Below are 72,089 nucleotides of genomic sequence, written 5' to 3' on the forward strand. Positions count from 1 at the left end.
TCCTAATTCATAGAGGGTTGTGACCACTAAGTGAGTTAATACATGTACAATGTTTAGAATAGTGGCTGGCATATATTAATATATATGAATTTTGCAACTGATTGTATTTTCCTTCTTTGTTTTGGTAACAGAACATTTATAGCCAGACTTGTCCCTATTTAGCCCAAGATTGTCTGGGACACAATCAAGTGAAATCATATGGCTGGCCTTGGTTTTTCCCTAGCTGTATTCTCTCCACCCTCTGATTCCCTCAACTGTTTATTTCCACCATTGATTATGTACATTTTAAAAACACCCCACCAATATTGGGATTGGGGTAAGATATAAATAAATTAAATAATTAACTTAAGGGACTTCCCTGGTGGTCCAGTGGTAAAGAATCTGCCTTGCAATGCAGGGGACACGGGTTCCATCTCTGGTCAGGGAACTAAGATCCCACATGCCGCGGGGCAACTAAGCCCGCGCGCACCACAACTGTTGAGCTCGTGCGCCTCAACTAGAGAGCCCACATGCCTCAAACTACAGAGCCCGTGTGCCCTGGAGCCTGCACGCCACAACTAGAGAGAGAAAACCCGCACATCACAACTAGAGAGAAGTCTGAGTGCCACGACAAAAGATCCCGCATGCCTCAACGAAGGTCCAGTGTGCCACAACTAAGACCTGACACAGCCAAAAATAAATAAATTAAATAAATAAATAATAAATCAATCTTTAAAAAAAAGTAATTAACTTAAAAGTCCCATTTCCTGCACCAAGCCTTCACATGCCTCTTCAGGCTGGAGTGATTTCACCATCCTCTGACTTTAGAGCTGCTTTGATTATACAACTCACTTGGCCATCCATGGACTCTTAGAATATTAGAGCAGGAAATGTGAGTGAGTTGGCTATGGCCATGAGGCTCTGTGGGACCCCAGAGAGCCAGCTGCCAAGAAGAGGTCATTGATAGAGCCGAGCCCAAGTAGGAGAGGATCAGAGGAACTGACACAGCTGTAACTCACAGTATCAAACACTACCATTTATTGGACACCTTTTAAAAAAATTGGATTTGTGATAAGTATATTACTTGCAGTAATATTTAATTCATTTAAGTCTCATGATAACTCTATTAGCTGTTATTCTTATTCCCTTTCACAGATTAAGGAAAAAAGCTAAAAGATCTTTTAAAAGTTGTTCCAGGGTCCAAGACTAATAAGCTGTAGGACTTATTAGCCTCACACTCAGAGTCCCTGACTCTAAAACTCTGCTCCTAACCCCTGTAGTTTGTCCATTAAGTTATTTCTAGGGAGTGAAGCAGTGAAAGATATAGGTCTCCCAGAAAGTTCCAAAAGATTGCCCTGGCAAGCTTGGAGAGATAGTTGTGAAACTTCCTGATTTCCAGGATAATTAAAAAGGCCTTTTACAGAAATATAGATCAATGGAACATGATAGAAAACCCAGAGATAAACCCATGCACATATGGTCACCTTATCTCTGATAAAGGAGGCAAGAGTACGCAATGGAGAAAAGACAGCCTCTTCAATAAGTGGTGCTAGGAAAACTGGACAGCTACATGTAAAAGAATGAAATTAGAACACTCCCTAACACCATACACAAAAATAAACTCAAAATGGATTAAAGACGTAAATGTAAGGCCAGATACTATAAAAACTCTTAGAGGAAAACATAGGCAGAACACTCTATGACATAAATCACAGCAAGCTCCTTTTTGACTCACTTCCTAGAGAAATGGAAATAAAAACAAAAATAAACAAATGGGACCTAATGAAACTTAAAAGCTTTTGCTCAGCAGAGGAAACCATAAACAAGAGGAAAAGACAGCCCTCAGAATGGGAGAAGATATTTGCAAACGAAGCAACTGACAAAGGATTAATCTCCAAACTATACAAGCAGCTCATGCAGCTCAATATCAAAAAAACAAACAACCCAACCCAAAAATGGGCAGAAGACCTAAATAGACATTTCTCCAGAGAAGATATACAGATTGCCAACAAACACATGAAAAGCTGCTCAATATCACTAATCATTAGAGAAATGCAAATCAAAACTACAATGAGGTATCACCTCACACAGTTCAGAATGGCCATCATCAAAAAATCTACAAACAATAAATGCTGGAGAGGGTGTGGAGAAAAGAGAACCCTCTTGCACTGTTGGTGGGAATGTAAATTGATACAGCCACTATGGAGAACAGTATGGAGGTTCCTTAAAAAACTGAAAATAGAACTACCATATGACCCAGCAATCCCACTACTGGGCATATACTCTGAGAAAACCATAGTTCAAAAAGAGACATGTACCACAATGTTCATTCAGCACTATTTACAATAGCCAGGACACGGAAGCAACCTAAGTGTCCACTGACAGATGAATGGATAAAGAAGATGTGGTACATATACAAAATTGAGTTATTTGTAGTGAGATGGATAGACCTAGAGTCTGTCATACAGAGTGAAGTAAGTCAGAAAGAGAGAAACAAATACCATATACTAACACATATATATGGAATCTAAAAAAAAAAAAGGTTCTGAAGAACCTAGGGGCAGGACAGGAATAAACATGCAGACGTAGAGAATGGACTTGAGGACATGGGGAGGGGGAAGGGTAAGCTGGGACGAAGTGAGAGAGTGGCATGGACATATATACACTACCAAACGTAAAATAGCTAGCTAGTGGGAAGCAGCTGCATAGCACAGGGAGATCAGCTCGGTGCTTTGTGACCACCTAGAGGGGTGGGCTAGGGAGGGTGGGAAGGAGATGCAAGAGGGAGGGGATATGGGGATATATGTATAATATAACTTATTCACTTTGTTATACAGCGGGAACTAACATAACAATGTAAAGCAATTGTACTCCAATAAAGATATTAAAAAAATAAAAGGCCTTTTTATTCATTTGTGTCAAAATTTATTGTATAGCAGTCCATCCCATAACATGCCAGAACATTTGTACGATCCTAGCTTTGTGGCCTGACTCACTGTCTTAATCACAGACTTGTACATTCTATGCTTACTGTCTGGTTGAATCATGGGTAGAAATGTTTACTTACTATTGTATATACTTCCAATTTTCCCTAATTAAAGGTGGTGCTGGGTACTGAGCAGTAAGCAGTTGGCACTCCTAGGCCACTTTGCACTTGGCAGCCGAGCAGTCAGGGAAACCTGAGCAATGGAAGTTCATCTCAGGACGTAAGCATGTCCCAGAAGTCAATGACTGCCTTGTATTTGGGATAAGAGTTTCATGCAGGTACATCTAGTACCATGCAGGTATTCTTTTCTTGTCAGGCAGTGGGGTGGTCTCAGTGGTGTTGCCTTTGGGGAAAACAATACTGTGCCGGAGACTGAGTAGCCACAGGAAACATGGAAGCCCTCATTTATATTTTGAACACGTGCATACAGGTTGTACCTAAAATTGAGTGGGTGGTTATCAGCAGTACCTGGTGTGGTTGCCTAAGAAAGTTGTAGTGGACATTACAATCTCACAGTTTCTTTACTAGTTTGTTTGTTTGTTGTTTGCTCAGAAACTCAACACATCAAAACTGTTTCAGGTTTCATGGGATCTGGAGTCCTAGAAAAGAGAATTCTAATTATTGAGAAGTGAATATTCCTTTGGGAATGGCAATGATTGTTCAGCCAAAGTCCAGATTACGTAAAAGCTTGTCCCCAACAACTTTAGGAAATTGAGTGATTTTTGCATGTATTTTACCCAGTTATTCACAGCTCACTTAGAGTTTCCAGTCTTGACTCTATTTCTAATTCAGTTGGAACAACTCATTTAATATGAGCAACTTATTCAAGAAGTCTGAAAGCACTGTAGTGTAGTGAACAGAGTTTTGCAGTCAGAGAGGGCAAAGTTCTAATCTTGGCTCTGTCACTCACTTGCTGTGTGACTTTGGGTAAATGACTTACCCTCTCTGAGCCTCAGAGAACTCATTTTTAAATTGCGGATGATAAGGCCTGTCATGCAGAGTGGGTGCAAAATGAATTCAAGAAAGCAACTCAAAGTAGTTACTGAGCCCTTACTCTGTGTCAGGGGCTGTTCCAGGCTTATGAATACAATGGTGAACTTGAACTTGCCTTCAAGGAGCTTGTGTTCAAAGGAGAGGGCCAAGCTAACGAGTGATTACAATAAAGCAAGATGCAGGCTAAGATAGTTTGAAGCGTGAGGGGCCTCAGGTGCTCAGGGAAAATAAGTAACTCAGTTTAGCTCAGTGGTTCTCTGCCTTGACTATTGATTAGAATTCCCTGGAGAGTTAAAAAAAAATACCAATACCCTGGACACAGCACTGACCAGCTAAATCAGATTTCTAGGCTGTATCTTGGGAACCAATAATTTTCAAGTCCCCCCCAGTGATTCTGATGTGGAGCCAGGTGTGAGAAACACTGGTTTAGGCTGTGATCCGGGGGTTATCAGAGGAAGCTGAACCCTTGAGGCTGCAGCCTGCAGGATGATCCAAATATAGAGGGTTGTGAACCATATGTAAAACAAGAACAGCTGTGTGTGTGTGTGTGTGTGTGTGTGTGTGTGTGTGTGTATAGAGCTGCAGGGGAAAGGCAAACGGTTCTGTCTGGGTTGAGCACGGAGTCAGAGAAGAGTGGGGTGGGAGAGTTAAGCTGGGGTTGGAACCCAAGGGTCTTGAATTACATTCTAATGAAATGCCTTGTGTAGAGGGATTAGCGCTGGCTCATGGCAGGTCATCAGTAAATGATAACGATGGCTATTAAGTTCTTAGACTCATTTACATCTGGGGTGGGAGGGGCATTCTAGCTATGTCTGCTCAGGGGTCTTAATGAAAAATTAATTCTCAGAACATTTCAATATCCCAGCCCTGTGAGCGGGAAGAAGAGGTTACACTGTCTGGGTTGCTGGTTTCGCTCCATTCAGATTGTGCCTTCTGAGTCTAGTGAGTGACTAATTCCTCACTAGATTTTTTTTTGTTTTTACTGTGGTAGGATATACTTATACAAAACTTACCATTTTAACCATTTTTAAGTGTACAGCTCAGTAGCATTAAGTACGTTCACATTGTTATGCAACCATCACCACCATCCATCTCCATGACTTTTTCATCATTCCCCAATGAAACTCTGTACCCATTAAACAAGAACTCTCATTCCTCCTTCCCCTGGGCCCTCGTAACCTCTCTTCTGCTTTCTGTCTCTATGATTTGACTATTCTAGGTACCTTATATAAGTGGAATCATACAATATTAGTTCTTTTGTGTCTGGTGCTTTTCACTTAACACAGTGTCCTCACTAGATTTTAATAGGTCTTTTGCTTGGACCGTTTTTTTAAAAAAATTTTATTTATTTATTTATTTTTGGCTGCGTTGGGTCTTTGTTTCTGCATGCGGGCTTTCTCTAGTTGCGGCGAGCGGGGGCTACTCTTAGTTGCGGTGCGCGGTCTTCTCATTGCGGTGGCTTCTATTGTTGCGGAGCATGGGCTCTAGGGCACGCGGGCTTCAATAGTTGTGGCACGTGGGCTCAGTAGTTGTGGCTTGCAGGCTCTAGAGCACTGGGTCAGTAGTTGTGACACATGGGCTTAGTTGCTCCACGACATGTGGGATCTTCCCGGACCAGGGCTTGAACCTGTGTCCCCTGCATTGGCAGGCAGATTCTTAACCACAGCGCCACCAGGGAAGTCCCTGCTTGGACCTTAAACTCCAACCTTTTAACAGTGTAGGAGTAGCTTCAATGTTAGGGAGTTCATAATGTTTCAACCTAGCATAATATGACAAAGCAGTGTCTAGAGTGTGTGCAAAGTCCTGCTGAGTCTCCATGACAAACATATGAGCGTCCTGAATTACCTGCTATGGCTTATCTCTGTTTCCTCACATAAGGACAACGTACGGGTTGTTATTCTCTCTTTATTTTTCTGTCAATCATATTTTTTGGTTGTAACTCATCACTGTAGGCTATTTATACCTGAGTCAAGTACTAGGCAAATACAGTGGACTTTCAGATGTCTCTTTTCTTCAAGCTGGATAATACGTAGGAAATGGTTTTTAAATAACCTCAGTTTGTGTTTATATTAAAGCAGGAACAACTTGCATCTTCACAGCCTTGTGTTGTAATGAGTAGTCCAGTTGCATGACTGATCTGTTTTCACAGTTTTCTCTGTCCTCCGAAAATATTTGTGAATAACTACTCAAAAGGATGGAAAGCACTTGGCCTAACAGTCAGCTTAATCTTCTGGAAAGAACCTGAATTCTTTCTCTTTTTTTCCTTATCTTACTTTTTCCTTTCTTAAAATTTTATTTATTCAAAAATATTTCTCGGGCCCTAATATATGTCAAGCACTGCATTAGGGCCCAAAACAAACAGAATAGATATGGTGTCTATTCTTGTACAATCTAATGGGGTTGATATCGGTTATTGATTTGTAGAGTTGATTTCTGATTCACCATCATCTAGTGCTAAGTTCACAGGATATTAAGTGGATCATGTATTCTTACATGTTTCTTTTTTTGTAACATGAGAGGGTAGAGCCACTTAAGGGGCTGCTAAGATGCCCCACAGGGTGGTGAAATTCCTGTCGTGTGGGTCTGATGTTAGATTTGTAGTTCCAGAAGTTTATATGCCAGTACCTCGTGAAATACCTCCTGATATAAGAGGAGAAGACAGACTCATGTTAATGTATAAGAGCATGGTGTAAATCCAAATGTTGATTTATTAATTTTGAGAATATCTGTTTCCAGCCACAAAAATATTCATTTTTATCATTCTATGAATCCTTTCTGCATCAGGGTACCTGAGGGGCTGAATTCATAGTCAAAGGGATACTAAAGTGAAGACAAAATTGAAGTGAAGTTATGTAGGTGGTCTCGAGGGATGTTTTATCCAGACCAGGGAGATGCCTGGTATAATCCAAACCCCATAGCTGAGAGCACATGGAGAGTGAACCGATTTATCCCCCCAAGTCGTGTCTGGCCAGTGATGGGTCCTTACCACGCTTTCCTTTCTATGCCCTCTTTCCTTCTGGTTCTAGGCTGATTACTGTTCTGAGTGACACATTCCCTCATCCCATATGCTAACATCATCAAGATTGAGCTATAGTCAGATCAGACTCTTAATTTATTCCATCTCTTATCTTTGCTTAACTCTGATCTCATCCGTAATGGGTTATGATTGCCAGCCAAACTCTAAGAGTTCTAGGACTCTTCTTGTATCTCTGTCTAATCATATTGTTCTCTCCCTCCACTTATCACTGCATTCAAAAAAGTGCTGGATTTCTTTAGGACAGAAACATTATCCTTACATAATCCATGAGGTTTTTTAAAATTAATTAATTAATTAATTATATTTTTGGCTGCATTCGGTCCCCGTTGCTGCACATGGGCTTTCTCCAGTTGTGGAGAGCGGGGGGGCCACTCCCCATTGCAGTGCACGGGCTTCCCATTGCGGTGGCCCCCCTTGCTGTGGAGCATGGGCCCTGGGTGCGTGTGCTCAGTAGTTGTGGCGCATGGGCCTAGCCACTCCACAGCATGTGGGATCCTCCCGGACCAGGGCTCGAACCCGTGTCCCCTGCATTGGCAGGCGGACTCCCAACCACTGCGCCACCAGGGAAGCCCTGGTTAGGCCTTTCTATTCCTTCATCCATTGAATCCATTTCTACTGTGTTTGCCTATTGACTAAATTTTAAGGAAGTGCTTTGAACTGAATTCAGACCCAAGCTTTCAGGGAAAGAAGATTTGGTTCTTCATCATGACCTAGACTGCAAGGGTTTGGTTTGAAAATATCAGAAATAACCATTTTTCACTCTTTCATCACTTTCTCAGGGATCCCACTTTGCCCTGAGACTGGGTCAGTTTCCCTGCTTCTGGCCAGTCTCCTCCTTTTTCCTGTGGGCCCTTTCTAGACGGTAATGTCCTGACTGGACCTACTTGAGTTATAACCATCTTGGATTTATGTGCCATTTTTATGAGAGTCTTTGAAATGTGATGGGGTAAGCAGCCGCCTTATGTACTAAGTCTGGGCCTTTGTCCAGATGTCTTTATATTTTCAAAATAATGCCTACTTAAATTTTATACTTCTATATTATATTCCTGACAATTTTACATTATCTTTCATAGCTGGAGAGAACTGAATTTCTTTTGTTCATGGACTTCTAACAGTGACTTCACGCCCCTGGACTTCATCATCCGTTTGCAACCATCTGTTGGTAAATGCAAACTATAGAGTTTAACCCTTCACACTTCCCGCGTGGGAATCTAGTGCACTGATATCACCTTTGTCATCACTTATGATATTGCTTACCTCTGGAAAATTAATGTGCTGGCTAGTGGCATTTTCACTTCCCATTTTAGGACTTTTGGGTGTGATGCGTTTTTATGAACTGTCCAGTATATTAATAATGGATGAGCGATGGAGTCATACAGGCACACGGGGCCTTGGCGATTAAGGTCCCTGGGGATTCAGAAGAGCAAATTATAGAGCACATTTTATGTCTTGGAAAGGGAGCAGATACTATAATGAATTTTTAAGTTAGCATTTTGTTTAGTCTTCTGAGGCCCTGGCAGCTTGCTGAGTTTACAGGGGTAAAAAGCACCTGCAGAGAGGAATTTCTCAGTCAGAACTGACATTTAAAGTAGTGATGTGTTAATGCTGAGAAAGAAATCCTACATGCATTTTTTAAAACTTCTAGCTTTTGCAGCTGGATCTAACGAATGATGCTCCAAGAGTTTGAGCCAGCTTGCCATTTTCCAGGCTCCAGTTCCATTATTTATGTCCTTTCCAATAAAGTCTATGGCACATACTTAAATTAAAGACTTAGCTTTGCTAAAAGTACAGCCCAGTACCTGAATGGAGGCCTGTGTAAATGCACTGGACCTCCATGGTTTTCTTCTTAACCCTGCTATTCTTATTTAGGTATACTCAGCGATTTAACTGAAAATCAAGTACGTTTTCAAAGATTCTGAGTTCATGGGGCTCTTCTTTGAAGAACGAATCTTATGTGATTAGTGTTTGATTAAGTGTTCAAAGAGGACAGTTTTCATCACAATGTCAAGTGGAGATGTGTCCTAAAAAATCAGATCAGAACTCAAAGGTAAATTGAAAATTCCATGAATTTTTATGATATTAGTACAGAGGAATTTGAGATTAAAAAGAGAAACCAAGTATTTTGGCAGTCTTTAGCAACAGGCTAAAAAAGTTATGACCTAAATTCAAATGTAATCCTATAGGCCACAGTATTTTTAAGGGACCAGAACCATGGAAGTAAGGAATATATAATCTACTCCCCTGTCCACCCCCCATCAGAGCAGAAGCTATGGACCCTGACTCTTGGACAGGCGACTAACTTCTGATACCGTGTTTGATAGTGCACACGTGAGCCCCATGTAGGCCTTGAGTGCACATGTAGTCCTATTGTTGTTATCCAGATCATAGTAAGTCTTGGCCACCATTTTATCCTTTCCTTAAATGTCCCTCCATATTTCAGGCATCCCCAAGGTGGTATCTGCTTGTGTTCCAGAACTTATGCACTCAAGTTCTTTTGCTCTTGCCTCCTCACTGAGCTCCTTCTGCTGCCCTGGGAATGTTTCTGGTCACAGGGCCAATGCTATACTATAATCTTTTGGTCTGTTGCTGGATGGGGTGGGCTTCTTCTCCAGGGCCTTCAGTTTCATGGTTAAACCTTCTCTCCATCACGGTTCAGACCAAGGCCTTGGATGGTGAAAGGGAAGACTCCATCCTATTCCATCCATCCATCTTGTCTTCCTTCCTCCAGGCACCCCTGCTAACCCGGAAAAGAACTGATTCTTCAGTCAAAGAATGATCCCCTTTGATTACCAACTCAGGCTGATAGATTTCTGCAAGGATCACTAGGTCGTCAGTTCTGTAGACCACAATCAGTTTGGACACAGGACACCCTGCTGCAAATGCAGTTTACTTGAACAGCAGGAAATGAAGGAGCTGTAGAGATACATACTAGTCAGTGCAACAGTGAGTTTTCAGACAAGCTTAAAGGACAAACAGGATTCATCCAAGGAATGTTAATACCTTTTGATTGATCTTTGAGATTCTCTGCTGGCCATGATAAATAGAACCTTATTTATTTATCCCTCATTCCTCTGTGCTACAACTGGACACTAAAAAAGATGTAAAAACTGTAGAAACTTCAAAATGGAAATCCAGTGTTTCTACGCTCAAGAAGTAACCCCTAAAAATGATCCATCATATATAACTCTCTTTTTCATGTGTGCATGCTCTCTTTCTCCACACACACACATACATTCTGTATGTTGTATGATATATCTTCCTTTTTTCTCCTTTATTGGCATATATAGATGTACTTCATTTTTATAAATTTATTTTATTTATTTATTTTTGGCTGCATTGGGTCTTTGTTGCTGCGCACGGGCTTTCTCTAGTTGTGGTGAGCGGGGGCTACTCTTTGTTTTGGTGTGCGGACTTCTCATTGCGGTGGCTTCTCTTGTTGCAGAGCGTGGGCTCTAGGTGCGCGGGCTTCAGTAGTTGTGGCACGCAGGCTCAGTAGTTGTGACTCTCTGGTTCTAGAGGACTGGCTCAGTAGTTGTGGCACATGGGCTTAGTTGCTCCGCGACATGTGGGATCTTCCCGGACCAGGGCTGGAACCCTTGTCCCCTGCATTGGCAGGCAGATTCTTAATCCCTGCGCCACCAGGGAAGCCCAAGATGTACTCCGTTTTTAATAGGTATATTGTATGGTATATTATGTAGAAAATTAGAATTTTATCAACTAGCCATTCATTCATGGACTTTTGAATTATGAAATATTGTATTTAGAAACAAAGCAATATAGCAAGATTATCTGTCATAAATAACAATTGAATGCCTGCCAGTGTCACAATGCATTTTTCAGCAGAATCAAGTCTGAATACTTTCTGTTCTGATGATTCTAATCAACGTTCACAGCAGCAGAGAACTCTGAAGAAGGATCTTGTTTGTGCTTATTCCATCTAAGTAAATCAGTTGTGTGTTTTAATTATAGGTTTGCCAAATCATTAGTGTTACAAGTGTGGTTGAGACCATAAGTTTATTTCAAAAGCATGCTTGGAATTTTGTAGTTTCACAATTCACAGCAAGAACCAAACTGATTCAATTCTTTCTAATAAATAATACCTTTAATAACTGTCCTACTTAAGCAGGTAAATGATTATTCTTTGTTGAACAATAGAACCAGAACTGTGATTAATTAATTTTCTGGTTCTTTCTTTCTGTTCTGTTGTACCTGCACTGCCAGCCCCTCCCTGTGTACAGACAGGTGAAGGAGGCCCTCACCCCCTGGCTTCTTGCACAGGCCACCACACTGTCAAGGTCAGCAGGAGAGGACTGTTGCCCAGTGGCCCCGCGTTGTTCAGCTTGGCCTGGACGCCCAGCCTCCCCAAGGGCTCATCAGAAGTGATCCCCTCAGCCTAACATCCCACCTGAAGCCCACACCCCTCCAAGGCTTCCACATTGTCTGTGCCCTCTGCTACCGCTCACCACCTCCACTCATCTGACCCAACTTCCCGCTGTTCTCCAACCTCCCAAAACTCCTCCCTGTGCCATTTGAATTGATGGACTGCCAGGGCAAACTGGTGCTCTGAAAGCCCTTACCACCTGCCTGACCTAATCGAAGCATCTATAGGGTGTTTCCTATGGACATCACTTCCCCTGCAGCCCTCTTCAGTGGAAGCGGCTTATTATCATTGTTCTATTATGATTATGTTATTATTATTAGTAGTAGTCCCAGTGCAAGTACCACAGGCCCTTGAGCTTGAGGTGAGTGTCCTCCTAGCACCCCATTGCAGCTTCCAGACCATATCTCTTCTATCTTCCTGAGAACACCCAGCTCCTGTGAATTTTGTGCCTTCAGACTTTACTTCCCATCTCTGTTGCTGTTGTCTACAGCCCCTAGGTCCTCCCCGTTCACTGCTGACCAGACTGCTTCACTGTCTTCCTGTCACTAGTGCCTGGCATTGTTCTTGGAGATTTGCATCCAGCACCTCGCTTCTTTGATCCTCTCCCCCTCTGTCACTCCTACAGTCCTAACTTTGACCTTTCTGTCGCCAGTAGCTGGACTACCTCCCAGCCCTTTACTGCGGGCATTCGTCTCTTGACCACTGTCTTCTGTGCTTCCAGCTTGCCTCTTCTGGTCCTCACATTTCAGGTCATTTGGACCTTTACTCCATTGACCTTTCTTTCACTTTGTTTTTCTTTTGCTATCATTCTTCTGCTCCTATTGTTGGTTCCCTCCATGTCCAGCTTAGATTCTTTGTTCTGTCACTGTGATCACACCCCAGCAGATATCCGTACCCTTTCTTGTCTCCCTCCCTCTCTTAAACTTGAAACTAAATAAATAATGTTAGCCAGCCTCTCTTTAAATTCTTGGCCACTGCACCGTAATTCTACTTTATTTCCTTGATATATGAGCTTTCGCTTTCCCTACAGTGACTATTTCAATTATTTCCTGCTCCTGAATTCTGCTCCCCACTTGCATTGATCCGATGATCTTGCCTTTTATACTGCTTAATCAGATAAATAATAAAGCAGGAACCCCCTTATCATTCTGTCATGGTTCCATCAAACAGCTTCTCTCTACCTGTAACCACAGTCTTCAATTCACTCCTGTTACTGTGGATGAAGCTCTCCTGAGCGTATTTTTTATTTAAAAAATTTTTTAATTGAAGTCTAATTGGCTTACAATATTATATTAGTTTCAGGTATACAACATAGTAATTCAATATTTTTATACATTACAAAATGATCACCATGATAAGTCTAGTTACCATCTGTCACCATACAAGGTTATTATAATATTATTGATTATATTCCCCATGTTGGACATTCCTGAGCATATTGAACACCAGCCTCCTGTTGTGCCCTGGTCCTGTCGTAGTGAGAGCTATGAGTTTCAGTTTTATTTGGGAACTTGCTGAGGACTATAGCCCGGGAGACAGCCTCTCAGTAGCTCTGAGGAACTGTTCTGAAGAGGTAGGGGAGGAACCAGGATGTATATATGAATTTTCCAGGCTGGGAAATACATGTAGTCAAGCATACATCTTGGCAAAAGGTTACTGCTAGCCACGAGGATCAGATATCTTAGTTAATGAATTTAGTGCTTTTCTATGTATGGGAAATGCAAGAGTCTGGGCTCGTTGAAATTCTCCCTTAGATATGCATTTTAACTATCGAGGGGCCCATATATCCAAAACACAGAATGCTTCATCCTGAATTCCTCTCAGGGTGTCCTTGTAGGTCAGCGACTGCAGTGGCCAATGACTTGACCCTTGTAGGACTGGAAAGGCGGGCAATATTCTTTGTTGACAGTCCCATATCCCCTCTCATTCATGTCTTGGGGTCTGGACTCCAGTGGTAATCGCTTGCCTTGGTGGCTAAGTATGCAGGCAAATCTCGTCTCTGCCACCTCCTAGGTGCATTTAGGAAAATTATGTAACTTTCCTGTGCCTCAGTTGCCCCATCTGTGAGATGCAGTGTTAGTGATATCTACTTTGCAGAGTTTTTATGCAGATGAAAGGTGAATTTAGTGACGTGCATAGGACAGGCTGTGTCTGCCTTAGCTGTTCTTCACATGTCAGCCCTTCCCTTCAGCAGGCGGACTTGCTCTAGTAATTTCATCTTGAACCAATAGACCCTTCCCTTCTCTTCACATTTCCCTAGACCCCCAACTCCCACTTTGTTTCTCTGCTCCTCCAAACCACAAAACTTCTTGTTTCCATCTGCTTCTCTTCACCTTCAATCTTCTCGCTTTAGTCCAAGCTTCTCTTGCCTGGATTGCTGCAGTGGTTTTATGATACCTTCATTGTTAATCAGATAATGTGACCGACTTTAAAAACCTCTCCCAGGAATAAAACCAGCACTCTTATTCTGGCATACAGAGCCCCACAAGATCGGGACTGGTTAGATATTGCCTCAGTGATACTGAGAAGCAAACCACCCTAAAAACTCTGGCTTAAAATAACTCTCGTTCTCCTGGATCTGCTGATGTCAGCTAGTTTGCCCACGTGCCTGCAGGTTGGTGGGGAGGGCTGGGGGTGCTGGCTGACCTGGGCTCTGCAGACTGGGCAGCCCTGCAGGCTTCACGCTGCAGGTTTGGTCGGGGCCAGTCTGCTCCAGGTGTCTCTCATTCTCCTCTTGGCATCAGTCACCAGTAGGCGGTAGCAGAGCGCAAGAGGGCTGCCTACGCACCCGAGCCCAATTCTTGTGTCCTATCTGCTGACATCCCATCGACCAAAGAAAGTGTCATGGCAAACCTGAAGTCCAGGGGTAGGGAAATACTTCCTCTTTTGTGAGAGGAGTTGCAAAGTGACATGGCAAAAGGCATGGACACGTGTGTGTGTGTTTGTGTGTGCGTGCACATGAGAGAGAGAGGGAGAGAGAGATAGATTGGGTCTAATATTTCAGTTTACCACACCATCCTCTGACATCTCACAGCAGTTACCTCCTCGCCCACAATGCTCCAGCCATACAGGGCCTTTTCCCTGTTCCTTGAACACAACTGATTCCTTCCCGTTCTAGGGCTGTTTGTACTACATTACACTATGCTATAAATTTACACGTAGATTTAGCACTAGTTTGTTTTCCAGAGGATTCCAGTGACATGACAGCTATTCCTTTTCTTTCTTCACTGTTTTTAGCCCTTAAATTTTATTTTATTTTTGATGATCTATTCCCTTAGAGCCTTCATTGACTTGAGGATAAATCTGAAAGCCTTTCAGATTCACCATCAAATCACAGAACACTTTTATTTTCCTCTAATACTGTGAAACCTGCCAAAAGATGAAAAACAAATTAATCTGCTCTACATTTGCTCAATAGGAATAATGGATAACAGGCAGAACACTATGAGGAAAAACCAAATTTAATGGAACTTTAGAATTTGGGAGTTGAGATGATTTGGATTTTGTGAACTTCTGCATTTAATAGATGTCATTTTTTAAGCATTTGTGAGCTCGTTTATTTTCTTTATTCACATTACAACATATTCAGTGGTCAGTTGGGTGTTAATTTGCCAAGTGCATCCCAGGCAGCTTGTGGGGTATCCTGTGACTCTGGGGGTGCAGGGTTTGCAAAGATGGAAGGACCCAATATAAAGTGCAGGTTGGGGTCGGGGGTTGACCCAGGAGGCACTTCAGCAACAGGTTCATGGATGAAAGGGACCAGTGGAGGGGGAATTCAAGGCATGGTACTTTTTGCTTCCAAGAGAGGAGTTTGGGACCTGGGAGACAAGGCATGCTATTTTCTTATTCAGCAGGTGTAGGGAGAGCAGGCAGGAACCATTTTCCTGGTGGAGAAAAAGGGCAGCTTTACAGCAGTGCTTGGTGGCCCCAGGCCCAAAGTGGGGGAGGTGTGTGTGTGCATGTGTGTGTGTCCTTCTGCACAGCTGAAAGGCACATGTTTATCACGATCGTGATTAACGTAACAGCAGTAGCTAACATAAGTGAGGGCTTTCTGCAGGTCAGCTGTTATGACAAATGCTTTACAACTGAACTCATTTAACCCCTGTAATAACCCTCAGCAGCTCTATTAGTGTCATTTCCATTTTAAAGATGAGTTAATAGAGGAGCAAAGAGTTTTCAGAGGACATTCAAGTGATAGAATCAGATTTGAGCTCAGGTCTGTCTGATGGTAGCACCGTGTGCTTAACCGCTGTGTGATTCTGCCCCAAGCAGGGGGCCGCAGAGTCCAGGTGAGAAGCACCAGGACCCACTATAGCCTGCAAACCCCTCTTACTACACCCTCTCCAGGGAATGCACTACATACAGCACCTGGGGTCCAGGAGTGGCAGCAGCTCAGCAGGGAACAAAGGGACTCAGTCTGCAAGCTGCTACTGCCTGCATTTCAGCCACTCTGGGAGGGAAAGGTGCTGTGACTGCGGTGACCCGAGGTGATGATTGTGGCAGAAGCAGTGAGCTTCTTGACATCTGGGTCAGGAACAATCTGTGGGGCACCCTGGGCCCCTTCTGGACACCAAAGGGCCTAACACCCCTAAGAGCCCTGGCTGAGTTGTATCAACTGGGAATTCACCTACCTTATTACCTATCCCATCATGTTATTTATTAACATTAATCCAACAAGGTACACCTGGAGCAGACACCCTGCCTTCTCATTATGAATATTTCTATCGCTCTTCAGGGACGCAGCTGCACGCTGGCACAGCTCCATGTCCTCAGATCTGATGACCAGGCTTCACTACCCTGGGGCAGGGGCGGGGGCTTCCTTGGGTCTCACTACAGCCCTGTCCTGTCACTCACCTCCCCTCTGGCCCCACCCACTCCACTCCTGGGATTATTCGCGAGGACAAGGAATTGGGAGCACTCAGAAGGCGGGAACTGGAATGGATGAAGCTGGTGGGCATGAGAGCAGCTTGGAAGCGGCCTTGGTCTGGCTTGGTCCCTCCCCTTGTGCCAGTCTGATTGGCTGACGCCGAAGACCAGAAATAGCAGAAGCAGTGCACACTGTTGAGTTTGTTCAGCTGAAATGCTCTGCAGCATATTCCCACTTTCCTGTACCTTGTATCACCAAGGGCTGTTATCAGGATCAAATGAGATGATGTAGATAGCCTATTTCATGAACTATAATCCTAGGTATAGGGTACTTTTTGAGCTTGCAGAAGACTGTATTATTTGTAAACGTTCAATGTCTCTCTGTGGAAGGACTGTTCATCCCCACACTGTTGCTATCAGGCTTGGTCATGTGACTTGCTTTGGCCAATAACCTGTGACTGGAAGTGATATATATGTCATTTCTGGGCAGAAGCTTAAAGACCCAGCCCATGGTTCTCCATGTTCTCTCTTCCCTGCCTCTGTCTTCGTTAGGATGGAGCCTCTGTCAGCTTGGGTACCCTTGTGATTCACTGAGCAAGCAAAGCTAATTGCTGACCCAGGATGGATATGCACATGAGTGAGAAATAAAGGTTGTTTTAAATTGCTGAGAGTTTTCAGGTTGTTTGATCCTGCAGAATAGCCTAGCCTAGCCTGAATGATACACAGATAAACCCTGAACATCTTCAGATATTTCTGGAAATTAGTGCTCAGTTGTGAAATGCAAATGCTGCTATCAGTAACCAAGTTTGAAACACTTAGGAAGAAAGCAGAGGAACAATCCTATCCTTGGTTTCAGTTTGAACAGAATAGAAAGATGCCTTTTTATTCATTGTTGTATTTTTTATTTTTCTCCATATCTTGTGCTTTGGTCTTTAGTGGGAGTTTGGTTTTTAACTGGCATGTACACATCCCAGTGTGCAGAAAATGCAATACAGTGTATTTCTTTACCTTCACTGCACAAATTTTATATATTTTTTATATTAGTGCTAGGAGATATGATAAAACTGATTATTGTCTTAAAAATTATTTTATACATTTGTACTCCATTATCTTTTTATGTAGTATTATGCACTTTGTGGAAAAATATCATCTATGACATAGATTAGCTTGTTTGAAGCAATTAATAATGTCACTACAATTTATATCATAAAAACTATGCAATTTAAAAATTAAGGAGAAGTTTATTTTAACAAATTTATTTTATAAAAATTAAGGCTACCTGAAACTATCGTGCATTTATTTTTAAGTGAAAGTGGAAATACTTTAAAAATATTACTGCCATTGAAATTTATTTCATGAAATAAATGATGTATTTTTTTTTTAACAAATCTGCACCCCGGGGGAGGTATATGAGATTTAAAAAAAATTCAAGTCATGTGGCTTGACTGGAGGAAGAGAGAGCAGATGACTTTACAAGGTTGCTTCATATGTGTGTGTGTGTGTATAGTTTTGTGTGTGTTTGTATATGTGTGTGTGTGTAGTATGTGTGTGCGGAGAGAGGGAGAAAGACTTATTCTTTTTTATTTTGTTTTTTAGGATTTTTATTGTATTCTTGCACAGAGAGTACAAGAACAATATCAAGAAACTTGCAGCTTTTTAAGGCATGCATTTCCTGTAGACAATTCTCACAATTTTAAAGGAAAGTCATTAACACATTCGTCTGATATTTTTGACTTGAAATTCAGGGCAATCTCCTATAAATGTTTACTGTGGTGGAAGGCAGCAAGGGGTATTGAAAAATACATGGGCCTTGAAGACACACAGACCTGGATCTGAATCCCAGTGTTATCACTTCTTAGTTATGTGCCTTTGGGCAAGTAAATATACCTTTTACCCTCAGTTTTTTTCATATATAAAACAGACATAATGGTACAGTTCTCTATGCTATAGATTAAAAAAATAAGACAGAATTCTTTTTTTGGATCTTTGTTTTAATCAGGATACCTATAACAGTGCTTGACACATGTTCAATAAATATTTGTTGAATGAATGAATGATTGAATGAATGAATAGCATAAGTAAAAATACTAAAACAGTTCTATAAACCATATGAGTTTGTATGTATTTCTGGATCCCTTATTCTCTTCTACTGCTTTGTCTATTCCTGGAACACCACCAAATCAGGCAGTGCAGTCATCTGTCAGAAACCAGTAGCGTATTTGTGTGTGTGTGTTCTTTAGAATACTGTTCATTTTAAGATTTCATGACACCAATGCACCCAATGAGGTAAATACATTTTCATGCTTTTAATTTACATATGATTTATACATTTCCCACAACTGATATCAGACCAGCTGTATGTTACATTACCTATGAATAAGTGCATGAATTAAGACAAGACAAGTAGTGGAAACATTTTTAAAATCAACAATAATAATCACCAAGCAACTGAGAGCTACGAAGCTTATTAAAAGCAGCTCAATTGGTTTCTTATTTCATTTATTTTTCGTTTTGTTACAGCAGTATTCTTATAGCTCATTTATGCTCATGCCTCCTTACAGCCTGGACTTTTACATGGGAATAATGGCTCAGAGAAAGGAAAGAACAAGAGACACAGGATACTTTTGTCAATAGGAAGTTTGTAATCTAAAAAGAGACAAGCCGCAAAAATGTGTCATTCAATCAGTGCACCAATAAGGTACTATGTAAAGTCTCAAAATGTGTAGCACAGACAATGGGAAAATGAGAGTAGATAATAAGGAACAAAATGTGTCTAACTACACCAAATTCAGAAGTCAAGGTAGGGAGAATCAAGGTGAATGGGCATTTTCAAGAGAGGCTTCACCTATCAATCTTGAGGTAAGGGCTACTGATCCCACAGTCGCATATTCAGATCAGAGTCTTAATAGCATCTTAGAAATAGGAAAACCGCTATGTATCTTTGCAAAAGATTAACCATACCATGATATGTAATATCAATTCTAAATGACAGGTAAGTGAAAAATTAGACATTGATATTCTGGGTAGGTGTGAATTCTCTGTGTTATTGCTTGAAGGGAACAGCACTATTGTAGCTTGAGAGTTTGCTTCCAAAAGTGATATTTTCCCTTCCAAGAAGGATCAAAAAAATCCTTTTCATGGGGTTTTGCTTTTGCTATTGTGGAGTCTGAGTCCTACGCCCCATATTATCCTACAAAGAGACTGGAGTCCCCGGACCAGCGGGAGGTTTGTGGAGGTACAATAGAACTAGTGTGGCATGTTAGCAAGGAACTGGGCTTTTTAGTCCTGGTGTTGCCTCTAATTAGCTCTACAACTTTGGACAAGTTCCTGAACCTATTTTAGAGTATGTTTGGATATAAGTGTGTTAACCATGCTTCTAGCTTCTATAAATTTGATGCTTTAACATCTGCCTTACATGCATATGCTGGACATCCCTCGTTCTGGGCAACCCAATAATATGCCTCAGTCATTTTTCTTGGCCTCCTGCCTCTCTCATTCCCTCCCTGGCCCCCTCAGGAGGCACCCTCTCACCAGGGGCACACTTCTGCAATGCAGACCAACCAATCCAGAGTCCACGCCACCAACCATCTCCTTTCTCAGGCTCTTACACTCTGGACCATTGCACACTTGTTCTAATGACCCCAGGGCCAGGCACCAAACAACTAGGGACAGCTCCTGTGCCCCAGAGCTTGCTGAAATTCTTCAAACTTGTCAATCCTAAACCTACTGACTCTGTCTCCCCTGTCCCTTTCAGTGGGAACCACATTAAAGGCTCTTGATTACTGTTTCCCTCTCCTTCCTCTTAATGAGCAACCCCGGTGCTTCCTCCTGTGGCCCACTGCTCTTGGGAACTGTCTTTCCATGGCAGTCATCTCCTGATCTGTTGGCCTAACTAGACCTCAACTTTTCTATTAATATACTCTATTTTAAGACCGTAAGGAACTGACTCCACTCTAAGTCCACTTAACTATAGTGGAGGCTCAGAAGGATGAGAACTGGGAACTGTGGAGAAAGTGTTTCTAGGTTGCCAGGGCTGCTTCTCTTTGCTTTGCTCTGTGCACCTGCTGCATTCCTCTTGCTTTCTGAGAGCTGGCTTCCTTTGCTGTCCTGGGCGTGACTCATCTGCATTGCTCTCAAATGGTGCCCTTGGCTGACAAGTCTGTTCAAATCCAGAGTTCCTATCTTACTGCCTTAGGCTTTCTCTGTCCTTCTTCCAAATTCCTGTGAGAAAAAAAAAACCCGATCAGGCCAGTCCAGCCTTGGGTCAGTTGTCCATTAATCAGCTGCTGCCAGGGGGTAGGCGGGACATGGCTTACAGAGGGGAAATGGGAGGAGCAAGACCTTTGACTAATGTCTAGCACCTGAGGGCATTTTGCAGTAATTTTTCAAAAAAGTATTCAAAGGGATTCTATTTTAAAAAATCGTAAATAACTGAAAATATGACAAGTTATTATTTCTTCAAAACCAGATTTGCTTGGTCAGGTAGCTCATTTCCCAAAGAACAAAGATAAAATTGAGAGGTCTAGAATGTTATTAAGTCCAATCTCCTGATAGGAATTATAAATTGAAGCCTTCCCAGAGTTCTAAAGCAAATTCTGAAAAAAAGTCGTACCTATTGTTTACATTATAAGTAACAATAAAGTTTATTTTTTGAAGTCCCAGGAAAGCTAAAACTAGAAATTATTTAGCAATAAAGGAAGGATTATTTCAGAGGCCAAGTTGAAACATTATGAAAGGCTAGCAAATATCTGAAGGTAACAGCAAATACACCTATTAGAGTTTGAAAAGATTGTAGGTCAGGGTAAAGAGATTTGAAAGTAATTTGGCTAAAATAAAGAATCCAGCATTAGAACTTATAATTTTAAAAAAGGAGATGATTTAATTATCAATATTTTAGTTTCAAGAGGAGTTCTGCAAATGATAAAGAAGTATGGTGCAGCTCCTTTGTTATGGGCTGAATGTTTGTGTCCCTCCCCCCCCTCCCCCAATTTGTATGTTGAAGACCTAACATCCAGCACGGCTGTGTTTTGAGATGGGGTTCCTTAGGAAGTAAAGTTAAATGAGGTCATAAGGGTGGTGCCCTGATCTGACAGGAATAGTGTCTTATAAGAAAAGACACCAGAGGGCGCTCTCTCCATGTACATACAATGAGGAAAGGCCACGTGAGGACACAGCAAGAAGGTGGCTGTCTGCAAGCCAGGAAGAGGGTCCTCATCAGGAACGGAATCAGCCAGCACCTTGATCTTGGACTTCTAGCCTCCAGAACTATGAAGAAATAAGTTTCTGTTGTTTATGTCACCCAGTCTATGGTATTTGTCATGGCAGCCCAAGCAGACAGACATCCTTTGTCTTTTTTGCCATGCTACTTGTTTTTAAAATATCATGGTTGTGTCCTCTATGAGTTATTTCCATGCCAAAACAAAGAACAAAAAATGCTGCACTGTTTCCCGGAGAACTCTGAGGAAGGAAGCTAATTTAAAATGTGTAAATGGTGTCAGCATCTTTCCTACGTCAATTAGCGATTGGTTGCTTCTTATTGCCCCAGTAGAGTGTATGGATGGGGAAGCTTAGTTGTAAGGCAAGATGGCCCAAATTTGAGTTAAGGTATTTTTTGCTTAAATATATTTTAAAACTTGAATATTAATTTGTTTGGAAATGCAGTGCAAACTTCAAGCCCATGAGCGCCACAGCTGCTTTTCCCAGCTCTGCTAAACTGTTTCTAGTTGGAGCTGAAATCTGAACCTTGGATTATTTCAAGGCACATGGATAGTCACAGAGATAAAAGGCCACTGCCAGGACATCTTAACTCTCCATGATCCTGTATTAAGACTTTGTTAAGGAACAGGGGGTAATGACACAGACTTGCTGATTGTGAAGTGGTAGAGGTTCTTGGGCATGGTAAAAGTGATCTGTTTAGGGATTGGATTGGGTTTTAGCTGCAGACTGCTTACTCATTCATAGTCTGTCATCCAGTGAATGAAGTCCAAATTCCCACAACTTCAAATCAGAGGTTGGCCTATGGCCCACTTCTGGCCTGCAGGCATTTTTTTGGTAAATTCTCTCATAAAAATCAAGCTTTTCGGCTTCCCTTTATTTTTCTGTTAATTTTTATTATTTATTTATTTAATTATTTTTGGCTGCATCGGGTCTTAGTTGTAGAATGCAGGATCTTTGTTGAGGCATGCAGGATCTTTCGTTGAGGTGCACAGGCTTCTCTCTAGTTGTGGTGTGTGGGGTTTTCTCTCTCTACTTGAGGCACGCAGGCTCCAGGGTGCGTGGGCTCTGTAGTTGTGGCGTGTGAGCTCCAGAGCACGTGGGCTCTGTAGTTGGCAGCACGCAGGCTCTCTAGTTGAGGCGTGCGAGCTCAGTAGTTGTGGTGCGCCGGCTTAGTTGCCCCATGGCATGTGGGATCCTAGTTCCCTGACCAGGGATTGAACCTGCATCCCCTGCACTGGAAGGTGAATTCTTTACCACTGGGCCACCAGGGAAGTCCCTTGGCTTCCCTTTAAAAACAGGAAGAGCTGGCACGATCAGAATAATGTATACCCCTGTGGACAAGTCATGAGGTCTCTAGGTCCCCAGTCTCCACCACTCCCTAATGTCTTTGCTTGTCCCCTTCCACTCATTCATATTACTAGTGGGTCATTTGGGATCAGAGGCGTTTAAGACGTTTGCTCCAAACCAACCTTCACTTTCTCAAAAGTCAGTGGGCAGCTAGATCAGGACAACTGGCTAAAACACTATAAGTTAGTCAACTTTAGTCATTATTTACAAATAAAATATGAAAGAGGGGTTCTAACAGGATGACGGTTTCTATGTAAAACAGATGAACAAAAACTCCTCCTTGGAAAACACAAACCTATCCTTGAGCAGAAAGATTCAGTCTCTGGAAGAAGACTGAATTTTGCAACTTCAAATATATTTGCCTTTATACTTGAAATTTACAAACCCCTTAGATTTTATGAAATTAGGCATAAGCGAGCTCCTTAGCGGCTCTGAGGACTCAGCAGTACTCATAGAGGCAGGACAAGCTTAAAGTGTAAACAGAGGCAGGAGAGATTGGATAGGAAACGAAAAGAGGGAGAGGAGGAGAGAGGAAAAGAATGAGAGCCAAAGAGAGGAAAATGAGAAGGGATGAGCCTCGCAGGGTTCCATCACCCGTTGTTTCAGAGCCTTTTTTTTTTTTTTTTTAATAAAGACAGTGAAATAGAAAGTCTTTATTTATTTATTTATTTATTTATTTATTTATGGCTGTGTTGGGTCTCCGTTTCTGTGCGAGGGCTTTCTCTAGTTGTGGCGAGCGGGGGCCAGTCTTCATCGCGGTGCGCGGGCCTCTCACTATCGCGGCCTCTCTTGTTGCGGAGCACAGGCTCAGTAATTGTGGCTCACGGGCCTAGTTGCTCCGCGGCACGTGGGTTCTTCCCAGACCAGGGCTTGAACCCGTGTGCCCTGCATTGGCAGGCAGACTCTCAACCACTGCGCTACCAGGGAAGCCCTCAGAGCCATTTTGATTCACTTTTGCTCTGGGCTGTTATTGTTAACTAATCCACCAGGTGGTGCTCTGAAATACCAAATAAATTTTGGTCCTTAATTTTAAAAAATTACATTGCCTGGACTTTCCCGTGCGGACTGTTATCAAAACTGGAAAGGATACATGTCTGATTATTCTTTATTTGAAAATATTCATATTATAAAAATACATGCAGTATTTTTATAGAAGGATGAAATTTAGGAGGAAAATTTGAAATCCATTTACATTATGTTATTTTCAGCACTCTTAAAAATGTCGTTATAAATTGCAATGAATATTTGTGCCCCCCAAATCAATGTGTTTACATATCCTCTTCCCAGTGTCTTAGGGCTGAAGCCAGCCCCCTGTTAGAGCCATCTGTCCCCACTGTGTGCCTGTGGAGTGCTGAGAAAAGTTCACTGGAGGAGTCTAACTTTCTGTATTCAGCCTAGGCTCACCAGTCACACCCCAGCTCCATTCTTCATGTTTTGGTCTCTGCTTTTGGAATAGCTGTATCCTCTGGGCACCCTCAGAAGCCTACGTCTGGCTTGTTCATCCAGCATCCTGCTTTCCTCTTGGCCGTTTCCAAGCACCATTCCAGGATAGGTCTGACTCTACTCCCCATCCCAGAGCCACTGGAAGTGAATTCAGACTATTTTAAAAGTCTCTAATTTATGGTACAATATAATTTAAGGAGGAAAAAACAAATGACGTGAGGAGAAATATGCTTTGGGCAAATATGCAGTGGGGGCTCTGTTCGCAAAGATTTGGCATTAAATAATCATAAATATGATAAATGAGAATGTGAATTTAGCAACAATATCTTTGGAGTTAGACTGTCCTGAGTTCAAATTCTGCTACCCCACATGTTACCTCTGTGATTATGGCAAAACTAGATAACCTCTTGGAACCTCAGTTTTCTCTCCTGTGTAATGAGGATAATGATTCCTGTTTTGCATGGTGGTTGCGGGGATTAAATGAGATCATGTGCTTAAAGCACCTAGGTTAGTCGGCTGCCTATCAATTTCAGTGCCCTTTCCTTTCCCTTCCTTACTTTATACCTGTGCTCCAACTCTAAATTTGTACTCCAGTGCCAGTAACAAGGACAATTCTGTGCTCCCTGAAGCCTTACCCCTGCCGCGGTAATCTGCTTCCAAACTTTCCCGACCCTGCCCACTAGCTGCATCTCCACCATCTTGCTTCTTCCAGCTCCTCATTGCCCTGTGCTCTGTCCTGCTGGGATGACCGCCTGATGTGGTTTGTTGTACCTCTTTGTGGCCTGTTGTCTGCCTGCCTTCTGGAATGGCTGCTATCCCTAACACCATGCCCTCTGGGTACATCTTCCACTCCCCTTTCCCCAGTGAGATCCTCATTCCCGCTGCTGGGTTAACCCCCTAACTAGTTAACCCACTTTGAAGACCTCTTCTAAATCACTGGGCCTGATGCTTTAGGAAGAGAGCTGTCCAGCTGCACTGCGCATAGCATCTCTTGCACACCTGGACGTGTGCAGAAAAGTTATGATTTTTAAGTTGGACTTGGAATCAGGTGGTCTGTATGTCCTGACAGAGACTGCTGGCCTCTGGTAGTACAGCTTGAGGATCTGCAAAGGGACCCCCTGGGTCCCTCATAAAACCTGGCTCCTCCCTCATAAAACCTGAATCCTTTCAAGGCAGGAGTCCACCTAGGGGAGCCCAAGGCAGCATTGCCAAGGTTGTAATAGGAAGTCTGAAAGTTGAGGGGAGGCTATCAACAGAAGACTGAATGAAGAGCTCAGAAGCTCTGTGTCCTCAGAGCAGGTGGTTCAAGCTCAAGGCCAAATACACTGACAGAAGTAGTTATAGGAGCCTGTGGGAATGGAAAGCTGCCAGCCGGGAATAGCCATTAGGGACGTGTGACTGTTACTGTAGTGGTTTAGCTGGGCATTCCCATTTACATATATTTAAAAACCAATTTAATAGCTCCTGGATACAACTTTCTACCATATTTCTGAAACAGTTTTTATGCTACAAAGAGCCCTTTAGGAAGTCCACTTTTCTGAATTATTTTGTATTCTCCACAAATGCTTTTTCTGCCATGAAGGATTGACTCAACTTATTAAAATTTAGCCTCATGCAGATTTTACGTTAAAGTCTTAAAATCCAAGCATTTAAAATTCTGGGAGAAGTAACAAACATATTTTAATAGACTCTTTGCAAATGTGCCACTTTGTTTATGATAGAAATGGTTGTGAAAATCTGCTCCTTTTCCTAGATAGTATTCCTAATTACAGATACAGAAATAGTTCAGTAATTGGCATTTGATCAAGTTCAAGGTTCTGTTAAACTCATTCTTTTTTTTTCTTTTTTTTTGTGGCTGTGTTGGGTCTTCATTGCTGCACGCGGGGCTTTCTCTCGTTGCAGCGAGTGGTGGCTACTCTTTGTTGCGGTGTGCAGGCTTCTCATTGCGGTGGCTTCTCTTGTTGTGGAGCGTGGGCCCTAGAGCGCATGACCTTCGGTAGTTGTGGCATGCGGGCTCCGTAGTTGTGGCACGCGGGCTCTGTAGTTGTGGCTCGCGGGCTCTAGAGCGCAGGCTCGGTAGTTGTGGCGCATGGGCTTAGTTGCTCCACTTCATGTGGGATCTTCCTAGACCAGGGATCAAACCCGTGTCCCCTGCATTGGCAGGCGGATTCTTAACCACTGCGCCACCAGGGAAGTCCCTAAACTTGTTCTTAATGCAGATTTTATCTTCAAAACTTTAGTCTGCTCTCCACAAACAGTAACAACTATTTGAGCAATAAACCAAAATGCTGGTGGTTCCAGTGATCCCAATGTTATAGTTTTAGGGAGGCCAAAATAAGATGATTCAACTTGCCAAAGCCGTTTCTTCTTAACCTCCTCCAAAGAGTAATGCCATTAGCAGCTCTGCAGTTCATTCCAAATTGCACATGCAATCATTCTCTCTCTTGTAAAAAACAAAACACTAATTATTCTGAATTTTTTTCCCCTGAATAGTGCAAGTGGAAAAAACTTAGATAAGTTCTGATCACAAGGTGTTTTGGGTTTTATTTTAAGTTTTGCTTAAGTGAACTTTAAAAATCAATATAAAGGTTGGATCTTAAGGGCAAATGCAAAAAGCCAATCTCAAAAGCTTATGTATTGTATGATTATATATTATAACAGCCTCCAAATGACAAAGTTACAGTAATGGAGAATGGATGGGTGTTTGCCCGGGCCAGTGCTGGGGGAAGGGTGTGACAATTAAGGAATAACACTGGGGAGTTTCTTTGTGGTTATAGAACAGTTCTATATCCTGATTGAGGTGTTGGTTACTTGAATCTACACCTGTGGTAAAACTTCATATAACAATAGACCAGAAAAAGAAAAGAAAAAAATGTATGTAAAATTTGTGAGATACGAATAAGGACTACACGTTAATAATAAGGTGAGTTAATAATATTGAAAAACATCAATGTCCTGTCTTTGGCTATGTGCTAAGGCTGTGTAACATGTTATTATTGGGGAAGCTGGGTGAAGGGTACATGGGAACTCTACTATTTTTATAATTTCTTGTGTTCCTTAAATTACTTCAAAGATAAAGTTTATTTATTTATTTTTTTTTATAGCTACTTTATTTATTTATTTATTTTTGGCTGTGTTGGGTCTTCGGTTCGTGCGAGGGCTTTCTCCATTTGCGGCAAGCGGGGGCCACTCTTCATCGCGGTGCGCGGGCCTTTCACTATCGCGGCCCCTCCCGTTGCGGGGCACAGGCTCCAGACGCGCAGGCTCAGCAGTTGTGGCTCACGGGCCCAGCCACTCCGCGGCATGTGGGATCTTCCCAGACCAGGGCTCGAACCCGTGTCCCCTGCATTAGCAGGCAGACTCTCAACCACTGCGCCACCAGGGAAGCCCTAAAGTTTATTTTTAAAAAAATATTTTTAAAAAATCAATGGAAGGAAATAATTAGATATATGAAAGGTTTCTTTTTTCTTTTTAATGCCAGAGTGTAAGTTCTTTGAGTACCTATGGAAATGATATTAAATGTTTTAGGAAAAAAGGAAGGTTTGCAATAATCTATAGCAATTTTCCAGTAATGATTTCCTAAATAATGTTTCCTTTTAGTCATAGTTTCTTTTTCCCTCAGTAATTTCCATTTATAGTTATGAATTTGGTCCCTAGTCTGTGTGCATTTCTGTGTATTTCTGGAGAGAGGATGCGGTATTGGAAGAACCTTGACCAGTAGGTATAGGTGAGGCAGAGAAGAGAAATTCTTATTTTTTATACTTTACTAAGGGTAAGAGCCTCAGCTTTTAAAGCTCTGAATTATTCCTTTGCATGGCAAGAATGCATTTAGATTGAAAAAAAAAAAAACTACAAATGAATAAAGGTACCTCCAGTTGCCCTCAATCCCTAGATGGCTCACTTTTATGAGTGTTCTTTAAGAGACATTTGGGAAGGGACTGGAATAAACAAGAATAAGATGGTAATATTTTCTGCAGTATTGGCCTTGGTCAAAGTGTTGGCAATATAAGATCATGCTCAAAATTGCTAATTTTCTCATTCCAGTGCAAGACCTCTTCGTACTACAGAGGTCAAAGTAAATTTTCCCAAAATTGTTTTAAGGTTGATGCTTACCCTGAATCTTTAGGTCAATATGGTACCAAATCTCAAGGCAATAATCCTGAGTTGATTTTTAGTCTATCCTTAAAAGGAAAAAAAAATATCGATGCAGAGGAAGATTTCTGTTTGATATTCAAGAATGATTCTACATTGCTCAGTAATGTAAACAAACTTTCGAGATTCTTGGAAATGGCTTGCTAAGTTTAATTTCCTTTGTAGTTTTGGCCACTCTAAACTCTTCTCCAAAGCCTTTGGACGTTTTGAGGTCAGGGGAGGCCACAATAGGAATTACAGTTGCAACTACATGGAGTGTCTGTGTGGAATGGAGACTATGACTTCTCTTATTAAATATGACACAAATAATTACCAAAGTGGACCCTGGCACCTACGGCTATATAATACGGTTTGGTGCTGTAGAGTAGTAGTAGTTGCAGATGAATCATGAAATTAACATTTATGAGACATTAATTAGGCCCTTTCTAATATCATTCAGTACCTGTATGTCTTCTCTGCCTTTCATTGATTTTGAAATAAAGAAAAAATTGCCCTGGTTCTAGTGAGCCTTATAGAAATGACGGCAGAATATCTCTGGATGGGGTTCTTGTTGATTTAGGACCCAGATAGCATCGTCATTCCTTTCTCAGTGTCTCTCCAGACATTTTAAAGATATCTTAAATATCCCGAATGATGACTTGAGAATCCCTAAAATATAGATTCCTTGAAGGCAGGGAATCTGTGTTCCATGCAATACCCCTGATGTCAGAACAGGTCCCGACACAAGTCCTCAATAGCTTTTTTGTTGACTTGAATTGGTCACTTGATGTTGGGAAAAGAACTTTATCTCTGGAGTCAGACCAACCTTGGTTAGTATCTTAACTCTGCCACTGGATGACCTGGGACAAGTTACTTCACTTCCCAGGAGCTTCGGTTTTCTCATGTATAAGCTGCTGTCCAGACTGAAATAGCATGACCAAAGCACCATGCACAGAGTTTGGGAGGTACTGAAGGGCTTAGTGAGTGACCGACCATTCCCTCATTAACTCCCATCAATCCCATCCTTTTCCTGTTAGAGCTTTCTATTTTTCAGAATGCCACTGATTTAAAAGGAAGCATTTCAGAGAAGGCTATCATGATATCTAAGAATTCCTGGGCAGTAGAACTAACTCCTTCTTGTAGTCCTCAGCTTTACCAACCCTAAGTCAACTTCCACACTGGATCTATGCCAACATATACATGGAAAGCACCACTTTCTAGATTTCCACCAATGTTCACATTCATTATTTTCAGGTAGGAGGGGAAGTCTGGGTTTTGTTGTGTTTTTGTTTGTTCTATTTTATTTTCCACTTATCCAGTACATTCATATTTGGCCATCTTGGATGTCTAGGATGGCCCAAAGAGCTAAAAATGCAGACCTTTCTTCTTCCTTGACATTCATGGTTGATACATGAAATTCCTCTAACAAATGATTTTCAGGCATTCTAGTCTTTGCGGTTGATGAACGTTCTCACTATCACTCAGTTGTGGTATAACTTAAGTCTCTCATTTATTTGATTAGTTAATGTTGTAGTCAGTTGTTGATTGCTTACTGTGTATCTGTGCATTCTAGTGCTCTGAAGGATAAGTAGGAGTAAGAAAGAAGTTGAGGGTATGGGCTCTATTCTCAGGGAGATAATAAGTATAAAGAAAAATTTGAATATATTATTGTATTTATAAAATGGCTTGCATAAATAAAGGTGTTAAATAAGTGGTTAGTATAATTGCTGGGTTTATGGTTAAACTCTATAGACTAATTTTGTATGCATTAGACAACAAGGAAAAATTATTTGGGAATATAGGCATATGCATGACAGTGTGGTTTATGCCATATTTATATGTTGTTTTAAAGAGCAAGAATGGTCATAAATAGGCTGCTTACATCATAGGCTGTCCAGCAAAGAGGAAGCTGCCAATAAGGGCCAAAAGAAACTAATGGGTATAAAGAGCTGGTGCCCTTTCAGGAAGACCCAGAGATTAAAATCACCATGTCCATGGAATGTAGAAAATTCCATTCTGGTATGGGCCTGCAATTCTGTTCGAGGGAATGAATCCAAGAGGCTCAGCAGGTGGGGGTAGGAACTCTTAGGTAGAGATGGTTCTCTGTGAGGCAAGTGACAAAATCATGGGTCAGGGAGGTCCTTCTGGGTAAAAGAAGTGTCATGGTCTGGGTGACCCCGTCTGTAAGACATGCTGCGAATGTGGAAGAAAGAAGAGCTGGATTAAGAGCTGGCCGGGGTTGGAACCAGGGGGAATTCACTGGGGCAAAAGCGTTGACCTCCCCTTTAGACAGGGACTAAAAGTCCAAATCACTAGGTCTAAGAAGGTATAGCAAACTCTAATTCACATTTTCCCTAAGTGGCAAAAAGTCCTAGGGATGGATCATCTAGGGTACTTGTTAAAAATACGTTGTCAGACCCTCCTCGGATGTCCTGAACCAGCACCTCTAGGAGAAGGGCTTGGGATTCTGTATTTTTCATGAGTGCACCTGACTTTTTATGGCAGTAAGTTTGGAAAATGCTGCTTTAGTCCAATGCAGTCTGGCATCAGAATTCAAGTTCTGTTATCCAAGAGGCAGGACAAGGCTGGGAAGCAGGGCTTTTTGGATTCAGAGGGATATTGCAAAGAGTATGTCAGGAAGGGATCCTGGAAACAGGATGCAGTCCTGAGAAATAGGACTGTTACTTTCTGGGTGTTAGAATTAGGGCTCCAGTGAACTGATCTGCTTACATACGGAAGGGCTCTAGTGCTAATCGGAAACTAGAGGAGATCCTGAGAGACAAAATAGCAGTCCAGCATCCCAGCCACAGATGAGTGTGGTGGTAAAACTCCTCCAACCCTCTTGATGCAAATGAAAGATTTAGGCTTATGTGGTATTCCTGTCTGATGGCCTGTGGAGGCCATGGGGTAAAGCCACACACTTGTGGGCAAGCAGCGGGTGGTGTCTCTCTTGAAAAGGATCTTGTTCCTGGATGGCAGCCATTGGGGAAAATGGATAGTCCCTGACCAATTTATTTCAAGCCTTCATTCTTTGGGTCCAGATGTAAAAGGGTCTGGGTGTCCTTGAAGCTTCACCCTCTTGAGTTCATCAGGGTCATGTGATAGATCTCCCTAAAGAGAAAGAGGGATATGAGAGGACTTGAATAGTGCTATGAAGCTGAGGAGACCCTTCCCACAAGAGAACCTAGTCTCCTGCAGCCTTGGAAGATGCTCTGGAGGTGGACATTACTCTCAGGTGAGGCTAGAGCAGGCAGGTAGAGGTGAGCGTGAGATGTAAGGAAATGATTAGTGGGTTCTATTGGGCTAAGAGTAGGACTTGTTAGCCTGGGAAGTAGTGCATTTTGACTTCGATCACTCCTAGAAACTGAATGTTTGTGTTCCCCACCCCCCCAATTCACATGTTGAAACCTAATGCCCAGTGTGATGATGTTTAGAGGCATTTGGCAGGTGATTAGGTCATCAGGGTGGAGTTATCAAGGATGGGGTCAGTGCCCTTTATATAAGGGGATGAAGAGACCAGAGTTCTCTCATTCCAGTCTCTGAGGACGTAGGAAAAACATGGCCTCTGTGAACCGGAAAGTGGACCCTCACCAGACTGAATCTGCTGGCCTCCTGATTGATCTTGGACTTTCCAGCCTTTATAACTGTGAGAATTAAATTTCTGGTGTTTATAAACCACCCAGTCCATGATATTCTGTTATAGTAACCGAATGAACTGAGACAATCATAGAATGAACAGTAGACATTACAACTGCTTTAAAAAATTCAAATAACTCCCTGACACCATACACAAAAATAAACTCAAAATGGATTAAAGACCTAAGTGTAAGGCCAGATACTATCAAACTCTTAGAGGAAAACATAGGCAGAACACTCTATGACATAAATCACAGCAAGATCCTTTTTGACCCAGCTCCTAGAGAAATGGAAATAGAAACACAAATAAACAAATGGGACCTAATAAAACTTAAAAGCTTTTGCACAGCAAAGGAAACCATAAACAAGACCAAAAGACAACCCTCAGAATGGGAGAAAATATTTGCAAATGAAGCAACTGAGAAAGGATTAATCTCCAAGATTTACAAGCAGCTCATGCAGCTCAATAAGAAAAAAACAAACAACCCAATCCAAAAATGGGCAGAAGACCTAAATAGACATTTCTCCAAAGAAGATATACAAATTGCCAACAGACACATGAAAGAATGCTCAACATCATTAATCATTAGAGAAATGCAAATCAAAACTACAATGAGGTATCATCTCACACCGGTCAGAATGGCCATCATCAAAAAATCTAGAAACAATAAATGCTGGAGAGGGTGTGGAGAAAAGGGAACCCTCTTGCACTGTTGGTGGGAATGTAAATTGATACAGCCACTATGGAGAACAGTATGGAGGTTCCTTAAAAAACTAAAAATAGAACTACCATACGACCCAGCAATCCCACTACTGGGCATATACCCTGAGAAAACCATAATTCAAAAAGAGTCATGTACCACAATGTTCATTGCAGCTCTATTTACAATAGCCAGGACATGGAAGCAACCTAAGTGTCCATCATCGGATGAATGGATAAAGAAGATGTGGCACATATATACAATGGAATATTACTCAGCCATAAAAAGAAATGAAATGGAGGTATTTGTAGTGAGGTGGATGGAGTTAGAGTCTGTCATACAGAGTGAAGTAAGTCAGAAAGAGAAAAATACAGTATGCTAACACATATATATGGAATCTAAGGAAAAAAAAAAAGGTCATGAAGAACCTAGTGGCGGGAATAAAGATACAGACCTACTAGAGAATGGACTTGAGGATATGGGGAGGGGGAGGGGTGAGATGTGACAGGTTGAGAGAGTGTCATGGACATATATACACTACCAAATGTAAAATAGATAGCTAGTGGGAAGCAGCCGCATAGCACAGGGAAATCAGCTCGGTGCTTTGTGACCACCTAGAGGGGTGGGATAGGGAGGGTGGGAGGGAGGGAGATGCAAGAGGGAAGAGATATGGGAACATATGTATATGTATAACTGATTCACTTTGTTATAAAGCAGAAACTAACACACCATTGTAAAGCAATTATACTTCAATAAAGATGTTTAAAAAAAATTCAAACAGTTGGGCTTCCCTGGTGGCGCAGTGGTTGAGAATCTGCCTGCCAATGCAGGGGACACGGGTTTGAGCCCTGGTCTGGGAAGATCCCACATGCCGTGGAGCGACTAGTCCCGTGAGCCACAATTGCTGAGCCTGCGCGTCTGGAGCCTGTGCTGTGCAACAAGAGAGGCCGCGATAGTGAGAGGCCCGCGCACTGCAATGAAGAGTGGCCCCCGCTTGCCACAACTGGAGAAAGCCCTCGCACAGTAACGAAGACCCAACACAGCCATAAATAAATAAATAAATAAAATTTAAAAAAGAAAAAAAAAAGCAAATAATTAAAAAAAAAATTCAAATAGTAGCTTGGAGTATCCTTAATCCTAAATTCTGATAAATTTGTTTTCCTCTCTCAACTGGAATCTCCCATTATTCTTTTCATGGCCGAAAAAAAAGATAGACTTCCTGGGTCACTGTTCGTTACGCCGATACTACCGGTTATATTGTTATATTTTGTATCCTAAGCTTCTCTCTTAGAATCAGTAAATAAATATTTGAGTAAAATTTATTAAATGAATTAGAAGAGTAGGCTGTCTTCATCTATCAGAATCCTCTCTGCCAGTCACACTCCTATCTATGCTTATAGGAGTGTCAAAATCACCTCTTCTATGAAACCTCACTGGGCTTCTGTATCCATATGTGACTTCTCCATCCTTTGAAAGCCCATAGCACCTTGGTTTGTAAGTCTTTATGACACTCATTCCCATGGCACTGTTTACATTCTTCCTTTTGCTCTTCAAGAACATTTCATTTACCTTTATATAGTATTTATTTATAACCCTTCTTGTTCCATGAAGGAAACCTGTGAAAGAAAATATAAATAAAATGGTAAGAAGGGAAAATAAAATAGGAATATGAGATAAAGCCAACTGTTACAAACATTTATTGGGTACTTGCCATGTCCTACATGCTAGACAGTCCCTGCTTTCCTGGAATGCAGAATTGAGTCAGGGCAGAGCTGTGACTAATGGACCAGTTCAACCCTAGGAAGCTCTCAGACACCAGCTTCAAACCATCACCAGAGGTTTGCTGTTAATAATTTAGCCCCGTACCTACCCAATTTCTCCCTGAAGCACCCACTTCTTACTATTGTTCATCCCAGAAATCGGTCAACATTGTATTCTCAATTGTGCTAGTATTTTTCATTAAAAGACTTATTTTCTAACTCCATGGATATCTTGGTAGCTCTTTCCTGAACCTTCTTCAAAGTTGAAGGGCTTGCATACCAGACTGTAAGACCATTCCTATAATTATGCTGGGGAGACAGGGTATCCCTCAATTTTTCCAGGGAATTTCCATTCCAGCTTGTAAGTAATTTAACATATAATATGTAGGAAGATGATTCCTTGTCAGTTTTTCATCAAGTTATAGCTGCCTTTGTAAAAGAAACCTCATTTGTATGTTGTTTTCTCTACATTGGCTAAATGGCAGCAAATAAGATAAGGAAACGATTATAATTTTTTAAATGTTGTGAGAGCAACTGATGGCACCAATGTAGTCATTTTTGGCTCCAGAGCAAACTGTGAATGGAAAGTTATGACTATACAAATATGTGGAAATATCGATTATTACCATGGTAATGTAAAAAGCTATAAATTTCCCCCAAATCACTACCTAATTTCTATATTTTGACCAAAATAATTCTGGAGGAAAGTCCCTACTAGGTCATTTTTAAAAGCAAAACATTTGCACTAGGAACATTTGAAAAAATTATAAGAATATTTACTTTAATTTTCTATTTATATCTCTATGAATGAAGCAAGAATAAGAAAAAGTATGACTGCAGTATAATTGTCATTCTAATTGACCTTTAAAATAGTATTTTTATTATAATAACTATCACCTCAGACAAAAACTAGTAATTAGAATTTATTTTATTTTATTTTATTTTATTTATTTATTTATGGCTGTGTTGGGTCTTCGTTTCTGTGCGAGGGCTTTCTCTAGTTGCGGCAAGTGGGGGCCACTCTTCATCGCGGTGCGCGGGCCTCTCACTATCGCGGCCTCTCTTGTTGCGGAGCACAGGCTTCAGATAAGCAGGCTCAGTAGTTGTGGCTCACGGGCCTAGTTGCTCCGTGGCATGTGGGATCTTCCCAGACCAGGGCGTGAACCTGTGTCCCCTGCATTGGCAGGCAGACTCTCAACCACTGCGCCACGAGGGAAGCCCGTAATTAGAATTTTTTAATGCTGAATTTTTGCTGCTCTATTTTCAAAATTTAACTAAGTTGTCATTTTAAGATCATGGGTTTAATTACTCCTCCATGAATTGGAGTTTTACTCCTAGGGAGCGCCAAGAAGTGTTCCTCAGTCTTATTTTTCATTATATAATAAAGTCAGTTACTTTAACATGGAAAGAGGATATTAGACCCTCCTCCCTAAAAGAGCCAGCTGTGTGCATTTATGTATATCAGGTGCTTTGCCATCATCATTTCTGGGCTTTTTCTTGAGACAAGTTTGGATCTGGGACAACGTGAGAGAGAAGAGTGTAGAGACCAAGGCACACAGGGTCAAAGTGGATGGCGGCATGCAGGGGTCAACCTGCGATCCACGGGGCAGGCAGGGTCTAATCTGGGAGGTCATTAAGTGATGCTTGGAGCCAACAGGTGTGACATCAAAAGCCAAAGGGAAATAAGCCAGGAGCCCAGGAGCAACGGCTAGGGGGATCCAAATAAATGTGCAAAAGGTAACTTTCTCACTTAGGATAAATATGTAGTCAATCTCTGGCCATATTTCTCAAGGTTTTCTGATTACAACTTAGTAAGAAATACGTTTTATATCATGGTCTAATGCACATTCACACACAGCCCTGTGTCAGATTTTTAAAAATATCCTTGCCCTCACCATGGAAGAGGCACTCTGAGTTACTATTCTATTTCATTTAAAAGTTGTTGGGGGCGTCGCTGGTGGCGCAGTGGTTGAGAGTCTGCCTGCCGATGCAGGGGGCACGGGTTCGAGCCCTGGTCTGGGAAGATCCCACATGCCGCGGGGCAACTAAGCCCTGAGCCACAACTACTGAGCCTGCGCGCCTGGAGCCTGTGCTCCGCAACAAGAGAGGCCACGATAGTGAGAGGCCCGCGCACCGCGATGAAGAGTGGCCCCCACTTGCCGCAACGGGAGAGAGCCCTCGCACAGAAACGAAGACCCAATGCAGCCATAAATAAATAAATAAATAAAAATGTAAAAAAAAAAAAAAAGAAAAGAAAAATATCCCCCAGGAATCTGAAAACAAAGACTAGATTCCAAAAAAAAAAAAAAAGTTGTTGGTAGGAGGCTTACAAATCTGATTTCATGATCTGCTAATTGATAGAAATCCATAGCTTAAAATGTATTGTCTTGGAGACTGGGGAGATGGGATGAACAGAGTACCAAAAAAACCCCAAAAACTAAAATAAACAAACAAAAAAACCAAGAAACAAAGACTGGAGGACATGGTATCTGATTTTAAGGAGATTGAAAGTTCTTTGGGAAGTTACCATGTAGCACGTGAAACAACAAAATAACATATTTGGAGTAGAATAAATCAAAATAAGCAAATTAATAGGCAAGTCACTATTAATACAAGTTAGTTCTAGAAGTGTCTGCTTGAGATATGAATAGTTAAGGTCAGTGATTAGAGGTTTCCTGGAAAAGTAAGTGTAAAGCCTGCTTTTGAATGATACGGATTGAAGGAGGGTCCAGGGGAGTAAACAGCCCAGATAGCGTAACAGCAGGTTCCTACAGAGGACCCTGAAGTGTGGTTCTTGATTGGAGTGGAGAGTGCATGTAGCACAGAAGGAGGATGAAAATAACTCAGGAGAGAGGAGGTAGGTGGAAGCTTTCAGTACTTCAGCCAACCTCAAAGGCAGTAGAAGAAAACTACCTTTGCTTATAGAAATGACATGATGTAACTGTGTTTAAGCATTATTCTAGTGACCTTGCTGAGAGAGGATGCAATGCCATCAGATTTTATTGGAGACAAGGAAGACTGTTGTTGTAACCTAGGGAGTGTGAAAAACTTGATCTAATGTCACAGAAATGAAAATGTAAGAAGGGAGGATCCAGGAGATGGGAACACATTTGGCTCTTGTAGATCAGCTTTGACTTGTCTTCTTAGTATAAGACTCCAGTGCTGGGTGTGACTTAAGAGGTGATTAAAGGGGTTAGTTGTCCACAGTTATATCTTTGTTGATCTGGCAAGGCACTGTCTTTCCTCCAACCTGACCTGGAATTACCAGTGTTCATCGCTGGGTTAAGCCACAAAGACAAAACTCATTTGAAAGTCTTTGTATGTGGTAGGGTGGGACAGTAACCTTTTATCAGCCTCCCTCCCATCTCTGAAAATTATTGTTACTATTTAAGGAAATCTGCCAGCTCTTTTGAAAAATCGGCCCTAGACCCTCCAAGGCAATGAAAGTGGCTGGACCTCAGAGCCCAGGCTTGTCTTTCTAGAGGTTCATCTTTCCCTGGGAGATCTCACTGATTCCTCCCGTTAGTGCTGGGATTGCCCTTCTCTACCTCTCCTACCTAGGGAGACCTAGGCTGGTGTTCATTAAAGGAGCTTGATGACAGGTTTAGCTGCAAGAACCTATTGACCTCAAGCAGTGCTGTACCCCAGAACCTCAAGAGTTCATAAGTGGCAGCTGGTGTGGGATGAAAGCTCAGCCCTCTCTTGGCCCTCATGCCCATGCCATCCCCGCTGTTCACTGCTTTGGTTAAAGTTGCTCATATATTGATCTCTCCTCCTTATAAGGTCCCTTATAAACAAGGTTAATGTCTTATTCATCTTTGTAGCCCCTTACCGTTGAACACCCAGTACCTTGCATTGGTGCTTGTAAATACGTTAACAGCACAATGAGAATATACGGCATTGTTGTCATTCTAGGTTTATTTAGGAAAATAACCCTAAATTAATTATTAGAAATCAGTTCATCAAATTAGTATAAACTAGTTTAGTAGACGCTTTAGTAGAAATCAGTGTGTCAAATTAGTTATTTGGCCTTGGATTAGCTTTGAGGCCGTGGATAGTGAACATCAAGGCGAAGACCTTAGGAAAGTGCCAGGGAGCCTCAGAGACACTGAAAGAAAGGAAATACATAAAAACAGAAGGGGCTTCCCTGGTGGCGCAGTGGTTGAGAATCTGCCTGCTAATGCAGGGGACACGGGTTCGAGCCCTGGTCTGGGAAGATCCCACATGCCACGGAGCAACTAGGCCCGTGAGCCACAACTACTGAGCCTGCGCGTCTGGAGCCTGTGCTCCGCAACAAGAGAGGCCACGATAGTGAGAGGCCTGCGCACCGCGATGAAGAGTGGCACCCGCTTGCCACAACTAGAGAAAGCCCTCGCACAGAAACGAAGACCCAACATAGCAATCAATCAATCAATCAATCAATCAATCTTAAAAAAAAAAAAAAAACAGAAGCAGAGAACCAAAGTCAAACTTCATTTACTTAATAATCTTACCTCGAATTATTCTGCCTATACCATTGCACATTCACTTGAATGATATCTCCCCCTGCCCTTTTTTAATGGTGTATTTCCTCAGTATCTCCAAAGAGAGCACAAATAGAGCATAGTATTGCTTTTCAAGACTAGGCACTGTGGGCTGTCTCTCCCCCCAACCCCCCGCCCCAAATCTATAATATTGGCACAAAGATGACGCTCAAGAATTGCTTGTGAGTGGAAAATACATAAAACTTCATACAGTGAGGCACTGTCTCTTTCTTGTTCCTTTTATCTTTAGCCTAGCATGCAGTAGTTTCAATGAGTATTTTTGTATGAATAAATAAATTTTCTTGGTGGTCTTTGAATCCAGCACCCCACCTTTTTCTTTCAGGGCTGGAACAACCATTATCTCTGACAACTTAAACTCTCACTCCCTTGTATTGATCACATCTGTAAATACACAATAGAAGCATTACACTCTTCAGTTAAAATTCCAGCAGGGAGCTATGACCAACAATTATTTCCCTTAAATGACTTTCATATCTGTGATCAGCTCTAGAGCTAAGGGGCTAGTTGAACCTGACCACAGATGACATTAGATGATTTAATAGTATCAACTCGCTTTTGAAATTATAAGTTAAATAACGTTCATATGTCAATATAGAAGGTGACGCACTTAAGAACCCCAAGTTTCTTTCATATTCAGTTATTCAGAGTCTTTTTCAGGGTCATTGTCAGATAATTGCTCAGATGAACTCTAAGGAAATACCTGTGGGTTCCTGTGTAATGAAGACTGGTTCTTCCACCCTGGAAGATGTCCACACCATTCCTCCACCAAGAGGAACTCTTGATGTAACTGGAAGAATTTTAGAAAATAAGAATATTTCTGTGTAGTAATGTTGCACAAACACTGGAGTTTATTTCTGAGTTGCAGTTCATCAATTCTGGGTCCATATGCTTATTTATTTTTATTATATTTATTAATTTATGATATGTAATTTGTATATTTTTATTACATGAAATATTTTTCAATATACCATAGAAAGAAGGAAAATTTTATTTATTATTTTTATTTTTTGATTTTTATTTTTTATAAATTTATTTATTTTATTTTTGGCTGCGTTGGTTCTTCACTGCTGCATGCGGGCTCTCTCTAGTTGCGGCGAGTGGGGGCTACTCTTTGTTGTGGTGCACAGGCTTCTTGTCACAGTGGCTTCTCTTGCTGCGGAGCATGGGTTCTAGGCACGCGGGCTTCAGTAGTTGTGGCACACAGGCTCAGTAGTTGTGACTCGCGGGCTCTAGAGTGCAGGCTCAGTAGTTGTGCGCACGGGCTTAGTTGCTCCACGGCATGTGAGATCCTCCTGGACCATGGCTCGAACCCATGTCCCCTGCATTGGCAGGCTGATTCTTAACCACTGCGCCACCAGGGAAGCCCAAGAAGGAAAATTTTAAATGAACATTAACTTTTTCATTAAATTGTTCTATACCGCCATTTTAAGAAGTGCCTAGTATTCCACCTAATGAATGGATCATAATGTGAATAAGTTTAAAATAAAATTTGCTAAAACAAAATAACTTCTCTTAGTCAGCCATCCACAGTTTCTTCCAAGACTTCATTCTCAGCTGCTAGGGAGAAAACACTCAACACAAAAAAACCTCAGCTCCAGGTAAGATAAATGGTTTAAATTTCACTTTAAAAAAAAATTAAATATAAATATAGTTGATTAAATAGAAATATAGTTGATTTACAATGTTGTGTTAATTTCTGCTGTACAGCAAAGTGATTCAGTTATATATATATATGTATATATGTGTATATATATACATATTCTCTTTTTTAATATTCTTTTCCATTATGCCTTTTCACAGAATATTGAATATAGTTCCCTTTGCTATGCAGTAGGACCTTGTTGTTTATCCATTCTCTATATAATAGTTTGCATGTGCTAACCCCAAACTCCCACTCCATACCTTTCCTCCCCTCACCCTTGGCAACCACAAGTCTGTTCTCGATATCTGTGAGTCTGTTTCTGTTTCATAAAAGTTACTTGCGTCATATTTTAGATTCCACATAATAAGTGATATCATATGGTATTTGTCTTTCTCTTTCTGACTTAACTTCACTTAGTATGATAATCTCTAGTTCCATCCATGTTGCTGCAAATGGCATTTCATTCTTTTTTATGGCTGAGTAGTATTCCATTGTATATATGTACCACATCTTCTTTATCCTAAATGGTTTAAATTTGATGTCTCATTGAAGATCTGGATCTTAGGTTCTTTTCTCTCTAAAATACAGGAGACTGATCCCAAGACGCCCAGTAGATACCAAAATCCAGGGAGCTCAAGTCCCTTATGGCATAGTATTTGCATATAACCTATGCAATCCTCCCATGTACTCTAAATCATCTCTAGATGACTTATGATACCTAATATGATGTAAATACTATGTAAATAGTTGTAAACACAATGTAAATGCTATGTAAATAGTTGCCTCACCTGGCAAATTCATGTTTGGCTTTTTGGAACTTTCTGGATATTTTCAATCTGTGGTTGGTTGAATCTGCAGATTTGGAACCGTGGATAAGGAGGGCTGACTGTATCAAGGATCTTTGTTCCAGGGGGTGCAGAGTGGACATAGAAAGATCCCTCTTGTCTTGGTACTCACCAAGGGAGCACCCCAAATTCCTTTGTTTGTTTCTTTAAGTCTTGGGTAGCACTAGATGTCAAGCTGATAATTACTTTTTCAGGAAGTTTTTTGGATGAGAAATCCACTCCTTCTCTGTGATATAGGGTGGTCTAGCAAGCTAGGTAAGATAAATAGCAAGAGTTTGTAGGATCTTCCTTGATTATACTTAAATCACGTTCTTGCTCATACTTAAAGTATAAATCCACAGTCATTTATAAAGCAGCAACTCTTTGCTGAAATTGGGGCACAAACATGAGCAAGACCGAATCTTTTAAAAGAAGAGAGCTTTCCATCTCTATTGGCAAAGTGAATCATTATTGTAAATGCTTCCGAAGAGTGTAAATTATTTGTAAATAACATTTGTAGGGTTTTTTAATATGTAAAATTTATTGTCATACATATATTTATGGCATAAATGGCCTGGCCTGCTTCTTTCAGAGTCTCATACTTCTTCTGTCTTGAGGCCCCATACCTGGGACTTTGGGTTGCTTCCATATTTACTAGTCCTTAGTAATAAATTACCAATAAAGAAGTGTTTAATAACTAAAGACAGAAGTTATATTTGATATCTACATTGATAATCATCAGCTTGATGCTATTCCTTAATGTCCCACAAAAACACATGTTCTTTCAGAGGAGGATCTAACCATTGCATCTTCCTCCATTTGGTGGATGTCCTATCAGTTCTTCTTAAGGTTAATGGCTCCCTATTCAAAGAGGGATTTCTGTCCTCCTAGCAGCACTAGCTACGTCTTTTTTCTTTCATTGATTCATCAGATATTTACTGAGCGCCTACGCTATGGTACTGCTCTCTGCTTATGATACCACGTCTTGGGCCCAAGGCATTTCCCTGCCTCTGTCAAAGTCACAGTTTTGATCATTGTTCCAGCACACGTCCTAGATACACTAGAGGTTTTCCCTGGGACTTGGACTAAAAGTAAGGTAACTCAGCTTTAATTGAACGTGCTCTGTCTTATTTGATGGAACTAATGAAAATTACAAGCATTTAAAAATATGAATTACTTTAATAAGGACAAAGTAATTTCATAAATTAATTAATATATCATTTATTAACTGCCATTAAACCCTTGTTAATTAAGTAAAATGGTAAAGTTAAATAATAAGATGGATGATTTCCTAAAGGAGATGAAATTGTGATTTAAGTATCTTTTCTTAATTGGTTTAATTGACAAGCACAGCATTGTACAATATAATTCATCCAGGACTGGGAACTACAGGCTGACAAAAGACTCCACACAGATAGAGCATTTTGTGAGCAGGAAGCAGTGAGGATTATTTTCTAGAGAATGATCATATTCTATTTTACTCTACTCCAGTGGTTATTAACTTTATCTTGGTTAAGAGTTCAATATACATAATTCAACTAATGTTTATTGAGTATCTCTTATATGCCAAGCATTTAGGGCATAAGAACTAAGGATTTATTTGAACAAAAATAGATCCTTTTGAGAATTTGGTGAAAGCTAAAGATTTCTTCCAACAGAGTAAATAAAATATAAACATGCAAACTCACACCAGCTTTTACACGCAAACTCTCAGGAGGTATATGGACCCCTAAAGTTCATTCATGGAGACCCTCAGGTCTGTGGACTTAATTTAAGGACCCTCCCCTATTTGAAGTTATTCAAGCAAGGAATGATGCGTGTGTCTTAGGACCAGGCACTTCACCTCCCTAGGCTTCCATATTTTTGCCTATTAAATGAGAGCGGTAGATGAAAGCCTTCCATTTAAAAAAATCTGTAAATCTACAAATGGGTGTTATAAGTATGCTTGTGTGTTTACATCATTTATCTCTCTGTTGCTCATATTTGTGTGTGGAGGTAGAAAAGAATAGCACAAAACAGAGCATAACAAAACAGAATAGGAATCAGAGAATCCTCTGGAGTTTAGATATCATATCAACTCGTCCATGAGAAGAGACAGTGGCAATCCAGATGGTAAATGGTCCCACAGTGAGTGAGTGTCAGAGTCGGGACTTGGCTCTGCATTTCCTGACCTCCAGTCAGCTGACCACAGTGCCACAGTGTGTATGAAGATTTATCTCCCACTGATGCCTACAAGTGGTTACACTAGCTTAGTAACATCTTTCAAAATTGATATCAAAATTCATACATTGAAGTTCCACCCCCCAGGACCTCAGAATATGATATTATTCTTTACCAAGGTAATCAAATTAAAATTAGATCATTAGAGTGGGCCCTAATCCAATATGTCTGTTGTCCTAATAAAAAGGATAAGTTTTGAGATGGGTACTCACACAGGGAGAATGTCATGTGTAGATAAAGGTGGAGATCAGGTGATGCTTCTATAAACCAGGGAACACCCAATGTTGTTCACAAACCCCCAGAAGCTAGGAGAGTCTTGAAACACATTCTCCCTCACAGCTCTCAGAAGAAACAACCTTGATTTTGGACTTCCAGCCTCCAGAAATGTTGTTTAAGCCGCCCAGTTTGTGGTACTTTGTTACAATAGGCCTAGGAGGTCAAATGGCCTCTCTGGGCTTTGGTTTCCTCATCTGTCAAGTGAGGGGTAACCCAGATAGGTGAGTAGTTCTCAGATGGTGTTCTGGGAGCCCTTCAGGGGCCCGTGTGTTTGTGATACAAGAAAACTGTGAAGAAAAAAAATATATCTATGTATGTATATAAGTAAGTATGTCTGTTCATTCAGGATTCCCCTCACCCCCTCCTCCTCTGTACCAGCTGCTTCCCCAGAAACAAGTCCTCTCTATTTTCCTGTTAGGGAAAGATCTCTAAGATACTGTGTGGAAAAAGCAATCATGCAGCAGTGTGCATGGTATGCTGTCTTATTTTGTGTTAAAAAATGGAGGTAATCAGAAAGATGAACAGTGACAACTGTTGGTGAGGATGTGGAGAAATTGGAACATGCATACATTGTTGGTGGGAATGTAAAATGATGCAGCCCCTTTGGAAAATAGTCTGAAAGTTTCTCAAAAATTAAACATAGAGTTGCTATGTGCCTAGCAGTTCTACTCCTAGGTATATCCCAAGAGAATTGAAAATATGCTCACACAAAAACTTGTATGCCACTGCTCTTAGCAGCATTACTCATAGTAGCCCAAAAAAGTGGAAACAACACAAATGTCTATCAGCCAATGAATAGCTAAACAAAATGGATTTAAAATTCCACTAATGTAATTAATTGATTAATATAAACTTCCATTTTGTATTCTTAAAATGGAATATTCAACCACAGAGAGGAAGTACTGATACATGTTACAACACAGATGAACCTTGAAAACATTATGCTAAGTGAGAGAAGCCAGTCATCAAAGGCCACCGATTATATGATTCCATTTATATGAAATGTCCAGAATAGGCAAATCTATGAACTCAGAAAGTAGATTAATAGTTTCTTAGGCATAGGGGAGTTGGTGGGGGTGGGGGGGTGATAGCTGAGGGATGTTCATTCTTTTTGGAGTAATGACAAAGTCCTTTAGTTAGATAGTGGTGATGGTTGTGCAGCCTCGTGAATAAACCAAAACCCACTTAATTGTACACTTTAATTTGTACATTTTTGAATTTTATGGTATGTGAATTGTATTTTAATTTAAAAACCCTCTGGAAGGGAATAAAAAATTTTTAAAGGGAGGCAAATAATTCATATTTTCTTGACTATGCACAAAGAAATTCTATAAGGAGACATAAGACACTTACCAGTGGTTACCAAGATTAGGATGGGCTTCTGAGAGAGTGGGAACTGAGCAGATGCGAGACAGGTGAGAGAGAGAGAGATTTTTTAAAAACCACAGAATTATATACACCTTTTAAAAATTTTTATTTAATTTTATGTATTTATTTATTTTTGGCTGTGTTGGGTCTTCGTTGCGAGTGGGCTTTCTTTAGTTGTGGCTAACGGGGGCTACTCTTCGTTGCAGTGCGCGGGCTTCTCATTGCGGTGGCTTCTCTTATTGCGGAGCACGGGCTCTAGACGCACGGGCTTCAGTAGTTGTGGCACTTGGGCTCAATAGTTGTGGCTCGTGGGCTGTAGAGCATAGGCTCAGTGGTTGTGGCGCCGGGGCTTAGTTGCTCTGCGGCATGTGGGATCTTCCCAGACCAGGGCTCGAACCCGTGTCCCCTGCATTGGCAGGCGGATTCTTAACCACTGTGCCACCAGGTAAGTCCCAATACACCTTTTAATATTTTATAATTTTATATTAAAATTTTGAACCATGTGAATAGATTGTCTTTTGAAATTTAGGTAAGAATAAAATTAATTAAAACTATATATGTTGTATTAGAGTTTTATTATGGTTAGTTTGGTATCATATAGGTTTCAGTTCCTAGATATGAGAGATTGAGTACACATATTTAACTTTTGTTTTTACAACATTTGGTTAATTTATCATTAGGAAACGGGTTTGTTGGATCCCTTTTCTACTTGATTATGTTGTTTGATTACCCATGCTGGACAATCCTTTCTCTTTTTCATACAATTTCTTTTTTAAATTATTATATTTTTACTGAAGCATAGTTGATTTACAGTATTATGTTATTTTCAGATGTACAACATAGTGATTCAAAAATTTTTAATAGACTGTACTCCTTTTAAAGTTATTATACAATATTGGCTGTATTCCCTGTGTTGTACAATATATTCTTGTAGCTTATTTACTTTATACATTGTGGTGTGTACTTTTAATCCTCTATCCTTGTCTTGACCCTCTCCCCTTCCCTCTCCCCACTGGTAACCACTAGTTTGTTCTGTATATCTGTGAGTCTGTTTCTGTTTTGTTATATCATTCGTTTTATTTTTTAGATTCTACATATAGGTTATAACATACAGTATTTGTCTTTCTCTGTCTGACTTATTTCCCTAAGCATAATGCCATCTAGGTCCGTCCATGTTGTTGCACATGGCAAAATTTCAATCTTTTTTATGGCTGAGTAGTATTCCTGTGTGTGTGTGTGTGTGTGTGTGTGTGTGTGTGTGTGTGTGTGTGTGTATGTATCAGTCACATCTTTATCCATTCATCTGTTGTTGGACACTTAGGTTACTTCCATATCTTGGCTATTGTAAACAATGCTGCTATGAACATTGGGGTGCATATATCTTTTCAAATTAGTGTTTTTGTTTTCTTTGGATATATACTCAGGAGTGGAATTGCTGGATCATATGGTAGTTCTATTTTTAGTTTTTTGAGGACCCTCCATACAGTTTTCCACAGTGACTGCACCAGTTAACATTCCCACCAACAGTATACAAGGGTTTCCTTTTCTCCACGTCCTTGCCAACATTTGTTATTTGTGGTCTTTTTGTTGATAACCATTCTGACAGGTGTGAGGTGATATCTCATTGTGGTTTTGATTTGCATTCTCTGATGATTAGTGATGTTGAGGATCTTTTCATGTGCCTGTTGGCCATCTGTATACCTTTTTTGGAAAAATGTCTATTCAGGTCTTCTTCCTATTTTTAATTGGGTTGTTAAGGGGTTTTTTTGATATTGAGTTGTATGAGCTGTTTATATATTTTGGATAATAACCCCTTATTGGTCATATCATTTGCAAATATTTTCTCCCATTCAGTAGGTCGTCTTTTCATTTTGTTGACAGTTTCCTTTGCTGTGCAAAAGCTTTTAAGTTTAAGTAGGTCCCATTTGTTTATTTTTGCTTTTGTTTTGTTTGCCTTAGGAGACAGATCCAAAAAAATATTGCTATGATTTATGTTAAAGAGTGTTCTGTCTATGTTTTCTTCTAGGAATTTTATGGTTTCAGAGCTGAAATTTATGTCTTTAATCCACTTTGAGTTTACTCTTGTATATGGTGTGAGAAAATGTTCTAATTTCAATTTTTTACATGTAGCTGTTCAGTTTCCCCAGCACTGCTTATTGAGGAGACTGTCTTTTTTCCATTGTATATTCTTGCCTCCTTTGTTGTATATTAATTGACCATAGGTATGTGGGTTTATTTCTGTGCTTTCTATTCTGTTCCATTTATCTATGTGTCTGTTTTTGTGCTAGTACCATACTGTTTTGATGACTGTAGCTTTGTAGTATAGTCTGAAGTCAGGGAGCATGATTCTCTTCTTTGTACAATTCTTATTTTTTCTAGGACTATTCAGTTTACTTTTTATTTCTCTGCATTTGTTCTTCTCAGCATACATAAAAGGAAATAAGTACTCATCTTGTATACATATAAGCAGACATGTAATTAGTGAAACAAAATGCCTACATATAAGAATATTCCTACTTATCAAAACCTTAAAATCAGTAAAAAGAAACCTTATCCTTTTTCATTTCAACTAACTTTTTGTAATTTTAATCAGTGTTTTATAAACTATAGATTGCAGCTAACTGTTTTTTTATGCAATTAGTTTCTTAAATTGATTAAAAAGTTGAATAAAATAGAAATAAACAGTTCATGAGACATAAGAAGAGTGAGTAGAATTTTGTGTAGCATTTAAGGTGTGTGATGTGTATGTGTGTGTAGTATAATTCTAGCTGTAGGCCTTGGTTTAAAAAATTGTCTGAAAGTCACTGCTTTCTATTAATTCTTTTCTTTAGAGTATTGTTATGAACTTGTGTCTTTTATAGACTTGATTTATTTCAATTAACCAAAATGATGTGTAATTCTTATTACTCAGGTTAGTAATTACTAATTACTATTATTCATATTATTATAATTAATAATAATTATTATTGTTTCCATGGATGGCCAAATTATGACAACTTGACCAGTGAGAGGTCTTTTACATTGGCTCCTGTGAGATTCATCAGTGGTAGTGTATCAGTAGTTTGTTCTTTTTTATCATACAGAATTTCATTGAATCAATATCCACAATTCATTAGTCCATTTTCCTCTTGATGGATATTTGTGTTATTTCTGTTTGAGGCTATTATTAATAAAAGTGCTACAAACATTCTTGTGTAAATCTTTTTGTGGACATAAGCATTTCTTTCTCTTGGATATACTATATAAATATATGAGGGGTACAATTATAGGTCATTGGGCAGGCAGATGTCTGTTTAACTTTCAGAGAAATTGCCAAGCAGTTTTCCAAAGTGGTTGTACAGTTTTATACTTCCACCAGCAATGTATAAGAATTCTTATTGCTCCATATCATTGCCAACGTTTCATATTGTTAATCTTTTAATTTTAGCTACTCTGATAGGCATGTGGTGGCATCTCATTGAAGTTTTAATTTGCATTTTCCTGATGACTAAAGATATTGAGCACCTATTCAGCATGCTTATTGGTTATTTGGATATCTTCTTTTGTGAAGTGACTGCTTAGCTCTTTTGCTCATTTTTAAAAAATTACTATTGATTTTTTTTTATATTTTCTGTTAATCTGTGGCTTGCTTTTTCACCTTAGTAATGATTTCTTTTGGTGAACAGGTATTTTTAAATTTGATGAGATCCCATTTATCTAATTTTTTTCTTTTAGGATTAATATCTTTTTTGTGTTAAGAAATTGTTGTCTACCCCAGTGTCTTGAATAGTGAGCTACTCTGAACAGAAATAGAGGAGAGGATGTATTTTTTTAAGGTTATGAGTTCACATCTATTTTTTAATTTCACCTATTGTTTCTTATTTGTTTCATGTTTATTTCTTACTTAGCTTATTATTCTCTACTTTCCTCATAGTGTTGATCACTAAGACTTTCTACTGCATTTATAACATAATCTTTTATTTGAAAAAAAAGGTGTTGAAACTTAAGAGAAAATATATGAAACCCCCTACCAGACTACATGGTATTTAAAGTCAATATCATCTTTTCGATATTATGATTCACTGTGTGAGGATAATCTAGGAAGAATTGCATACAAGGGACAAATCCAGGTTTTGTGGGACTTCGAGCTTATATGAGTTAGAGATCGCTTTTTTTTTTTTTAATTTTTTTTATTTATATTTATTTTTGGCTGTGTTGGGTCTTCGTTTCTGTGCGAGGGCTTTCTCCAGTTGCGGCGAGCGGGGGCCACTCTTCATCGCGGTGCGCGGGCCTCTCACCATCGCGGCCTGTCCCGTTGCGGAGCACAGGCTCCAGACGCTCAGGCTCAGTAATTGTGGCTCACGGGCCCAGCTGCTCCGCGGCATGTGGGATCTTCCCAGACCAGGGCTCGAACCCGTGTCCCCTGCATTGGCAGGCAGATTCTTAACCACTGCGCCACCAGGGAAGCCCGAGATTGCTTTTTAAGAAAAAGAATTTTACAGGCCATTTCTCCTGGGGTTGCCACATTTCAAGATGTGTCAGTCATGCCAAGATGTGATCTGATGTGTTGAGATGCATAGATATGTGAGTTTGCTCACAGAAACACTCATTGTTTGTGGTGTTGCTGTAAATTTGTACCCTACATTCATAGGAATTGTAAAAACTTTTGTAAGATTTCCATAAAAAATACATATGATGTGTTTATATTTGTATACATTGCAGTATAGAGCATGTTTATGAAAAAGTAGAAATTCCATTTTGACTAGGAGACAGTGAGGTCAAACCTTCAAGTTACAATTTTATACATGTGATAATTGGAAGAATTCCTCACAGACTAGCTTTTGGCTGTTTCTCTCCAGTTTTCATAACACAATATAGTCAGTGCCCTTCATCTTCATATCATGATGCAAGATGAGTCAGAGTGGGCACTGGAATTGTTCTTGGAAGAAATTATATCCTGGGAGGCTAACAGTACCTAATTATATAGAAGAGTGACTGATAACTGCATCAGTTTATCCCATTAAATCCAAGTTAACTGTGTCTCCAGCTCAACTTCCACTTAGCTGGATCTTTAGAATACCTCTGGTCACTGCAATACCACCCAACAAGATGGAAAATGTGATTGTAGTGGAAAGAGAAAGCTACCTTAAACAGTTATAATTAAAATATTTTACTTCTACAAAATTTACAAAAATATGAGTTCATGTGAATATGTTGCTGGAGCCTCTCCTAGACTTTGGGAGGGGAGTGGCTCTAAAGCTTAAGATTCATTATTTCATGGTAAATTTGCCTCTGCTTATTACTTAAAATTAGAAATATAAAAGAAGCATGATATATACATTATTTAATAATTACTCCCTGCTGTAAATATTAGATAATATTTAAATTTTAGCTTAGAGTATATTAGGTGCTGATGCATATACACACATCCACCATGTGTTGTAGAAAACAACCCCTCCGTACCTGGTCCGTATCAGGTAGTCAAGAATGTTTTAGGAATAAGTATCTGCATGAAAAAAATATTTAAAGTATGTGATAGTGAGGACCGTTACCAGAGACTAATGTAAAAGTAACATATCCCCATTTTTCATTATATCTTATTATTGAAAATGTTGTCATGTGATAATGTAATAAAAAAAAGGTTCTATTTATTAAGTGTTACTCTATGCCAAATATCATGAGACAGATAAATATACTATGTTACTTTATTTACATTAGTATCTTTCTGAAATCTTTTTAATATTTCAATAATGATAAGGGCTATGCCTTTTTATTCCACTAAATGACTCATGCACTCACTGATGTCAACAATATTTGAGTATTTGAGTTAAAATGTGGTTCCAACATTAAATAAATCTACCACATTTCACAATGAGTATTTTTAGAAAATATTTTCCAGTATTCTATTTTAGTAGAAAAATAGTACATTTTTCCACTAACTATTTGCCCTGATCTGAAAAATATTTCTGGCATCCATAGTTACATATTTTGACAGTCATGTGAATCTAATAAGAACAAAGCAAACTCTGAGGTACTAAGAGAAGATACCATGGAAAGAGAGATAAAATAATCATTTTGGAGGAAATTATTATTTACTCCATGGCATAATACAATTGCATAAAATGAAAAAAATTTTAGAACACTTATAATAAATTTTGTAAGCATATTTTTAAAGCATGATTACTGCTATAAATTATTTGAGAATATGCTTTAAAATGTTATAAAGCATACTGAGTATTTTAAGTTTGACATTTTCACGATGACGAGGTGGGTCAAGGCAGAAATTCAGGATTCTGAAGAATGATCTCTTGAGTAGCTAAATTAGTTTAACCAGCATTTTTAAGTTGATAAAAATAATACATCTTGTTTGTCCATCCTAAATGCATAATGTTTATGTGTGTGACTCACATTTTATTCCATTTAATTAAATAAAATTATTCATGCAAAGTATCAAGATCCTTGCCTGGAACAGAGAAAATTGTTAAGTACATTATTGCAACCCCTTATCTCTTAATTAAATTTAACAAAGATGTCAGTTGCATACTGTTGTGACCAGTTATGGTAGATTGTCTAATTGAGAAAATATATCTTTTGTTTAATTTATTTAAGATGTAAATGTAACTCAGACTTTGAAAAAAAAACTGTGAAGAGTAGCATTCAATCCAAAAAATATTGATTTAGGGAATTCCCTGGTTGCCCAGCGTTAGGACTCCGCACTTCCACTGTAAGGGGCACAGGTTCCGTCCCTGGTGGGGGAACTAAGATCCCACATGGCACACTGCCAAAAAGGAAAAACAAAAAACAAATAATATTGATTTAAGTTTCAAGCTATAACAGGTAGGAATTTTTTTTAAAGGATTCTGACATTGTCTCTACCCTTGAGGAGTTTATAGCTTTGCTGCCACAATTTGAGAATAAAACCATATGCAAATAGGCATTTCTCCAAAGAAGATATACAGATTGCCAACAAACACATGAAAGGATGCTCAACATCACTAATCATTAGAGAAATGCAAATCAAAACTACAATGAGGTATCACCTCACACCAGTCAGAATGGCCATCATCAAAAAATCTACAAACAGTACATGCTGGAGAGGGTGTGGAGAAAAGGGAACCCTCTTGCACTGTTGGTGGGAATGTAAATTGATACAGCCACTATGGAGAACAGTATGGAGGTTCTTTAAACAACTAAAAATAGAACTACCATACAGCCCGGCAATCCCACTACTGGGCATATACCCTGAGAAAACCATAATTCAAAAAGAGTCATGTACCACAATGTTCATTGCAGCACTATTTACAATAGCCAGGTCATGGAAGCAACCTAAATGTCCATCGGCAGATGAATGGATAAAGAAGATGTGGCACATATATACAATGGAATATTACTCAGCCATAAAAAGAAACAAAATTGAGTTATTTGTAGTGAGGTGGATGGACCTAGAGTCTGACATACAGAGTGAAGTAAGTCAGAAAGAGAAAAACAAATACCGTATGCTAACACATATATATGGAATCTAAAAAAAAAAAAAGAAAAGGTTCTGATGAACCTAGGGGCAGGACAGAAATAAAGACGCAGATGTAGAGAATGGACTTGAGGACACGGGGAGGGGGAAGGGTAAGCTGGGACAAAGTGAGAGAGTGGCACTGGCATATATACACTACCAAATGTAAAATAGATAGCTAGTGGGAAGCAGCTGCATACCACAGGGAGATCAGCTCGGTGCTTTGTGGCCACCTAGAGGGGTGGGTTGGGAGGGTGGGAAGGAGATGCAAGAGGGAGGGGGGGATATGGAGATATATGTATATGTATAGCTGATTCACTTTGTTATACAGCAGCGACTAACACAACATTGTAAAGCAATTATACTCCAATAAAGATGTTAAAAAAATCATATGCGAATAAGTGCTCAATTGTCTTATATAAATGGCAGGTAGGTAACCGTTTAGGGAAGGGCAGTTGCATGGCTTGGACTGGTCAGATAGAATGTGAACCGAATCTTAACGAATGGGAAAGGTTTGGCTAGGCAATGAAGAAAGAGCTTCCTGGGAGAGTAAATGTTTTCTCATTCATAAGTAGAGCAGGTAGTTTTTTAAAACTGTTTTGAAATTTACTCTACAGATTGTGACATTTGGTGATGCCCTGTTAGATTTAAGGTTATAGGACCCTCCCTTAACAGATGCTTTGCTTAGGTCATGTTCAGAATCTCCTTTAGAAATTCAAAGGACTCAGAATAACCGAAACAATCTTGAAAAAGAAGAGCAGAGTTGGTCAAGGTTGTGCTTAAACCTCCTTAGCCAGTTATTTTTACCTTTTACCATTGAATGTGTATGCAGCTCAGAGGCTGCTACGTAGTTCAGAGAGTTTACTTTTGTTGTGTTTGTTGTTGGACCTTTATAGCCAGAAGCAGGAGCTTGGAGCTTTCTTCTCTGATTGCTCCTGAGGTATGTTGGGAAAATATAATTAAAAACAAAATCTCTCAACCCAGAGAACTTCTCCATAGAGATCATAGAAAAAGAAAACAGTTTTATTATCGATTAAGAATTAAACCAGAATGTGATGTGCATCCCTGACAATCACTAAAAGATTGTAAAGACAGAAAGAAATCCTCACTCTTAGGTAGCCAAGCAGATACAACCCATCGCATGCATGTTTTCAAGATAAACAGCGACTAGTCAAGTAAGAGGTCTTGATGGCACATTTTGTCACACATAGTTTGTACTAACTTTACCTGGTAATTGGGGTGACCATCTGTGTTGGCTAATTGGCTTTATCCAGAAAAAAAAAAGCGCTAATTTCTCATGTTTTTATGACAGCTGGTAGTTTTGCAGCTTGGAACAAGGTCCCAGGCTCTTACCTTCCCACAGACACTGGGAGATAGAGGTGCTGTCTCCGCTGATCATTACATTTTAAAGAGATGGCTCCCACGTCCTTGAAAAAGACAGTTCTGGGTCTTAAAGACCAATTGGCCCTGAAAAAGGCCAATCTAGTCTTCGAAAGGACTTATATTTCATAACTTACCATTATAAGTTTTCTAAAGCAAATGACCTGAGAAAAAGGAAGGGTAGGCACACAGTTTTCTAGCCCGCCAGGGGTGAATGTGGTGGTATTTTTAAGCCTGGCTTCCTAGGAGTTGCCCCGAGGTCAGAGCAGCTTATTGTCCAGTCAGCATTTGCTCAGAGGTTGTGTTTAAGCCCCTTGTGCCAGTGAGCCTTCTGCCCTGGGTTGATGGGTCTGTGTGCAGCTTGGAGAATGCTTTCCACTTTGCCCAGTGATTGCTTCTGAGTAGGGGCTGCCCAGGCTTCCTGACCCCTAGAGTTGACTCTGATCCCAGGATGACTCTTCTTGGCTATCTCTTTCCTGTTTCTCTCTCTTAAACTTCTAGCTGCTTTAATGTTTGGCTAATTCAAGGAGCTACTAGCCACCTCTTAATGGTTCTCCACTGAGATGGGTATTATTTTTCAGCAATGCCTGTAGGCATGGAGTTCTTCATTCTCAGTTCCAAATAAAGTCATTCTTCTCAGGCAGAGCTGCAAACCTTCATCATGTGGACTGCCTTTCCTCTTGGGAAGAACCCGCTTTCCACTCTACCACATTTGGCTGTGAGGACTCGCTTTCCCTGGAATGACACTCCTGCTCTATTAGTTTGCACTGAGGTGGGCGTGGGGAGGAGTTGGCAGCCCCTGGTCTTCTCAGCTTGTGCCTCCAAGTGGGAAACTTTTACCCCATGAATGAGCTGGGGCGGGCGTAACTGGAGCCCCAGGATATTTGACCTTCTGTACCTGGGGTATAGCTTCTGCCCTATGAGTGGGGGGTTGGGTAGAGGATGAGAGACTTGGTCCTTAGCCATGCCTGCCTATAATAGAGCTTCCTAGAATAGATGAGAAATGTCAACAACCAGTCCTTCCTGTGATGAAACTGTAGCCCCAGACTGTAGCTGAGGGGGTGATGGAGCTCCCATTTTCTTGTCTGCACATGAATAGAACTTCTATAATGAGGAGCTGGCGAGATAGTGGAGTGGGTTGTGGTTCAAATACTACTATTTTTACTGATATTTAGTAGATTTTCTTGAATGAATATTTCTCTATTTGCTGTATGCCCCTAGGACAATTTCCAGACTTTAAAAAAATAAAAATTATTTTTTCACCCGTTCAATTATTTTGCTGGAAATTCAGTTGAGCTCCTTACTCCATCATTCCAGAAGTCCCACTTCTCACCTTCATTTTGAAATATGTTTTCACTAGATATAGAATTCTTGAAATCTTGGTTGACTTTCTTTCTTTCTTTAAGTATTTTGAAGATGTTGCTGTATTGTATTTTGACTTGCATAGTTTCTAATAGTCTGATGTCATTCATATCTTTGTTCTCTGAAAGATTTTTTCTTTATCTTTGGCTTTCAACAGTTTGACTATAATGTGGTCAGGTATAAATTTTTTTCTATTTTTCCTGCTTGGTGTTCTCTGAGCTTCTTGGATTTGTGTTTGTTGTCTACTACTAATTTTGGAAAAATTATCAGCCATTATCTCTTCAAATATTTCTGTTGATCTGTTCTCTCCTTCTTCTCCTTCTGGTACTTCAACTATATCTGTATTAGACCATTTGATATTGTCCCCAGAGCTCTTAAGATGTTCTGGTTTTGGTGTTATTGTTTGGTTTTTTTTCTCACTCTGTTTTTACTTTGTGTTTCAGTCTGGATAATTTCTGTTGGCTTATCTTCAAGTTCATTGATTCTTTCCTCTGTTATGACCAGTTGCCTAATAAGCCCATTGAAAGAAATTTTCAACTCTGTTACTACACTTTTTTCAATTTTTAGAATTTCAATTTGACTGTTTTTTATATGTTCCATCTCTTTGTTAACATTCTCCATCTGTCTGCTGTTTCTACTAGAGACTTTAACATATTAATCATAATTATTTTAAAGTCTCTATCTTAACATCTGAGGCATCTCTGGTTCTACTTCTATGGGCTGCTTTAACTTGTGACAATGATTTGGCTTTATTTGCTTTTTGTGTCTTATAACTTTTAAAGTTGAATGCTAGAAATGTGTAAAAGAACAGCAGAGGCTAAGGTAAAAGGTAATTACACCTGGAAATGGACGTGCTCTTTCTTCGGTCAGGTTAGTCAGTAGTTTAGCTAGGTTATTCGTTGCCGTACTTGCCTTCAGTATAACATAGACTTCAAATTCCTCCATCAGTGGATTACTGATACCTGTACTTAGTGTAGAACCTGGAGTGAAAAAGAGTTTTTCTTAGTTTTCCTGCTCCACCTTCAGTCTTCAGTGGGCTCCGCATACTTGTATCACAAAGAGGTTCTCTTGTCCTCCCCCAACCCCTGCCCCACCAACAGTGGTATACTGTTATTGCTTGTTACTTGGTGCAATAATTAGGGTGGGGACATGGGGTTTCTCAGTTCCCCTGCTCTGTTTTCAGCGATGGATAAGCCCTGTGTGCCTGGGCCTTAGAGCTAATAAGTCTTTCTCAGCCTTTCTGCCCTTTCATGTCAATGAGCTTTGCTTTGTTTTGGTGGGGGATCTTTGGCAGGAGCTAGTTTCACACCTCGCCTTCAATATATGTGGGCCTTTGGTTTGTATTAGTGCAGGATCCTGGGCCTCAGTAGGTTTACTTCCCCTCTTCCAGTGGCAGAGAACTTTTGTTTCTATCTCTTTCTCAGTGAAAAAGGGCATCCTGGGGCTTCCCTGGTGGTGCAGTGGTTAAGAATCCGCCTGCCAATGCAGGGAACATGGGTTCGAGCCCTGGTCCAGGAAGATCCCACATGCTGCGGAGCAACTAAGCCTGTGGGCCACAACTACTGAGCCTGTGCTCTAGAGCCCGCATGCCACAACTACTGAAGCCCACACGCCTAGAGCCCATGCTCCGCAACAAGAGAAGCCGTCACAATGAGAAGCCCACGCACTACAACCAAGAGTAGCCCCTGCTCGCCGCAACTAGAGAAAGCCTGCGCACAGCAACGAAGACCCAACATAGCCAAAAATAAATAAATAAAATAAATAAATTTATGAAAAAGAAAAAGAAAAAGGGCATCCTCCTAGAATGGGAGAAATTGGAGGATTTCCTACCCCTCCTCCAATGGTAGCAGGTCTTTGTCTGGGACCATGGGGTGGCAGTGTTTCCTTTTCTTCTCCTGGAATCTAATATTTTTTGCTTTTTATGAGACAAGGGTCTTTGAAGCAGCTGGGTTTCCATGTCAGTTACCTGGGAGGACGTGGGTGGTTCTCTCAGTTTTCCTACCCTGACCCCAGTTCTTTTTGTGAGTACCCAGTGACTGCCCATGGAAATAGCTGATGAGAAAGTTCAGACTCCTTCTGTGTCTGGGGTTCCTAGAGATTCTAAAGTGTTATGCTATCCCACACTCAGCTTTTAAGAATTCTTTGGAATTTCAGTTATTTTCTATTTGTCTGCTTTTTGGGCAGCCACCTCTTCTCTGTCAGCTCATCTCTCTTTGCAAGGGCTTGTTATCCTTTGGAATTCTTTTTGCCTGGTTGCCTTATGACCTCAGCTCTCTGATAGTGGTGTGTCCATCTATTACAATCATTATACTTCGCCTAAAGGCTAAATGTTCAGCCTTTTAAAAACATTTTTCCTCCTTCATTTTGATTCCTGTGCCTTTGGGGATGACCCAGTAATCTTTGAGTGTTTCCTTCCTTTCTGACATAATAAGATAGCCCAGTCTCATCTTGTATGTTTCCTGCTCTACACCTGGAATTAGACGTTTCTTCAAGAAGATCTAGTTCCTTTTAGTGGGAAGTAATATTTAGAAATCACACTCTGGGGACTGTGGCTGTTTTTGACATTGAGTTGTCTTTGCTTCTACACTTTGCCTTTATAGTGTATAGAGCTAGAAAATATGTGCTTTTCTTTTTTTTTTTTAATATATATGTTTACCTACTTTTCTTTTTTCTTTTTTTAAATTAATTAATTAATTAATTAATTAATTTACTTTTGGCTGTGTTGGGTCTTCGTTTCTGTGCGAGGGCTTTGTCTAGTTGCGGCGAGCGGGGGCCCCTCTTCATCGCGGTACACGGGCCTCTCACTGTCGCGGCCTCTCTTGTTGCGGAGCACAAGCTCCAGACGCGCAGGCTCAGTAGTTGTGGCTCACGGGCCTAGTTGCTCCGCGGCATGTGGGATCTTCCCGGTCCAGGGCTTGAACCCGTGTCCCCTGCATCGGCAGGCAGATTCTCGACCACTGCACCACCAGGGAAACCCTGTGCTTTTCTTTAAGAGGGAAAAATCTTAAAGTTTATACTGATATTTTTAGTTCATGTCTAAGATTATTTAATGTGTTTGATTTTATACTTGTGTTGTTTTATGTTACAGTTAAAATCTTGGTTCCTAATGACTATAAGATACTTATTTGCTTTATCCTACAATATATATGGAATACTTTCAAAATAATGATACGACTATTAACAGTAAGATTCTCGAATGCAGTTTAAGATTTCTTTGCAATTCTTTTAGTCATTAAGATATATGCCAGTGAAGTACAAGTGTCCAACTCAAAATCCACTTTCTCTGTGAGACCTTTGTGTTGGTCTACTCTACAATAGCTTTTTTCACCTCTGAACTTTTATAATTTTGATCTTAAATCTCATACTCTGCACCTGACTCAGAAGATCTTGAATTGCCTTTTACTTATTTAAATATCAAAGTTGAGTATAAGGCAGTGAGAACAATCTTCCTGAGAGGCCTATGGAGTCAATCTAATTTATTATTGCCACAGTAAACTCTGAAGGGCAGGTGCATTTCTTCTTTTATATACCAGAAGGAAATAGTCTCCCTAATTAAATTAAGTGTAATTAGATTCTTTTGAGAACTTGTGTCAGAATAACACAGACTGGACCTGTGGACCCTCTCCCAGGATCAGGAAGTAGGAAGGATCCCCAAGATTTAATGCCAGATGACAGGTGGGACTAGGGTCAGAAAAAAGCAGGGCAAGATATTTGAGCATCTGTGCCAGTCCATTGAAGCTGGATAGTATGTGTTCAGAAACCTACACTTTGGAAAGCTACTTTCCCCTTCACATTTAGTAAATTTCTCCTTTAGAAATGTTTGCTCATCTCAGACAAGGACAGGCTATTTCTTTGTCCATGTATAGACCACCATACTTCAGGGACTTGGTTGGACAAGATGAAATCGATAGAAATCAAAGCACGAGAACCCCAAGAGGGAGCCACATCCAGGAAATCAGAATGAGAGACGGGGCATAGTCACTTTTTCCATGCCTTTCAGAGCTGGGCCAGCCTGTGTTTTCTTTGGGTGAGTGGCTGTTACCTCTCATGTTCCCCATTGAAGCAGAGTGTCAGGGGGAGAGCAAAGGGACCTCGAGCTATAAATTAGAAGATTCAAGCTCTAGTCCTTATTGCTTATGCAACATCAGAATAATCCCTAAAGCCCAACATGATCCGACAGCTGCTTCCCGTGCCGACCTTAGCTCGTATCATCTCCCACCCTCTTGCCTCAGTCACTGTGCTCAGTGGCCAGCTTGACTCCGGGCCAGCTGCTTCCTGACTGACCACTACACTTACTGTTTGCTCTGCCCGGATGCTCTTCCCATGCACTTTCCTCTCATTGTTCCCATCTCAGGTTTACAAACCACCTCTTCAGAGAGGCCCTCCCATAACATGACCTCTTCCCACCCAGTCTCTCTCACATGTCTTTATCAAACTTTTCAGAGCTCTTATGAGTTTCTGAAATCATCTTGTATTTCTGTTTGATCTCATGCTTATTGTCTATCTTCCTCCCTCTGAATGAGCAGCTTCACAAGGCACTTGGTAGGCACTCAATAAATATTTGTTGAATGAATTGAATGAATGATGGTGAAGTGAAAGAGAAAAAGTTATATGTATGTGTATGGATGTGTGTGTGTGTGTGAGCATGCATTTATTTATGCCTTGATTTATTTCACAAAAGGGTATGAGGTGGCTTATGAGAAATACCTGACCTTGAGTCTAGGGATCAATTGATTTCTCACTTTATTGGTACTTATACCATTTTCATTGTGATCTGCTATTCAACTGCAGTAAAGGGCATAGATTTTACTTTCTGGTTCTCACTGACTATATACAATGGCTGCTTCTCTTCTTCCTGTCTGTGACACTGTTATTAACCTATTGCTACAGTTGGTAGTTATTTATCAAGTCACCACTAACTGTTTCAGGTTTTTGTTTTGTTTTTTTTTTTTTGCTCTGATAGATACAGTGTAAAAATCTAGGAGCAACTAAAGCAAGTTATATATTTTATTGGCAAAAAGATCAATGAGTTTTCTTCAAATGTGAGAGTATTTGTCAGTATTTTGTTGACCTAACAGGTTTATTCCCATAAGACATGAAATTTTAGTAAGTTTGCATCTCTATCATTATTCATGACCGGTGAAGACATGTAAAAAGAGAGGTCAGATTAAAAATTTTAAATGACATAATTATAAGGCAGAATGCCAGATCCCAAATTGCTTGCTGTCTCCTTGCAAGAATTAATTTTGCCATTCAGGCAATAGAAAAAAAGCATCTAATTGGTTTGTTTCTTGTATATAATTGGAGTATGGAAGGATAGCAATCCATCATTATAGTAGGAATTAAAGGAGTGAGACTATCATTTGAAGTAGAGTCCAGGAAAACCCCCCGAAAGTGGTTTTCAGTAAGTTGCTTATGTTTTTGTTTATTATTCCTGCCTGTCTCCTCATCTGTAAGTATAGAAGGTTAGACCCCCTAAGCATCCACTTCTAGCTCTGAAATTCATTGATAGATCTGTCTTCTTTCCTCAGTCTCCTTTGGTTACATTTCAGAGGACACCAGTAGGCATCCCCAAACTAATATAAATTTTCTAAAATGATCTCTTGTGAATTTGGGGAGAGCAGAGAAAAAGTTTCCAACTGAAGAGGTGATGGGCAATACTCCTACCTGCTGGACATCTCTTCAAGTTCATATCATAGTCACAGCCATCTTGGACCTCCAGTCTGGCCTGTGGCTCGTGGTCAGCTTGTGGGACATTGTGTTCAAAGGACAAACATTACAAACATTATAAGATACAAATTTTCCTTTAGTTGTTAAAAAGAATCTCCCAATTAGAATTCACCATTTATCAGTGGTATCTGGACATTCAAGCTACATGTGGAATAGATTGTTTTTATTTAATCATTTGCAGTGTAGTTTATCTCAAAGTATGGTCTGTGGACCTCAAGCATCTGAGACCTCCCCCACCCCACCCCTCCCTATGTGTGGCTAAAATACACATTCCTTGGCCTCACCCCAGACCTGCTGAATCAGAATCTGGTGGAAGCAGATGGTGCCCAGGGATCTGCAAAATTTCGCAAATTCTCCAGGTGATTCTTATTCACACTCAGGTTTGAAAACCATCATGTTAATGAGCTGGAAATAATTCCTCTCTGACTATCCTGCTGAAAGCGTAGAAGTAAGGCAGACCTACACAAACTTAGTAGGTGAATCCTACATCATTATACTGAAAGAAAATGAGCTTGACCTATATAACAGGTTGATCTGCCTTGTAATATGTAATTTGTACAGCAACTTCATTTGAATATTGTCCTCTTTAATTTCTGTTCTTGAATTTATTTTTGAGTGATTGTAAACACAAAGAATTTGTGGTATTTCTGCTGTTTTAAGCTACTATTTAATTAAAAGTAATAGAAAAAAATCATTTGATTCCCTTCTTAATGTTCTAAAAGTATATACTAGTTTAATTTAGCATCAAGTGGGAGATACAGTGTATAATAATTTCTTTGACTATGAACCACTACCTCCCTCCAACAAAAAACAAAATAAGAAAAGAAACCCCTCACACTTTTTTTTTTAAGATTTATTATTTATTTATTTATTTTTGGCTGTGTCGGGTCTGAGTTGCGGCACGTGGGATATCCATTGAGGCATGCAGGATCTTTCGTTGCAGTGCGCAGGCTTCTCTCTAGTTGTGGTGGGCGGGTTTTCTCTTCTCTAGTTGTGGCATGCAGGCTCCAGGGCACATGGGCTCTGTAGTTTGCAGCATGCAGGCTCTCTAATTGAGGCGCAGGAGCTTAGTATTTGTGGCGTGTGGGCTTAGTTGCCCCGTGGCATGTAGGATCTTAGTTCCCTGACCAGGGATCAAACCCACGTCCCCTGCATTGGAAGGCGGATTCTTTACCACTCGACCACCAGGGAAGTCCCCCCTCACAGTTTAAATGTTTTGAAACTAACTCTTTTGTATCATGATCATTGTTCATAGAGCCCTTTAATGCAGTCTTTAATTTATTAAAGATCATCAATATATCATCAGTATATTTTAAAGTCATGGCAAAATACACTTAACATAAAACTAACCATCGTAGCCAGTTTGAGGGTAAGCCTGTTCACTTGTGTTAAATATATTCACATTGTTGTACAACCAATCTCCAGAAATTTTTTATCTTGTAAAACTGAAACTTTATAACCATTAAATAACAACTCCCCATTTTCTCCCTCTCCCAGCCCCTGGCAACCACCATTCTACTGTTTCTATGGATTTGACTATTCTAGGGATCTCATATAAATGGAATCATAACAGTATTTGTCCTTCTGTGACTGGCTTATTTCACTTAGTGCAATGTCCTCAAGGTTTATCCATGTTGTAGCATGTGTCAAAACTTCCTTTTTTTTTTTTTTTAAAGGAAATGAATAATATTCTCTTGTATGTATGTACCACACTTTGTTGATCCAGTCATCCCTTGATGGATACCTGGGTAGCTTCCATCTTTTGGCTATTATGAATAATGCTGCTATAAACATGGGTGTACAAATATCTCTCTGAGACCCTGCTTTCAAATTTTTGAATACATACCCAGAAGTGGAATTGCTGGATCATATGGTAATTCTGTTTTTAATATTTTGAAGAACTCCCATACTCTTTTCCATACATTCCCATCAACATTGCACAAGGGTTTCATTTCTCCACATCCTCGCCAACACTTATTATTTTCAAAGATCATCAATATTTTAATTTTTTCTTTTGCGGGAACTTCACCAGCAATATGTTTTGTTGAGATAAGAGTTCTGGAACAAGGTGAAATTTTTTCAAGTCTCCTTAATTTATTATTACAATTCATTTCTGATTGAAAAAGTATTTTGTTTCACAGGTTTATTTATTTAAATAAGTACATAGAGTTAGATAGAATTCATACTTTATCAATCATGCATGGTCTCTAATATAGCAAATCATGACTTATATTGAACTAAGTATAAAAGCAAACATTTATATAGTGATTTATATAGTGATCTGCAGTTTACAATGGGTCTTCTTGTTTTCTTATAACATTCTCATACTGATTCTCCACTCTATAGCTGTAGTCTTTCTCAAATGCAGATCTGATCATTTCACTCTAACTTAGGGGTTTTTAAAGATTTCCCAATGCCTATAGAATAAAATGAAACCTGCTCAGCACGGCAGACCATCCTCCCTAGCCTCATCTCTAGCTGCGTCTTCCTTCCACCCTACGTTTCAGCCAAATCAGGCTGCATGTAGTTTGCTGGCTACCACACTATAGCATACCTTTGAGTATTTATTTATGTGGCTCCCTCCAGCTGGAACACCCTTTCCAATATCACACCCCAGATTCACTGGGAAAAATTACTTGTACTTTGCCAGCTCTTGCGTCACCTCTTTCGTGACGCCTGTCTTACCCCTCCCATGGTGTCAGTGAGATGTCCTTCCAGCCACCTCTCACCAAGTAGAAGTGATGTCTCCTTTCTGCCTGCTGTGGCCAAGACAGGTTTTCTTTACAGCACCCACCACATTTTACTACACTCCTTTGTGCCTTCCTTTATATTCGTCTGTTTCTCGTCCCAGACTGTGGACTCCTTGAGGGGAGAGTATGAGTCTAGTTTAACTCTAAAATGTCTCCAGTGACTGGCACTTAGTAAATGCTCAATAAATGTATGTTGAATGAATCATTGAATAACTGAATGGGTGGGTGGATGAGTAGGTAGGTGGGCAGGTGAGTAGATGGCTAGATGGAGTTGGATAGGTATTAATATTCCTACAAGATTAAAAGCGATTAAATGAGCTGCCCAGGATCATACCACAGTAATTTGGGGGCTAAAAATCAAATCCAGATTTTCTAACCTAATGCTTTTTCCTCTCCACAGTGTTGTCTTCTAAATTTAAAATGCCAACATTAAGAGCATTGCATAACAGGACAGTAATACATTTATTTAAATTTTTGAGTCTTTTTAAATAGGTGGATAAAGCTAATCTGATTCTTTTTTTTAATTTTAATTTTATGTATGTATGTATGTATGTATGTATTTATTTATTTATATTTTTGGCTGCGTTGGGTCTTCGTTGCTGCACGTGGGCTTTCTCTAGTTGCGGCGCGTGGGCTTTCTCTAGTTGCGGCGAGCAGGGGCTACCCTTCGTTGCGGTGCGCGGGCTTCTCTTGTGGTGGCTTCTTCTCACCGGCTTTAGGCACGTGGGCTTCAGTAGTTGTGGCTCGCGGGCTCTAGAGCACAGGCTCAGTAGTTGTGGCGCACGGGCTTAGTTGCTCCGTGGCATGTGGGATCTTCCCGGACCAGGGCTCGAACCCGTGTCCCCTGCATTGGCGGGCGGATTTTTAACCACTGCACCACCAGGGAAGTCCCGCTGATCATTTTTATTAGGCATGTGTATTTATAAAATACTTCTTAGTAACCTTTATGGATTATCATTGACTATGTACCTCAAACAAAGAAATGACTTTTCCTGGAATCTCAGATGGTCACCAATGAAGTAAGGTGACTGATGATGGCCTTTGCATATTGTCACCGTGCTACATGTTTATGGATGGGACCCAGGCAGAGAATCAGAAACAAAGTTCATTGGGCCTTACATTATCTGGCTTTTTATACTGACTCCATTCCTGATGATCTCTGGAGGAAGGAGCCTTGAGATTAAATTTCAGTCTTCTTAGAGTCTGCTATTAGAAATCTAATATATACAGTATTTAATTTTTAGATTGCATAGATGTCATTAAAACAGTCATTTTCAAACTAATATTTACATATTCCCTCAGAGTCTAGACAACTATAATTTTTAGATTGGGGATGTCTGTGCTCCCTCATGCAAAAGGAAAAGCCTCTCATTTGCTGAGTACCTAATACAGGAACACTGCACTAGGGGTTCCATGTATGTTCTCTCATTTGATCCTTACAAAAACCTTGTAAGTTAATTATTATCTCTATTTTACAAATTAAAAAACAAAACAAAACTGGGATCCATGAAGTTAAGGCTCCAGGGTCCCTTAGTTAGTAAGTTGCAGGACCAGGATTGATAATGGGGTCTATCTGTCTGATTCCCCAACTCCTACTCTTATAATCATAACCAGTATTTTCCAATGATGAGACAAAAGATATGGAAACACAAGTTGGAACGATGTTCACAAACTTAAGTAAGAACAAGGTTCACAGGTAGTAGAAAACATCACCAAACAAATTCAGACATATGTTCCAGAAAATTGTAATACTTTATGTGGAAAGAATTATTATAAAATTTTCTTTTTGGCAAAACCTATATTTGATCAGAAAAATATTTTTTATATAATTTTAAGTTGTTGAAGACCAAAATATTTTAATTAATAATAGCTGTATTAGACTAGCCAAACTGTTTGTTACATAATCACATACATGTACACTTTGAAAAGTTCTGTTTTTCCCTCCACAAACATTTGCTTCAGAGACATTAGGAACACCTAGCTTTGGGGTGCTGAATCCTCAGATTGGCTTGCAGGTTCCTTCTTATTTCCGGTTTTTACTTTCTTGTATGGAAGTGCAAACTCAATGTTGATCAGATGTTCACCAATAAACGGTCCAGTTCTGGGTTCCATAACTTAAGAGAAATGTGTAAAAATCTAATGAGTTAAGGAATGAGGATCATGTATGGGTGGGGTGGTAAATAAGACTCATCATATTGGTTACTAAGTAAATGGGAAGTAATTTAGATCATGTGTCCTCCAGAGCGAAAACTATTCTGTCCTACAAGTTCCAGCTTAAGTCCCACTAACTCAAAAAGTAATAATCATTCATTTCTGCTGTTAGGAAGAATTTCTTAAAGCTTAATATAAATATAGATTATCTGCCTTGGATATGTTAAGTTTTAATTGGTGGTGTGTCTCAGTCCTTGTAAATATATGGTTCTTGGCTTTATATGGATTTTAGAGTACTGGAAACATAGTTTAGATTCCCATTTTATTTGACTCCTGGAGAACCACGTGTAGGTCTATTGCTATAGTAGAAGTAATCAAAATCCATGTTTCTGCTTCTACTCTTCTTGTCTTCTTGCTTAATTTAAGTGATAAAGAGTTACCTTTGATTTTTAGTGACTGGGGTTGTCTTACAGTTTTAGGGCTTGGTAGAAACAGTGGATAATTCATGTGAACTTCATTTGTGCCTGGTAAGAGCAGTCCTTTTTCCAAAGTGGTCTCTGAATCATTCTTAGCAAAGTCATGTGCTTTGTCCATCTGGTCAGCTCGCAGGAGCTCACAGACAAGACACAGGGTTTCTAGCAGCATTCCACAATGTAGAAATCCAAAGACGAGGATGATGTCATGGGAATCAAAAACTTCAGGTTCAGAATTATTGAAATAATTTAAATAGAATTAAATTTTTTTTGATTTGCCTTGAAATTTTACTTGGTCTTACTGGTTTTTTTTTTTTTTTTCCCCAAGAGTAAATACCTTTCTTTGATCTGCCATTTTCCATCATATATATATTCAGGATTTATCCTATATTCACTAAAACCTTATAGATTTTCCTAAGAGTAGATAGACTCTTAGACTTTTTTCTAACTTTTTGAGATTCACAAAAGTTTTCAAACAATATAAAGTAAGAATATTCAAGGAAGTTTTGAAATTCATAACCAGTGCAGAGTTAGCCTGCAGAGCTGTTCACTATGAGGCCAACCTCTGTCCTCTAGAACAGGCAGTTGCAATGGAAACATTTGTATTGGAACAGAGGCACAACTCTAGAAGAAAAGCCACTTATTAAATAATAAGACTGCATTTCAGGCATATCCAACCTAGAAGATTCTCTTTTCCTCTTTTAAATTTTTAGAGGATTCCAATTCACTCCCATCCTGCTACAGAAAGTATTTAAGAGGCCCTAATTTCTGATACATTGGCATTGGGCAATAGCAATTTTAAAAAGAATGAAAATTGCAAAATCAAAAGAAATAACCCTGCTGAACCTTGAGAGTGAAAATTTTTTGAATAATTGAAGAGAGAATGAAGCCTAATATGAGAAAGTGATCAGTCTCTTATTCACGACTCTATTCCTGGCACATAGAAACCCATCTAGAACACAGAAGTGTACAGTAGAGGTCAGAAGCATAGAATCTGACCCAATAGAAGAAAAGAAAGATCTGGACTAGGACCAGAACAGAGGCACTATGTCCTACAGAGGGAAGATTAATAATTAATATCAGACCCATACTCCATGCTACCTGCAAATTGTGATATAACTACCCATGTTATATGCAAACTGTGTATGGCTTGTCCCATTAGGAGTTCATATTTTCTTAACTAATCCTTTTATATTTCTTATGCAGAATCCCTTAAGCTATTGATAAGAGAGATGTCAGGACTAGATGGATCCAAATGACGTTTATTTATTTATTTTTTAAGATTTCTTTTTTTGATGTGGACCATTTTAAAAGTCTTTACTGAATTTGTTACAATATTGCTTCTGATTGATGTTTTGGGTTTTTGGCCACGAGGCATTTGGGAATTTAGCCCCCGACGAGTGATCGAACCTGTACCCCTGCATTGGAAGGCGAAGTCTTAACCACTGGACCACCAGGGAAGTCCTCAAATGACCTTTATAGCTGCCATCCTGTTTCCCAGATTAGGTGGAACAGTCAGCAGATCCTCATACACACTGCACATCCAGGTTGAGTGATTAGGCCCACGAGGGGTTGAGAGGAGCACATTAACTCTTTCAGATCTATGTTTGATCCTGAACTACATTTCTCTTGTGCATTAAACAACTAAACCTCTCCGTATTCATTCTCTCTTCTAGATTAGTGAAGGAATGGAATGCATTTTTATTCCCAAAAACTTGTTTCTGGCAGAAGCCAGCACTGAATTCAGGAGAATTGCTTTGGAGCTGGCGTGTGCCTAACCCCACAGAGGAGGCCATTAGGGAGCATCTGGTCAAACAACAAGTGTGAAATGAGTACAAGGCCAGACTCGTGGCTCAGCAGCTGAAGAGAGGAAGCTGACCCACTGGCTCAGTTCATTTTTACTTTTGATGAAAAATTTTAACAGAGATTGAGAAACACAATTGGAAGGTTATTTCATTCTGCACTCAGAAATTCCTCCATCGTGGTCAAGCCATGGGGTTTATTAGTGTTGCTTAAATAAGTGATGCCACGCCCTAACTTGCTCAGAGCTCCAACTGCTAACTTCGTCATTCTGGAAAACATAATTGAAACCTGATATGGTTTATTGTTTTTCATTGAATGGTGTGTTTAAGATTTAGACATTGAAGTCGTATCACTGCACATTAGGAATTGCTCTCAATATATTTTTTAGTGATAAAAGCATCTATAAACCTATGACTAATATGATTTCAATAAAAATGTATATGCATTTTTATAGCACACTAAATGGCCCCACATTTTAACAGTGGTAGTCTGTGAACGGTGCATTTGTTTTCGTGTTTTAAATTTTTCTTCTTTGGTTATTTTGTATTTTCAAATATATTTTAATAAGAGAGATGACTTTTTTAATCAGAAAAATTGTCTTAAAAATTCCATTTCTGGCTAGGTTAATGCTTCTGTGAGATGAACTTTGCAGATTTTGAAAGACTAACACAGTAAATAAAGAGGGGAATGCGCCTAAGGAGAGCTTCATGTTACATGAAACCTGTACGTTGTCCTAGAAAAGTTAAAGGCGGTATTATCATGAAGTACTTCAGCAGATGCTTGTTGGTGTCCCCACCTCACATACTCTCAGCCCCACTATGATTTCGTCTGTGTTTGCTTTGGCATGTTGACAGCATCCCACATCCAGTGCCCACTCTGGAATTCGGGTTATGTGGATAATTGCCTCAGCCTCCCAGACTGTGATGGAAGGTTTCTGAGGTGTATTAATACAGTTCCTCAAAGGGTCCTATATTAGTTACCTGTGTAACAAATTACCTCAAACTTGGAGGTCTAGAATAACACAAATTTCTTGTTTCAGAGTTTCTATGGGTCAGAAATCAGGGAGCAGCTTATTTAGCTAGGTGGTTTTGGCTCAGAGTTCCTTACAAGATTAACCATGTGTCAGCCAAGACCATAGTCATCTGAGGTGTGACTGGGTCTGAAGGGTTCACTTCCAACTCACTCATGTGGCTGTTGGCAGGAGGATTCCCCTCACTATGTGGACCCCTTCCTAGGGCTCCTCACCATATGGCTTCCCCCAGAGCTAGTGGTCTGAAAGAGAGAGGGCCAGTGCCCAAAATGGAAGCCGTAGTCTTTTTTATGACCTAATCTCAGAAATGACATAACATCACTTCTGCTGTATGCTATTGGTCACACAGACCAACCCTGGTGAAGTCTGGAAGGACACTGCACAGAGGTGTGATTACAAGGAGGCAGGGACCACTGGGGACCCACTTGGAGGCTGGCTACCACCGGTCCCCAGCAAGATTGAGTCTCAAGTGCCTACAGGGAAAGATAAACTAATAATGAGTTCTTGTGTTGTCTTTTTCTTCTTCCCTGTGTCACTCTCCCCATCCCTTCACTTCTGCTTCTTGAGATGACCCTCCTCCCAACCCCACAAAAAACTGACCTAAACCTAAGCCTGACTTAGGTTCTCATTTCAGAGGGACCCTAAAGAAGAGAAATCCTGCCCATTGTGCAAAATGTCAGTCAGGGTCTACCTTGAACTTTGCTAGTTGAGAAGAAAATGGGCCCACTTCAAATTTTTAACTTTTTATTTTGAAAGAGCTTAAAACATAAAGTTGCAATAATACTGTAAAGAGCTCCCATATACCTCTACCCAGATTCACCAATTTTTAATGTTTTGCCACATTTACTTTCATTCTCAAGGGCCTGGATTCTGAACCTAATTAAAATATCAAGTGTCATTCATGCTTTGCTGTTATTCTATATTCACAATATAATTTAGTTTGATTTCATTTTCATTGAATTTGCCTTTATCTTTGGGAAGTCCCTCAATCTTTTTACACTTGCTTTGTCATCTGAAATGTGAAGATATTTATGGTTTAGGGTTGTTACAAACATTAAATGAGACAGTGCATGCAAAGCATTTAGCACAGGGCCTGGCACACAGTAAGTGCTTAATAAATATTACACTTTTGTTCATTTTATCAGCAAATATTTATTGAGAAACTTGTGGATGTTGTTGTTGTTATTAAGTGTCTTTGATGACTGATAGATAATTCAATCCCAGGAGGTAAGCACTGATAATAATATTTAGAATTGGAAGGGGCAGAGTCAAGATGGTGACCTGGGAAGATGCAGAGTTCACGTCTCCCCACAACTAGGGTGCCTGCCAGATGCTGGTGGGGGACCTAGACACCCAAGGAGATGGGAGGAACCCCCAAGCAAACCGGTAGGATGTGGGGGGACTGAAGAGGAGGAGAAGTGGAGGCCAACAAGACTGGTGCCCCTGAGGGGTGGCTGGGAGTGGGGAGGGGTTCCCATGGCTGGGGGGATGCTCGGAGGCTCAGATTGGGTGGGAGTGAGCCCAGCGTTTCCCCTGAACAATCAGGAAGTCTGCCCAGCTCTCAGGCCATGTCCTACGCCCTCAGAGGCCCCCTCCAGGCCACGTTGGTCTTGGGGGCATAGGAGGGAGGTGGGGGAGAACAGGAGAGGCAGGCCAGGAGGGGCCCTCCAGGACCAGAGGAGGGGGAGAGGAGCAGAGGGCGTTTGCCCCGCCCACTTGGGCAGGGAAGCCTGCTGGGCTCCCAGGCCAGGTCCCCTACCCTCTGAGACCAGAGGCACGCCTGGGCCTATTCTGTTCTGTTGGGCCTAAGCCCCACCCCACACCACCCTGAAGGCCTTGTCCAACCCTGTGGGTCCTGAGCATAGTCCCCACCGCCTGCTGCCTAAACCCCGCCCCTGCCTAAGCCCCGCCCCTGCCTAAGCCCCGCCCCCACAGCTAAGGCCTTTTCCCTCTTTTTTTTTTCTTCTCTTTTTTACTATTGTGTTTCTGTTTTACCTTCCAGTTGTTTCATCTATATTTTTATTTTTATATTCTAACATATCTGTTAGTTTCCTAGTCTAATTTTATTCTTTACTCTTTATTACTGTTCTCTTTTTTTTCTTTTTGCCACCCCACGTGGCTTGCTGGATCTTGGTTCATGAGCCACAGGTCAGGCCGAACCTCCTGCGGTGGGAGCTCCGAGTCTGAACCACTGGACTAACAGAGAACCTCAGACCCCAGAGAATATTCATCAGAGTTAGGTCTCCTGGAGGTCCTCATCTCGGCACCAAGACCCAGCTCTACCCAACAGTCTACAAACTCCAGTGTTGGAAGCTTCAGGCCAAACAACCAGTAAGACAAGAACACAATCCCACCCATCAAAAAAAAAAAAAAAAAATGAAACGGCAAAAAAATATGTCACAGATGAAGGAGCAAGGTAAAAACCTATAAGGCCAAATAAATGAAGAGGAAATTGGCAATCTACCTGAAAGAGAATTCAGAGTAATGATAGTAAAGATAATCCAGAATCTCAGAAATAGAATGGAGACACAGATTGAGAAAATACAAGAAATGTTTAACAAAGATCTAGAAGA

This window comes from Balaenoptera musculus, chromosome 5 (genome assembly GCF_009873245.2).
Source record: "Balaenoptera musculus isolate JJ_BM4_2016_0621 chromosome 5, mBalMus1.pri.v3, whole genome shotgun sequence".
NCBI classification, from domain to species: Eukaryota; Metazoa; Chordata; class Mammalia; order Artiodactyla; family Balaenopteridae; genus Balaenoptera; species Balaenoptera musculus.